Raw genomic sequence first — 56,974 nt, forward strand, 5'->3', positions numbered from 1 at the left:
ATAACTCTTTTAAAAATAGTTAAAAAATAATATTAATATATATTTAAATATAAATAATAATATTAATATATTTTATACTTTTTATTATAACTCTTTTTTTTATATTATAAAAATATTAATTAATTTATTTTAAAATATCTTCTTTATAATATTTATATTTAATTAATAAATAATATTAAAAGAGAGTAATATAAAGTATTTTATTTTATATTTTATAATTATTAAGGCTTATTGAAACTATTTAGAGAGGTTTATAATAGTATTATAAGTTTTAAAATCTATAGATACTTTTTAATACTATTAAACTATATTATTAAACCCTTTATTAAAGTAGAAAAATATCTTATAACTAAAGAAGCCCTTTAGAATAATATAGATTAATAAAGCCTATAAGGAGATATATAAACTAAATATAAAGTTAACTTAATATATATAGAATTACTAAAAAGCTATATTAAAACCTCTATTATTTAAATAGGTTTTTATATATAAATTTAATAAGAATAGCTTCTTAAAATACTATAAGGTATATATATATATTTAAAGAGATCTCTAAATAGTTAATAACTTATAAAATATATATATAACTATACTAATAGTTTAGTCTTTTTATATATTTTTATTTATTATAGCTTAATCTAACTTAAAGATAAGTTAATTTAATATAATAAATACTTTTTTAAATATAGAGATAAATTTAAATAGAGAACCTATATATTACTATTTTTTAAATAGTTTTAAATAATTTAAGAAGTATATTAAGCTTATTAAAGCTCTATATAAATTGAAGGATATTTTATTTCTTTAATATAAAAGAATTCTTAGGCCTTTAGCTACTATATTGCGTTTAAAAACTATATATTTAACTAACTCTAGGGTTAGCCTATTAAGAGGTATATTAAATAATATTTTAGAGAAAGGATTTAAATATAGTAATAAAAAAGAATTATAAAATAATAAGGAATAAGCCTTTAGTTTAAAATAATAGCTAACTTTATAAGGCTATTTAATAATATAATAGAGATATTATTCTAATTAAAAAGCCTCAAGGGTATTATAAAGAGGGATTTAAAATTAAAAGGTTTAATATCTTTATAATAAATTTAAGCTATTATTATTATCTATTAATAATAAGGCTTATTGCTCCCCCCCCCCCCTTTTTTTATAGCTTTTATAAAAAATATATATATCTAAATACTTTAGTTAAGCTAAATAAGTTAATATTAATTTAATTATAAATTGTATCTATTTATTTTATTAGGAGATAATATAAGCTAAAGTACTATTATTATAATAAATATACTATAAAACCTTATATTAAGAAACTACTATAAAGCTTATTTAAAGGTAGGCACTAGTTTATCTTTATATTTTAATAGCTTATTAAAATAATAAGTTAATTAAGCTTTTATTAAAAATAACTTAAGCCTATAGACTTAATAAAGATATTATTAATTAAGCTTAAATAAAGATATTATTCAAGTTAAATTTATAATATTTATTTATTAAAATATATATTAATTTAGCTCTTTAAAAGAAAAACTATAAAAAATATTTTAACTTTATTATATAATAAAATAAATAAAAATTAATATAGGTTTTTATTAAATAGTTAGTATTATATTAAACCTTAAATACCTTAAAATAAAAAGATAATAAAAGTTTAATTTATATTTATTTCTTTTAATTTAGCTTTATTATAAAAATAAGTTTTTAAAATAGAAAATAAATATTAAAAAACTATAAAATATAACTATAAAAAGTAAAGAATTATAATACTTTTTATATTAAATAATTAAAAGAAGTCTATAGTAATAATATCTAGATACTTATTATAGTTCTTATTTTATAAAAATATAGTACTATTCTTATTTAGATATTTAGAGGAGTTTCTTTTTAAAGAGTCTTTATAGGTATTTATATAAGGTAGGAATATTACCTAGCTCTAAGGGAGCTTTATATAGTAGTTTATTAATATAAGTTTCTTAGTTCTTTAATATAATTCTAATACTTCAGCTTATACTATCTCTTAATATAATAAATAGATATAAATAATAGTTAAATTAATATTAATTAATAAGCTTAGCTTAACTAAGCTTTATTATTAATATTAAATAAGAACTTTATAGAGATATTTAATAAGTAGTAATAATAGCTTAAGTCTATTATAATAGTATTAAACCTTTTAGTTATAAGTCCCTCTTTATAATACCTTTATAGTCTTTTAGCTAGAAGGGTAGCTAATAGGGTATCTTTATTATATTATTAAGTAGGTATAAAAAGCTAGCTATTATTTTAAACTAAAAGCTTATTCTTTATCTTCTTTATTTATTATTATATTTAAATTCTTTCTCTAAAATAAATATTATTTAACTTAATATACTATATAATAAGCTTAAGAATAATAATATTAAAATATTAATATATATTTATAATATTTAGGATATTAATAGCTATAATTATAATAACTTAAACTTTAATATAAAAGTTATTATAATTTATCTTATTTATAAAACTATATTATTAGCTTTAAACCTTAATAAAGAGGGTATTATTATATTTACTCTTAATAAGCTTAAAAATAAAGATCTTAATATTATTAAGATATTTATTCTAAATATTAATAGTAATCTATTAATCTCTAAGTATTTTATAAGTTTCCTCTAAATAGCTAAGGATTTTAAGCTTAAAGTTAAGAATTTATAAGTTTTATAGATTTAAATTATAATATACTAATAGTATTATTAATAGTAAATAATAAAACTATAATAATAGTTTTAAATACTAAAAGTAAACTAAAAGTTTTTTAAAATATTTAATAATAATATATTAACTTAAAGGCTATATAATTAAAAGAGTTAATTAATTAATAAATAATAAAAAGAAGTAATATTAAAAAAGAGTTCTAAAGTATTAGAGATATCTTAATAAAAAAGTTATTATTATTATAATAAGGGAAGTTAAGATATAAAGTAATAAAATAGTAGCTAAAATAGAAACCTTAAGCTTATATATAGTTATATAACTAAATAGCTATTAATTAGTTAAGTTAGCTAGGTTAAACCTAGAGTTAGTTAAATATATAGTTTCTAAATATAATATAGTAGCTAAAGGCTTTATTTATATATATATATATATATATATATATTAATTAGAGACCTAAGCTTTTTTTAGTCTATTTAGCTTAATATATATTAATTAACTTATAATAATTATAAGCTTAGCTTTAATTAAATAAACTATTTAAACATTTTCTTTTAAGTTTACTAAATATATTATAGAGATCTACTTTATATACTATTTTCTTAAAAACTTATTTAACTTATTAATAAATATTTTATTTCTATAATAGAATTCTTAATTAAAGTACTTATTATTAAATATATCTTTAAAATAAGAGAGAATTAATTTACTTAATAAGTAAAATATTTATATTATATTTAGGGTAAAAGTATTTTTTGATTTATTAACTCTAATTTTAAGCTAATTTGTAAACTTATTAATAATAATAAGTAAGATTTAATTATTAATAATTTTATATTATAAAAATATATAAAATATATAGCTAACTATTAAGTTAAAGTTATTTAATATAAATATTTTAAAAGTAGCTATAAAATATATTCTAGCTAATTAACCTTAAGGTAATCTTTTAATAATTTTAATAAGATTAATTAAGCTTATCCTTATTACTAAAAATAATATATATAGTAATTAAGATAATATATATAGATATAATCTAAATGAAAGATTATATTATTTAATATATTCTTAAACCTCTTAAAGCTAAGTTAATACTTATAATAACTATATTAAATACCTTTGTAGTTATTAAATAGAATATTATTTTATAAAAAGTCTCTATTAATATTAATATAACCTATTAATTATTTAATTAAAATAAGATATATATAAGATATTACCTTTAAGGTATTTTATAAATATAAAGAATAAATATAGTTATAAACTTCTTTAAGTTAATTAATAGCTATTTTAATTTAATTTAAGCTAAAAAGACTATTAATAATATTAATTAAGTTAAAATACTTAATAGCTTATATTAATTCTATTTTAAGTTTTAAATATATTTAAAATAAAATATCTATTATAATAATATCTTAAAAAAGTCTCTAAAGCTTATTAAGTACTTTTTAATTTTTATTATATAATTTAATTTAGCTTTAAATATATACTTTAATTTAATCTAAATAAATATCTTTTTAAAAGGTATTACTTATAAATAATAACTAATTATTATTATATTTATAAAATATTTATAAATAAATCTAATAAGCCTATTTATATAACTAAAGAAAAAGACTTTAAGATTTATTAATAAATATTTAGTATTAATAAATAATTTATATTTATAATATAACTTAAATATAAATATAAATAATAAATAATAAAAAAGCTATAACTATAGCTTTGAAGATACTATTAACTTTAGAGAATTAAACTATATTTTCTAAAAGATTATTACTTTTTTATTACTTAATTCTACTCTTAAAGACCTTAAAAAGAGCTTATTAAATATTTTTAATATATTAAGAGATATATTTTATTTATTTTTCTAAAGTATAATAATAAATATATAATGCTATATATTTAATATATAATATTACTCTTTTTAAGTTTAATTTATTTATTTATTTATTTAAGAACTTAATATTTATTTTATTTATTATAAATAAAAAAACTTTTAATTTTTAGAAAGAATATTTTATAATACAAGATTTTTCAATAGAATAAAGAGGACGTTTATTTAAAAGCCTAATATTAAAAGAGGTAATATTTATATAATTAAGGTTTTTATACTTAAGCTAAAGCTAGATATAGCCTTAATTATATAAGTTAACTTAATAAGTAAATACTTAATATAAATAACTTATAAAATAGTATAATACTCTATACTATATATACTTAATAAAAAGCCTTAACTATATAACTTAAAATATTTATTATATTATTAAGCTTCTATTTAGCCTCTATATATCTAACTTATTTATAACTTAACGTCTTAGAGTATAATATAAGTATATAGCGTTTCTATTTATAATAGAGATATATTTAGCTATAATCTAAATAATAATAGCTTTAACTTATTACGACCTTTAGGGCTTAATTTTATATCTATATAAATACTTATAAAAACTCTTTTTATTTAATAAAAAGGAAATCCTCTAAATATCTTTTATAAACTATCTTATTAAATAGTACAAATATATTTTAATTTTTTAATTAAAAATATAAAGAATATTATATTATTATAAAATAACTTTAATAAATATCTAGATATTATAAACTTCTTTAAAGACTTCTCTATAGCCTTTTAATCTCTATATTGGAATTAATAATAGTAGAGTAAATTTAATATTTAATTTATTATTTTTAGTAATTTAAGCTAATAAATAATATATACTTTATAATATAATATTAAAATATTATTCCCTTTCTATATTAATTATACCTTATATAAAGATAAAGATATCTTTCTCTCTATTAATATTATAGTTTTAGCTATTTTATAAAAAGAAATATATCCTCTATCTAGTAAATAGGGGACCCTATATCCTTTAGGTAGAGAAGTATAAATATACTACTTTTAGTTTAAAACTTATTTATACTATAGGGATCTTCTATTTAATAACTAATAACTTTATTCTAAATATATATAACTATAGAATAATTTAATAACTTTTATAACTAATTAATACCTTTAATAACCTCTCTTTAGTTTATAACCTTTATTTTACCTCTAATATAATATTTTTCTTTATATACTTAATATAATCAATATATATAATTAAGTTACTTTTAATATATATTAATATAATTATATTTAATATATAGATAGAGAGTATTACCTAGCTTTAAGAGAGCTTTATAGTAGTTTTTTAATATAAGTTTCTTAATTCTTTAATATAATTTTAGTACTTTAGTTTATATTATCTCTTAATATAATAAATAGATATAAATAATAATTAAATTAATATTAACTAATAAGCTTAGCTTAATTAAGGTCTTTAGGTATATATAAGTTTATAAGAGCTATAGGAAATAGGGAAGTAATAAGCCTTATTATTAATAAGTAGTAATAATAGCTTATATCTATTATAATAATATTAAACCTTTTAGTTATAAGTCCCTTAATACCCTTATAGTTTTTTAGCTAAAAGAGTAGCTAATAGAGTATCTTTATTATATTATTAAGTAGATATAAAAAGTTATTATAACTTATTTTATTTATAAAATTATATTATTAGCTTTAAACCTTAATAAAGAGAATATTATTTCATTTACTCTTCATAGGCTTAAAGATAAAGATCTTAATATTATTAAAGTATTTATTTTAAATATTAATAATAATTTATTAATTTATAAGTATTTTATAAGTTTCCTCTAAATAGCTAAAGATCTTAAGCTTAAAGTTAAAAATCTATAAGTTCTATAGATCTAAATTACTTTAATATATTAATAGTATTACTAATAATAAATAATAAAACTACTATAATAGTCTTAAGTACTAGAGGTAAGCTAAAAGTCTTTTAAAAAGTTTAATCTATAGTAAATAATAGAAGTTTTAGAGATATTTTCTAAAGTATTAGAGATATCTTAATAAAAAAGTTTATTATTATTATTATAATAGAGGAAGTTAAGGTATAAAGTAATAAAATAATAGTTAAAATAAAAAGCTAAGGCTTATATATAGTTATATAACTAAATAGCTATTAATTAGTTAAGTTAGTTAAGCTAAACCTAAAGTTAGTTAAATATATAGTTTCTAAATATAATATAGTAGCTAAAAGCTAAGTTTTATATTTAAAAAGTTAATTATTTTAAATTAATTATTTCTTTTAATATTATTTAAATAAATAAAAAGAAAATTAAAGTAATTTAGAAATAGTTAATATTTTAAAATATTAAAAATATCTAATTATTCTTTAGACTTATTAACTTTTACTAAAGGTTTATTAAGAACTATATAGAACTAATAGGAACCTTATGGGACTTATTAAGAAAAATAAATCTTTTAAATAGATTATTAAGTATTAAAAAGACCTTAATTAAATTAAATTAATTATAGTAGAGAATATTATTATATATATATTAAACCTTAAGAAACCTTTTAAAGTTTAAATAAATATATTTAACTTTATAATAAGTATATAGCTCTTATAGTAAGATAAAAAAGAATAACTTTAATCTATTACTTTTTTATTTAAAAAAACTCTATAGACTAAAGCTTAATTACTAGATCTATAATAAAGAGCTTATAGTAAGTATTAAAGTATTTAAAGAAGAGAGATTATATTTCTTTAAAATTAAATACCTTATTAAAATATCTATAAACTATAAAAACTTAATATACTTTATTACATTTAAAGTTTTAAATAAATAATAAGTATAATAATCAGAATTTCTATTTAAGTTTAACTTTAAAATTATTTATTATAAAAGATTATAAAATAAAAAAGCTAATACTTTTAGTTAATAAATAGACTATAATATCTTAATACCTAAAGAATAAGAAAGACTACTTATTTAAGTTAAAATATTAAAATAAAACTAAAAAAATAATAAGAAATTTAAAATATTTAGGTTTAAATTATTAAAAGCTATATCTTAATTTATTATACTAAAAGTATTTATAAACTATACCTTTAAGATAAGAGAAACTATTAGTCTCTCTTTAATAACTTTATAACTTTTATAAAAAATTATTCTCTTTTATTTTTATAAATAATTTAATTATATTATAAATTTATTTAATTTAGCTTATATAATATATAAAATAGTAGCCTTTATATATAAAACTTTCTATTTTATTACTTTAATATCCTTTAAATAAGAGGCCTTATTTAAAAAGTAATTAATTAAAATAATTAATAAATAAAAAGATACTCTAAAAGAAAACTAAATATTTATAAATATAAATTATATTTATTATTATATTATAAGATTACTCTATATAAATATACTCTCTATAAACCTTATTATTAAAAAGTAGCTTATAATATTTTCTTAAAGATTAATAATAAAAATAAAATATCTTTATAATAAATTTATATATAGTAATTTAAAGATAAACTACTACTTAGCTCTAAATAAGCTTTATAGCGGTTTCTTAATATAAGGTTCTATAATATATTTATTATAATAGTAGTACTTTAGCTTATACTATCTCCTAATAAAATAAATAGATATAACTTATAATTAAATTAATATTAATATATTTAGCTTAGCTAAGGTTTTTAGATATATATATTATTTATAAAAGCTATAAGAAAGATAGAGGGGGGGGGAGTAAGTAGTAAGCTTAATTACTAATAAGTAATAATAATAGCTTAAACCTATTATAAAGGTATTAAACTTTCTAGTTATAAATCCCTTAATACCTTTAAAGTCCTTTAGCTAAAATAGTATCTTTATTATAAATCCCTTAATACCCTTAAGGTCCTTTAGCTAGAATAATATCTCTATTATATTATTAAGTAGGCCTATAAAGCTAGCTATTATCTTAAACTAGAGGCCTATTTTTTATCTTTTTATAATCCTTTATTATAATATTTAAATCCTTTTTTTAAGATATTATTTAATATACCTCTTAATAAGTATAATAAGATAAAGGCTTTAACTACTAAGAATAGTATTTAGAACCTAAGCCCTAGATATAAGGACTTAGAGACCTTAACTAAAAAGAAAACTCTTATAAAATTTACTTTTAACTATAAAAAGCTTTTAAGGTTAGTTTTATATCTTTTAGAGTAGTTAAATAATCTAAAAGTTAAAAAAGTTAAAATAAAGCTATTTATATAAATTAATAGTAATTTATTTATTTATAAATATCTTATAGGCTTCCTCTAAATAGCTATAGATCTAAAGCTTAAAGTAGTTAAAAATCTATAAGTTAGGCCTATTTAGATTAATATTATAAATATAGCTAATAGTAAGTAATAGAACTATAATAGCTTTATTAAATAATAATAGTAATAGTAATAAGTAAAGAGTTTTCTATAAATAAACTTAAAAAGCTTAATATTAATAGTATAATAATATAATAATATAATAAAGTATTAGCTTAATAGCTTTAGGGCTAATTATTTAGTAAATAGCTAGGAGGAGTAGCTTAAAGAAAGAGTATTAAAGTATTAGATATATAGTAAAAAATTTATTATTATTATTATTATTATAATAGGGGAAGTTAAGGTATAAAGTAATAAACTAATAGTTACAGTAGAAGCTTAAGCTTATATATAGGGTCTATAAGTTATATAGCTAAATAGCTATTAGTTAGTTAGTAGGCTAGGCTAAACCTATAGTAAGTTAAATATATAGTTTAAATTATAATATAGTACCTAAAGGTATATATAGTAATTTAAAAAGTATAATTTCTATAGTAAAGAATAAATAAAGAATTAAGTTTAAAAATATAACTTAATATAATATTAATATTATAAAATAGAAATATTACCTAGCTTTAAGGGAGCTTTATATAGTAGTTTATTAATATAAGTTTTTTAGTTCTTTAATATAATTTTAGTACTTCAGCTTATACTATCTCTTAATATAATAAATAGATATAAATAATAATTAAATTAGTATTAATTAATAAGATTTAGCCTAGCTAAGGTCTTTAAGTATATATAAGTTTATAGAAGCTATAAGAAAAAGAGGGGGTAATAAGCCTTATTATTAATAGGTAGTAATAATAGCTTAAATCTATTATAATAGTACTAAATATTCTAATTATAAGTCTCTCTTTATAATACCCTTATAGTCCTTTAGCTAAAAGAGTAGCTAATAGGGTATCTCTATTATATTATTAAATAGAGATAAAAAGCTAACTATTTTAAGCTAAAACCTTGTTCTTTATTTTCTTTATTTATTATTATATTTAAATTCTTTCTTTAAAATAAGTATTGTTTAACTTAATATATTATATAATAAGCTTAATAATAATAATATTATAAACTTAATATATATTTATAATAACTATCTAAAGTATTAATAGCTATAAATATAATAATTTAAACTTTAATATAAAAGTTATTATAGTTTATTTTATTTATAGGTAGGGAGTATTACCTAGCTCTAAGGGAGCTTTATAGCAGTTTACTAATATAAGTTTCTTAGTTCTTTAATACAATTCTAGCACTTTAGCCTATACTATCTATTTATTTTATTTATAAAACTATATTATTAGCTTTAAACCTTAATAAAGAGAATATTATTATATTTACTCTTAATAAGCTTAAAGATAAAGATATTAATATTATTAAAGTATTTATTTTAAATATTAATAATAATTTATTAACTTATAAGTATTTTATAAGTTTCCTTTAGGCTTTTAGCTACTATATTATATTTAGAAACTATATATTTAACTAACTCTAAGTTTAGCCTAACTAACTTAACTAATTAATAGCTATCTAGTTATATAACTATATATAAGCCTAAAGTTTCTATTTTAATTATTATTTTATTACTTTATACCTTAACTTCCCTTATTATAATAATAATAATAGACCTTTTTATTATATCTCTAATACTTTAGAAGATATCTCTAAAACTTTTACTATTTACTAACTAATTAACCCTTTTAACTATATAGCTATTAAGCTATTATATTATTATTAATTAAACTTTTTAAAAGACTATTAGCTTACCCTTAGTACTTAAGACTATTATAGTTCTATTACTTACTATTAGTAATATTATTAATATATTAAAGTAATTTAGATTTATAAAACTTATAGATTCTTAACTTTAAGCTATTTAGCTAACTTTAAAAAGCCTATAAAGAGCTTATAAATAGTAAAATTAATATTTATTATTATATCTTTTTTTTTAGATTATTATTATTATTATTATTATTATTATCTTTAATATAGCTATAGAGATCTTAAGTATATATAATTTAGCTCTTTATAATAAAGTTAAGATTAATAGCTTACTTTAAATATATTAAAGTAAAATAAATAATAATAAGCTAATTAATATAGTTTAGCTCTTTAAATTTAAAGCCTTTAATCTTATAGATATTTATTTTAAGCTTTATATTATTAAGCTTATATTACTATAGCTTTTAAATATTATATTAAAGTATTATAAAGATATTAAAAGATAGAAAAGATATATTAAAAAAAGAATTTAAATATATTAAAAAAAAGAAGATAAGGAGTAAACTTTTAGCTTAAAATAATAGCTAGCTTTTTATATCTACTTAATAATATAATAGAGATACTTTATTAGCTACCCTTTTAGCTAAAAGACTATAAGGGTATTATAAAGAGAGACTTATAACTAAAAGGTTTAATACTATTATAATAAATTTAAGCTATTATTCCTATCTATTAAATACCTCTATAAGGTTTTTATTTAATATTAATAATAAGGCTTATTATTCCCCCTTTTTTTATAGCTCTTATAAATTTATATATACCTAAAGACTTTAGTTAGACTAAACTTATTAATTAATATTAATTTAATTATTATTTATATTTATTTATTATATTAAGAGATAGTATAGGCTAAAATATTAAAATTATATTAAAGAACTAAAAAACTTATATTAATAAACTACTATAAAGCTCCCTTAGAGCTAAGTAATACTCCTTATCTATAAGTTTCCTTTAAATAGCTAAAGATTTTAAGCTTAAAGTTAAGAATCTATAAGTTCTATAGATTTAAATTATTTATATTAATAGTATTACTAATAGTAAGTAATAAAACTATTATAATAGTCTTAAAGATTAAGGGTAAGCTAAAAGTCTTTTAAAAAGTTTAATAATAATATATTAGCTTAATAGCTATATAGTTAAAAGGGTTAATTAGTTAGTAAATAATAGAAAGAAGTAGTACTAAAGAAGAGTTTTAAAGTATTAAAGATATAGTAAAAAAGTTTTTATTATTATAATAGGAGAAGTTAAAGTATAAAGTAATAAAATAATAGTTAAAATAGGAACTTTAGGCTTATATATAGTTATATAACTAAATAGCTATTAATTAATTAAATTAGTTAAGCTAAACCTAAAGTTAGTTAAATATATAGTTTCTAAATATAATATAGTAGCTAAAGGCTAATATTAATATTATATAAAATTAAAAAGTATAATTAAAAATTCTTTAATTTAGAAATTATAATATATTTATATTAAACTTAAGAATAAAACCTTTAGAGAGGAGACTTAATATTATAACCTATAAGGTATAACTAATAGAGACTACTTTATAGAGAATTAAATAGTTAAGATATAACCTTTATATATAAAATTATAAAACTAAATAGAAACTTTTAAAATAAAAGAACTATAAAATAAATTATATAATAATAAAATATTTTTTTTAATAAAATATAAAAGTAATTAGTAATTAATAGATATATTAACTAAATATATCTATTTATATATAAAGGTAATTATTTAATAGGTAATTAATAAACTACTTCTTAATAAAATAAAAAAGCTACTTATAATTTAAAATATATATATAGAATAAACTTAACTTTACTAAGTTTAAACTTCTATAGCTCTTTAGTAATTATCTTTATAATTATCTTTATAAATACTTTTAGCTACTTTAAGTAATAACTACTCTATAACCTTATTAAGAACTTAACTAATTATTAAGCTCTTTAAGATCTATAATTTACTTAACTATAAACTTATAACTATTATTAGTTTATTATTACTTAACGTATTATAATATAAACCCTATTATTAGTTAGATAGCTATAATACTTATACTATCTCTTAATAAAATAAATAGATATAATTTATAATTAAATTAGTATTAATATATTTAGCTTAAGTAAGGTATTTAGGTATATATATTATTTATAAAAGCTATAGGAAAGTAGAGAGAAGAGGGTAGTAAGCCTTATTACTAATAGGTAATATTTAGTTTTTATATTAATTTATATAGTAAAAGCTTAATTTAGTTTCTAATTAAGTATATAAATATTTTAATTATATATCTATAAGTTAAAGTTAAGTTTAAAAGAAATATAGTTTTTTTAAAAGTAATTTAATTTTTAAAAGTAATTTAATTTTTAAAGGTAATTTAATTTTTAAAAGTAATTTAATTTTTAAAAGTAATTTAATTTTTAAAAGCAATTTAATTTTTAAAAGTAATTTAATTTTTAAAAGCAATTTAATTTTTAAAAGTAATTTAATTTTTAAAAGCAATTTAATTTTTAAAAGTAATTTAATTACTATTTAAAAATTAAATTACTTTTAAGCCTATTAGGCACTTACTGCTCAATTCAATGTATCTTAGTGTCGGACATTTCGGCTACTACGCCCGGCGGATGTATGTGGGGAGGACTCTGACATGCAATTCTCTGTGATTGCTGGAGAAACTTGAGCCGAGCTGTCGAGCGCCGGCTCACATCTCGCGAGCGCTTTCATCACGAGCTTCTAAACCTTCATATGGGCATGATGAAGCCGTTTTGGGTACCGGGTGCTTTGCAACTCTATAGATTGTTACAGTATTCACGTCATTCAGTTTCATCCCGCTGACTTGCTACTTCTGTCGTGCATCATAATGGCGTCTATCGAGCATGGAACCGTCTTCCTCAACCCCGTGATCTCGGGCTTCAGTCCTGATCCGACCATCTGCGTCGTGCCTGCGACTGAGTCCAATCCGACGACATTCTTCTTATCAACCTCGACATTCGAATACTTCCCCGGTTGCGCGATTTACACGTCCACAGATCTTGTTAATTGGAAGCTGATTGGTCACGCTCTCACCCGGCGGAGTCAAATCGAGCTGCGCACTGTTGAGCCTGGCGCCGGGAGCTGGGCAAGTACGCTGCGTTACCGGCCCATCGAGAAGCGTTGGTACCTCGCGAATGGCATATTCCAGCGTTACCGGCCCCCGAGCGATGTGAGGCTATTGCCCTCGTAATACCTGTCTCTCGGCTTTTGCTCATGCGATAGTCCCAGGAACGTATCTTCCCTCGCGGTTTCTATGTGTGGACAGACAACATCTGGGATGATAATGCCTGGTCAGATCCGGTCTACTTTGACAACCCTGGCTTTGACCAAGACGTAAGTGCAAATGTGAGGCGTTACACCTCATCGCTGAATTCAAGACTAGTTGTTTTGGGACGACGACGGCAAGGTCTATCTATCTACAACTGTGCGGATGGGGAAGCGGACACCCGGGCTGAAATTGAAGGACTTCGCGATCCACATCTCAGAGATCGATATCGAGACAGGGAGTACTTTGACACCTCCTCAGGTCATCCGAGAATCGCCTCATGGGATTGCCGAGGGTTCTCACATCATTCGGAAGGGCAAATACTACTACCTGTTCACTGCCGAAGGTGGCACAGAAGCAGGCCACCAGGAATGGGTTCTCAGGAATGAAATCGGTCCTTACGGCCCATGGGAGACTCAAGGAAAGGCATTATGGTACAACGGTCCCGATGAAGAGGTGCAGCGAACTGGCCACTGCGACGTCTTTGAGGATGGCCGTGGCATGTGGTGGGCCGTGATGTTGGGCGTTCGTCCGGTCAAGTCTGAGGGCAAATACATCGAACCTCCAATGGGGCGCGAGACCTTTCTAGTCCGAGTCGACTGGGTTGATGACTGGCCCGTCTTCAATCAGGGCCACAATATCACTCTTGAAACGGTCGGAAGGGAACCGGTGCAAAAAGCATCCATCGCGGACGCAGACGGGGTCAAATGGAATGCGGATCTGTCACAGCGCTCCCTCGATATCGGTTGGTATCACAAGAGTAGGCAATGCCCCCCAGGAGTCATAGTGTCTCGCAGCTAACGACAACAGACACCCCAATCAAGCCCTGCCATAGCCTCACCGAGCGTCCGGGATATTTAAGGCTGTATGGAAACTGCTTCGATCTCAGCAGCCCAGAATCTCCGGCGATGTTGCTCAGAAAGCAGTCATCATATCATGAAAGCTTCAGGGCCAAGATGCTGTTCAGACCTGGCAGAGCAGGTTATGAGTCCGGAGTTACCGTGTGGTGGAGCCAATATTCCTATGCTACGATAGGAATTACTGCGGTGCAGCGAGACGATGGTTCGGTCGTTCCAACTGTCGTATTGAGAGAACCCACGGGCAAGATCAATGACTTAAAGGTACGTGTTTCCCGCACCGCTCCTCCAGACCCTCAAGACATTGCTAATAACGCCAGGTCTCGCATCCACTTTTGGGATCACAATCGTCGCATGGGGCAGCTCTACACTTGGATCAACCCGTGCAGGTAACCGTCATCGCACATCCTACCAAATACGAGATGAGTCTCACCAACGGGGATGTTCAAGTCGGGACGGCATTCGCGTCAGATGCCTTGACTGTCTTTCCTCCCGTTGGGGGTGCTTTCTGCGGAGTTATGTTTGGCATTTACTCATTTGGTCGAGGCGAACCGGTGCTTGACCCCTCCGACTTCACAGATTTGGCAATTGTGCAGACGAGGAAGTAATTGCCAGGGATGTGAAGTAGTCTGAATTTGAATTCGAACCTAGCCCCCATACGCGGAAGCGCATACAACTGATTTGAGTATCTAGCCACTAAATGTGACACAATGGTTGGCAATTGTCTCATGGTCGACGAACCTGCAGTCACAGCTGAGATAAGAAGTCCAAGCTCGCACTTCCGCATCACAAGCGTCAGCTCTGACTAGAACTATGACTACGTAGCTGCCGGGAGATCCCCCTTTAGAGTCCGACGGACACCAACTTCGAACTCTAACGCTGCAGATCTTATTACCATCTTTGGTGCCTGAAGAGTGAAATAGCCCTGACATCAGCTGGAGCAGCGAGTCAAAACTGAGCTGTTGTTCCTCGGACGAAAGTTCGGACAGTGGCCCAGTCAGTAAAGCATATGCGTGCGGACTTCACAAGCATGGCATAGCAGAGGCCAGGCCTCTCTATATACCTGACAGCCCGGCACCCCTCAACGACTTGCTCTACCGGGCTGGTGTCTTTCTCACCTGCCCCTTACCGACTCACCACGTCATGGCGTCTTTTATCAAGTCGGAGCACTTCGAGACCTACTCGGGCGTGTCTCCCACCCTACTCCGGGACGAATTCCGAGGCAAGACCGTCTTGCTGACCGGAGGTGGCTCGGGAATCGGAACAACCATGACTCGTTCCTTTGCCGAGGCCAACGTTGCCAAAATCATCCTCACGGGTCGGACAGAATCCACCTTAGTGGAAACTTCCACAGGCCTTCGCACCGATTTTCCAGAGTTGGAGGTCTCATACTATGTCGCAAGCGTATCTTCCCCAGACCAAGTTGCCGCCATCTTCGCCGCCATCGAGATCTCCCCCGACGTTCTAGTCAATAATGCTGGCTACTTGCCAGAGCCGGGTGGCTTCGTCGAGGCTGATCTGGAAGACTGGTGGCAGGCATTCGAGACCAACGTTTTTGGAACAGCGATCATGACGCAAATGTACCTCCGACATCGAAGGGCGCGCCGCGTGGAAGCTCCCGGTGTGATCATCAATGTCAACACCAGGGCGGCCTACGAGACGCATATGACTGGGCTAAGCGGTTATGGAGCGAGCAAGGCAGCGGTGTTGAGACTGGCAGAAATCATCACTGATGATGTACCAGCATTGGAAGCGCGGATAATCTCGCTCCATCCAGGCGCAGTGAGATCAGCCATGCTCACAAAGTCGAGACTGCAGCGGCCGCTTACGGACGTGAAGCTCACAGCAGATTTCGTAGTATGGGCAGCCTCGGAGAAGGCAGCCTTCCTCAATGGGCGATTTGTGTGGGTGAATTGGAATGTCGATGAATTGGCATCATGGAAAGACATGATTATCGAGAGAGATCTGTTGAGAACTAGTATGAAAGAGTCATAGACGACATGCGCACTGAATAGCTACTTCTACCGGCGCAGCGGAAAGGAAGTGTTATTTATCTTACTTTTACCTTACGTGCACTGTTGTCTTCGAAGTTCAGACCTGAGATCCGGGAGGACCTCAGTTCGCCCCACTGGGGCATCTTAAGGGTCTCGTAGACTATGTGCATTGCCGACATCCTACAGAGCAAGATCAAGCCACAAGACAATGGGTACGAGGAGCGTCCAAGGGGTGACCTGGTTGCCTGGGATACTCAATAGGAGAAAGACTGACAAAAGCGAGGTATGCAGATCAGCAGTAACTTTGCGACAATGTGCCTGCAGAGCTACAAGTGATAGCAAGGGTGAACAAAGAAAGGTAGTTGGCAAACAAACGCAGGAAATCTCATGTGTAGCTGGATATTGTTGTCCGAAGTTGCAGAGCACCGACGGTCTCACAGGTCATCGAGCAAGCTCGAAGCGATGGGGGTCACAGGTCATCGAGCAAGCTCGAAGCGATGGGGGTCACAGGTCATCGAGCAAGCTCGAAGCGATGGGGGACAGATCGAAAACTACATCTCGTAGTTCAGCCACAGAACCAATCGACAGCCACGGCATCTCTGTCAATCCAACGAAACAGGGTAAGGATTGACGCGGGCCAACAAGAGGTACGAACGCATGCGTGGAACATGCGGCTCGCGAGAGGCTTCTCATCCCTAATGTTTATCCACAGAATTGAGCAGCATTCCAGTCTCCCTGCCTTCAAACAGTGTGGGGTAGGGGGAGAGCAAGCACGACGCTATTGTAGGTTGAAAGACGCGAGAACGCGTCTCCCGCCGACGCCGCAAGATGGCTAGCAGTTGTTCTCGGATGTTGAACTCGTGGTAGAGGGCTGCTCAAGGATGTGCAGTGACTTCTTGTAACACATCAAGGCGGTCTCGATATGTTGTCGGCAGTTATGGTGGTGAATGTCACGGAAGCTGCAGGAGTTGCGCTTAGGAATAGATATTGGATGTTGCGTCGCATTGGTGGGCTCGGCTCGAGATCGAGATTCGGATGTCGTTCACAGTGGGACGCGGTCTTTCCCAGCCAGGTCTCGGTCGATGAGGACATAGCACTCGGCGCACTTCGTAACAGACAACTAAATCATTTGAGACGTGGTTAGCAGCTGTACCAAACAGAGCAACGACCTCGAAGACGCGAGGGGGGAAGTTGAACACGCTGGGTACCGCCCAGAGACGCGCTCTGTGACCAGGCCGAGGACAAGACGATTGGTACCAGTCAGGCGAAGTTACAGCGTCGTCCGCGATGTGGAAGCCAATGATTCGAGCGCTGGCCTAGTAGGCGTGAACGTGGAAGGGCGACAGCGAGAAGCTCCGCGTCTGGCGGTAAGGTACCGCGTCTGGCGGTAAGGTAATTAACCTGGAAAACTGACGAAGCGGGGAAGCTGTGATTACTAATCTTCCCGGTAAGCCCCGGTAAGCCCCGGTAAGTTTCGGTAAGTCTCGGTAAGTCTCGGTAAGCCTCGGTGAGAAACGCCACCCTCCGTTCTCGTGGTTGAACAGCTTGCTCACATCCTACTTATTTCTCTTTCTCTCCAAGAGGGAGAAAAGAGCGAGTAGCTACGTATAGCACTTGTTTCCAAAGGCAGAGCTCGCAATGATAGCCCAGGGAGTCTTCCGTGTCCCGAATCCAAGATCACAGTGCCTACTGCCTCTGTCAAGCGACTCGGGATATTGAGGGCGTAAAGAGAGCACGAGAACAGAGGAATGAAGGCATCGGACTGCAGGTGTATTAGCCACTTCGAGTCAGGTTCAGCCTCAAGAAATTGCGACTGCGTAGTTGGTAAGCTTGACAAACACAAGCTTGACAAACGGGAGGAATGATCGTATGTTCTTTGTATTCCATCCAGCCCATTGCCCTTTAATTTCATGTCTGGATATCGGAGACTCCTAACGAGCCATGCTTGAGGCGTTCGGAGACTCCCATACTGCTTTAGCTGCTGGGAAGACAAACCACGTACATTACGTACCCTGTCTCATGTGTTCCACCCGCCGTCCAGCCCGATTACGAGGTAAGCAACCCCCGTTTGCCGATTCTATGAAGATGCTACGGTGTAAACCTCTCCTGTTGAATTAATCATGTCGCGGTTTAGCTCGAACCAACCCGCCAACCCACCAACCCGAGGCCATGAAGCTGGTCTACTGCCCGGCCCTGATCCAGCACTGAGCGCCATCCTGCTCCTCGCACTCCGTAAACGAGTTGACTTAATCCTCAAACTGCGTGTCAGTCTTTTCCCGCCAACCCAAAGCCGGGAAAGAAAACTCAAGCTTGACTGGAGCTTCCTTATCTGACTCAACTTTCACAGAGCCGAAGCTGGGACTCGACACAGCTCCGAGTCTGTTCTCAATCGGAATCTGCCCGAAGGTTCTTGCTCCCAACTGTGAGACGGATCCAAATACGCTCTGGGGGCGGTCTTTGGGGGGACCTTTGAGGCGCAAGTCGAGTTGCTCTTTCATTCGCTCAGCCAGGAAGATCCGCAGGTCGCAGTCAGCGTTTGTCACAACTTCTTTTGCCGATTTTTCCAGGTCGATCCAACCCGCACCTCTGAGGTCGGCGAGGAATGCGTTGAGTGCAAGCTCGCGAACACATTGGGCATCAAACTTGGCAATCTTGTCCAGCATTGATGTTGTCTTTCGCATATCAATGATCTTGCTTTCGCCGATACGATCGAGGCTCTTCTGCACAGGCAAACGCGTCTGAAGGATGGGGCTGCTGTTCGATGCCGAGTCTCGGTTCCTGTCGCTTGAGCTTGTGCTTGTATACTTCCCAAAGTCTGCAGATGTGTCATTGCTTGGAGATTGTGCCCATAGGCTGAGGCGTTTCTTCTTTTCATCGGCCGTAATGCCAGCATTTCTCGGCGGTTTCGGCGGTGTTGGCGACGGGAATTCGCAAGCGGACTTGGACTGGGTGACGAGAAACGATTGTGGATCGATGGGATTCTCGTTTTCTCGAGACCGCAAGATCATTCCTGGAGGGATCGGCACAGGGCTGATATCCAGCAGCTTGTCCTCAGCGTAGCAGTCCGTGCCCTTGGAGCAGTTGTCGAGATACAGAAGCTCTGCTAGGCACTGTCGCATATCGCGACTTTGGTACCAAGCTCTCGGGGGCTGAAGCTGGTATCTCAGCAATGCCGTGTGCATAGTGAATGCGTTGAACGACCTCTTGCCATCGCACATATCGCGAGCTTGGACCACGATCCTGTTACTGCTGATAGGTCTTTTCGACTCCATTCCAAATATGATTTGCTCTGCAAGCAGACTCAAAGCCTGCAGCTTCTCTTCCTCGTCCATCACAAGATCCAATGTGTCAGCGTTGAAGAGGCGGACTGCGAAAACCATCCACTCTCTCTGTTGATCGATGTGGAATGGCTGTAAGGCTGATTGATACTTTGCTGCCATCTTTGCTTGAATCATTGTTGGCCTTGGTGGTTTGTAGCAGTGATTTGACCGGAGGACACGACAAAAGAAGGGCCAGACAAGTTGTGAAGTTCTTTCGCCGAAGATAAGTGAGGGAGCTATAGCCGAGAGATACCCGTAGTGTCGGTGAGATGCTCGAAAATGGGGGGTTTAGTTCAACTTTGGCTGAGGCGGTCGTTGTAGTAACTCAGTGGCTTGTTTTCTGAGGCAAGTTCCGTCGCTCACCAGTACACGGAATAGATTTTCTAGAAGGTAGGAGGGAGGTGAGACGAACAGATAAAAGACCGAGATCAACGGTGATGAACGGTGAAAAGTCAGAGAAATAGACGGAAAGAGATTGTGTTAAATGTAGTACCTTAGGAGGCTGGAGTTGGTATTGCTAGAGTAGAAGTTCTATTGGGGAAGGAATGGCCAGTCGAGGCCGAGGAAGGAGGTCGCTCCGAGATGCAAACATGTGGCAGTTGCGTTTTCCTTCGAAAGTGTTTTTTTTTTTCCTAAAAAGATTGGGAGAAATCTTAGGTTGCAAAAATCCTTCTTATTAAACTCGTCCGAGACTGAGAATAAATTACATATTGCACCTGCCTAAAACCCAATCCGTCTTTTGCCAGCTCCCATGGATTCTTTCCCAATTTGAAACTACTATTCACTTTTACCGGAAGAATCCAGGAAGCAGACACTGAGTACTCGCGAGCAGTTGCTACATGCAGATATTAATGATAACTCCCCGGAGTGCTTCTTTACCAACCAGCTATACTTCAGCCTGACCAACCCAAGAGCACGCCAAGAGAGAAGACAACAAAGTTCTCCCCAACGTCTATTGAAATGTACGCCAGCAATGTGTCAAATCACCGTCATGATTCTCGGCCTTGTACTGCATTATGTACGCGGCTATAGAAGCAGCACAGAGCGCAGCTCGGTATGCTTATAATAACCAACATCATTTGACCTTCCATCCATTGCGTCTGTTCCACAATTAGACCTAGCTTATACTGGATTGAGAGAGTCAGATCAAGTGTTATTATAGAACATGACTAGTTGCCTCGGTTAATCTCTACGCTCTCTTGCTAGCACGTTGATTTAATGATGATAGGGCACTTAAATATTGTAGCCAACTTAGCCCCTAGTTCCTGCCGTCACATTGACATACCACCAATAAAATTTCTATACTTGCAATTCAGGATCGAATCCCCACCCAAGCACTCCGTTGAGGATGAATTACTCAGAAACAATCTTTACTATAGCGGGCGGTATAAAATTAAGTAGCCGCAGCGCAAAAAAAATAATCCCAAGTGGAATCTAACCACTGAATCTCCCCGAGGTGGGCTCGAACCACCAACCTCCAGATTAACAGTCTGACGCGCTAGCCAATTGTGCCATCGGGGATAAGCTCTGAATAGCTGATGGGAACTTGCGGTGGGCCGAGGTTGCTGGGTGACATCAACGTAATGGAGACCAATGGTGAGCGAGTCGCAAACGAACCACAATGCGGGTCCTGTCTTCGTTACAGTTTTGAAACTCATTCCTTCTCATTCTCTTCCTTATAGAATAGCTGTCTCTCCCCAGAAACAAATACCTCTTGACACGACGCTCTTTCTGGCTTCATCGCTGCATATGCCTGATGAAACTTACAGCCGTCCTCTCAACGGTCATGCCTTTGTCACTTCCCTCTGTTTCTCAGGTATTACTCGCCACAACTTTGGGAAGACGTTGCGTTATCTTTCTAGGTATGTATCTGCTGAGTGAAGTCGTCAATGATTGCGGCCTCAATGCAGCCACAAAAACTATGAGCATGACACTACATACAATGCAGAAAATGAGAAGGCACATTACACCAACTGACTAAATTTTCTCATTGAACTATCCTCAGAGAACCTGCAATTTGATGAAGCATTGCTTTGGCTTCCGCGTTAAAGTCTCGACATCCTCATAACTCGACAAGCTTGAAGGACAGGGCAAGAACTCGAAAGTCCACACCATCAAGGTTGTCAGCAACTTTAACTCCATGTACGCCAGCTTGCGGCCGAAGCATCCTCTGAGACCGAGACCGAACGGAATGGTAGGGCCGGCAGCCGCATTGAACACGTCTTCCCCCTTTTCGTTCTTGACCAGCCATCTCTCTGGCCAGAACTTGTCCATGTTCTCATTCTCCCAGGCTCGAAGGCAGCGCTGGTCCGCCGCCGCCTGACATGACGGACTGCGCAGCTTCTCGTTAATATTGAACCCTGGTTCTGTGAAGCTTGGCCCCTTATTGGCTATGAAAACAGTGGTGCCTTTGGGAATGCGATGTCCCAATATGAAGGTGTCTTCTTGGCATTGGCGATCTTGGACTATTGCTGTGTGCGCAAGTCGAAGCATCTCCTCGACAACGGCTTCTAAGTACGGAATGCTTGAACGAGTAATCTCATCGTGAGAAGGGGGCCGAGCCTCGGAAATGGCTGATGTATGCACGCTACGAAGGCTCTCGCGCAGTCTACTTTGGCAGGCTGTATTATCTGTGAGAAATTTGACACCCCAGCAGAGAGTAGTACTTGTTGTGTCGTGTCCAGCGACAATGAAACCGAGTGTCTGATGAATTGGTCAGCAATGTCTTCGATACGATGAGAATAGACTCTACCTCGTCTTTCATCGTCTCACACCAGAATACTGGTTGCCTTTCATCCTTCTTCGCAAAGGTAGCCTCCCTTTGCACCATTAGGTCAATAGCCGACTTGACGTATGCATCGTTACCATCAAGGCCCTGATTCTCGTATCGTTCAACGGCTTTAAGGACCTGGTCCCTCAAAAAGTCGTTTCTAACGCTCCTCATTCTTTTCACACTCGGCTTCAGGCCAACCAACCACCAAGCAAGGTTGGGGAAACCGCTAGCGGCCACACCACCGACGTTCTCGACTGACTCCAATGTCGCTTCGAAGGGTGGATAAATAGGTGCCGTTGGAAAGTCTGCGAAACCTTCTTTGGCGGCGGTCTTGCCAAGTCGACGGAGCTCCTTATCGCTCATTTCTGTGAGCTTCTCAATTTGAGGGATGAGCGCCCTATCTTGAACTGCGTTTCCGAAGCCAAAGTCGAAAACCGCATCCAGGGCGGCGTAGAAGATGTCCTTCTCCGCGCTGAAGGGCTTTTCGGGAGCAATCTCAACCTTGATCTTCCAAAGATCCAAGATACGAGCGGCGCTTTTGTAGATGTTTGGGGCTGCGACGTCGTGAAGAAACTTGGGTGTCATTAGATCTTGCAGCAAGCGTCGATGAGCCTTCCATTCTGTTCCCGTCTTGAGGTTGATGTGGAACGTGGGCGCTTCGCCACCCAGTACGGCGATGCTGAAGTCGGAGCGGTCGAACTCCTTGCGTCTCATGAGAATATCTTGGCCTTCACGGAAGTCCGTTATCAAGACGGAGGGCTTCTGAAACGGCTCAATGAAGAATTGGAAGACGGGGCTTCCGTGCTTCCGTGCTTGGTCGATCATCCATCCAAAGATGTTGTTTTGAGATTCCTTTTGGAGGCGGGGGACATCGCCGAAGAGGGACTTGGTCGCTTCTTCATTATAAGGAACTCCGGGAATCGGTTTGGGAAGAAGGTATTGATAAAGTGCGTAAAGAAAGATTGACAAAGCTGTGACAGCTGAAACCAAGGTGCTCAGATGACCCTGAGAATCCATCACTACGAAGTTTTTCATACCAATGACAATAGCAGCGCTGACTGGATGATGTCAAAATTGAATATGGACACTAGGAATGAAAATCCATCGTCTTTTAAGGGTTTTAATGGTTTGTGGCATTGAAGGCCATTTCACAGATCCGTGTCCGCGGAGGCCGGAAGACCCAGCCGTTGTCTGTGCTGTACCCACGGCGCCGCGGAGCCCGATTCTTCGTACGTACGTAGTTGACGAACAGCAGGCTGTGGGTTTTCTCCGTCTTTTCCGTTGCAGAGTCCGTCGGGAGGTCGGTAGGATATCTCCGTGAGCTTGTGGATGCAGTGATCATCTGCAACATGATTTTGCGCCAAAGCTACCAAAACGGGCAATCATCCTCCCAGTGTAGTCGGACATGGACTCTATGCAAGGTCCGACGGATCAATCAATTCACCATGGATATCTTGGCAAAAAATCGTGAAGTCTGTTCCCGGATGGTTTGCCGCGTTTTTCGAAATTCCATTGTGCTATTTACCCCGAGAGTAAAGAGACGAGGCCAGGGCGGTAAAATGGCCTGTTGAGGGAAAGCTTCTTAGACAGAGAGGAACGGCGTCGGGATCAAGTCGAATTTGGCATCTATTCCAGTAAGTGAGGGCCCGTTGGATATAAAATACATGAATCCCCAACAGTTCAGAGCTCAACTTTGCTTAAAAACAACTCTTTTCCTATACTCTGCAACAATACCTTCGTCCCTTCTCCAGTAACAAAGTCATGACTTCGTTTTCATCCAACAACTTTGCCAATAAGGTGATCGCTGTGACTGGCGCTGCAAGCGGCATCGGTCGTGCTGTCACGGTTTACTTGGCCTCCCGCGGCGCGTCGCTGGCGATTTCTGATATTCAGGCTGATGCTTTGTTACGGCTCACCGAAGAGCTGTCGGCATTAAACCCTGACGTAGTCATAAAAGCTACCGTCGTCGACGTCTCCAAGTCCGATCAAGTCCGAGACTGGATTCAGGGCACCGCCCAGGAATTTGGACGTATCGATGGAGCAGCCAACATTGCTGGGATAGGAGGCTCTAGTCAAACCCGCCTTGAAGAAGAAACTGATGCGGAGTGGCAGGGTGTTCTCGATATCAACCTGTCGGGAACAATGTATTGCATGCGGGAGGAGCTTCGACACATTGTTGATGGAGGATCGATTGTCAACACCTCCAGTGTTCTTGGGCTTCGAAGCTCCCCTTCTCCCGGGGGCTCCGCCTATGTCGCTAGTAAGCATGCCGTCCTTGGGCTGACGAGAAACGCGGCACGGGAGTATGGAGCCAGAAATATCCGTGTCAACTGCATCAATCCGTTCGTGTTTCATTTCCCACAGCTTTAAGCATGTATTCAATGTTAACCACGGAGAAACAGGGGAGCGATTGACACGCCGATGATGCAACCTGCAGAGGGGGAGCAAAGTGCTATTCATGAGGTTATACCACCTATTGCTCGCATGGGTCAGCCAGAGGAAGTAGCAGCGGTGGTTGGGTTTCTACTTGGAAAAGATTCCAGTTACATATCAGGGGCGGCCATTGTTGTGGACGGTGGACTTTGTTGCTAGAAGATTGCGCGAAACGGTGGCGGCTGCGTGTTTCCATCTCGGTAGTGAAGAAAACCAGGCTTATATAGAACGAACCAGACTTTGTTGAGGAAGTTTGAATGTTCTTGTGATTGGGAGTTTTGTATTTGGTTAATTCCATTCCACAAGTGTTTTGGTAGACTGTCGAGCCGCCTTGTCAAAGCCTTTCCCGTCAAGAACCTAAGGAGAATTCGACGAAAAATAGAAGCTACTCGGCAGTGATATCTTTGGATTACTGTGTAGTAACACTTCGTTCTATTGAACTTGCATTACCTTTGTGTGAGCAGCTGCGTAATATATTGACACGGAAAAGTTCCGAGAAGGTAGAGTCAAGGCAAGGTACTCACAACAGGTCAGTAACTCAACTGGTCAAACTCAATAAGCAGCGGCCTTATCTCATAACCAATGCTCCTGTCGCCAGGTCATACGTATCTTCTTTTCTCCCCTCTTGATGCGCCAATGATTCGTCGACTCCAAGACCTGCTCGCACCCCTCGAGAAGGAAACCCCATTTTCTTAAGAATGCCCCAGTTGCCTCCCATCCGTTTACATCCCACGGATTCCTCCCCCACATAAGTAGTGATGGGCTGTGGCTCTCTCCAGAACCGTCGCTCCGTTCGGCACTCTTCATCTCCACCAGGTCGTACCATAACTCATCCTCGTCAAAACGCTGAGTGATGACACAACCGCGGATGACATTATCTCGCAATTGAGGAATGGGAAGGAGATCAATCCAGGGGTGATGCTCATTCTCTAGCTGAAGCTTCGTTGGTTGAAGATTATTGGGGCAAGATACCAGCCCTTGAAAAGAAGGACCCAGAAGTGGGCCAGCTTGACATATTGGCGATATCGCATCGCAAAAAAGCCAAAGGTGAGATAGACCCAGAGCATGCGAGTTCCCAGCCAAAGCGTTAAGGACATTAACATGTATGACGGTCGGGAGATGCTCAAGGCTTGGCGATCGACGGAGAGAACGAAGGTAGGTCTCGTTGGCAAATCGACGAATCGTCTGGGCTAGCCCAGCGGTGATAAAGCTGTCCAAGTCACCATCTTTCTCATCGGATGCGGCCTGACTTCTAATGGAGACAATATCCGCAGCTTGGTCAACCAAGGGCCACTCAGACATTAAGAGAAATTTCTTCCTCCTTCCTGATCTTGTTAACTCAACAACCCCTGTCAATCTTTCGAACATTGAACTTACGAGCAGCTCTTTGATTTAGCCTGTTTTGCAGTTTCCTTCTTTCTAACGTGCTCGTGACGCCAGTCCAGTCTTCTCCCGGTGAGCGAATCTCCTCTCTCTCCCGCATAGGAGCCAGGATAATTGCCTGGCTGAGCTCATTTGACGTTGGTTCCATTCTTGCAGTGGTGACCGTCCCGACCAATGCGTATCAAGACGGAAGCTTGGTTCCAGATATTTATTCATGCGACTGGCTGACAGGCAGACGTTGTCCCTGCCAAACAGACCGTTGACCCATGTAAATCAAGTGTGCAAGATCCCTGTCAGTGTCAGCGAGTTGCATTTGGGGCTGCAGCGGATCAAACCGAACGAATCATGCGTAGAGCGACTTGTTGGAGAAACAGGGATGCTGGTGTCAAAAGCCTAGATCAGACCGGTTGCGTCGTCGACATGTTTGTCTGAAGCCACCATTCATAAACTCCGACTATTAGTTTTGGGCCATCACACGGTGAAATTGTCTATTTTCTCTCTAAGCCAGTGTCTTTGCGACGCGCGCAGTCTACACGTGCTTCTCATTGACCAGAACGTATCTGTATCGTGCTTTACCGTCCTCCATGTCTACCACTGCTTGGTTTGCGTCTGCCATGGATCTCGTCTGGACCCATGGCTTGACGTTTTTTTCCACCGCAAAGTCGAGCATCTCCTGAATTTCGTTGACAGACCCGATGTTGCTGCCACCAACCTTGATATTGTTGATAATCAGGGTGAATGCACTGATATCTGGCAATTTGCCGCCATCGGGTGCCCTGACTGCAGTTAATCACCCACCCAATCGAAGAAACTGTTATGTTTCAGTGACGTTACTTACCCAACTTGAATAAAGGATCCTCCCCACTTTAGAAGGCTCAGATATTGCTGCAGCGGCATGTCTGAATTCGAAACCGTGCAGATGATGAGATCCAGGCTTCGCCGATACTTTCTTGCCCATTTCTCATCGTCAACAGTGGCAATGTACTCATCCGCCCCAAGGGCAAGCGCGTCGCCTTCCTTGGCCCGACGTCTCGAAATGCCCACCACGCGATCCGCACCGAGCGCCTTGGCGAAGAGCACTCCAAAATGGCCCAGCCCGCCGAGCCCGATGATGCCAACGGACTTCCCAGGCCCACACTCGTTATTTTTCAGCGGAGCATATACTGTGATTCCGCCACAAAGCATTGGGGCTGCGGACTCGGAAGACAATCCGTCTGGGATTTTGATGACGAAGCGGCCGTTCGTCCGATTATAATCCCCGTAACCGCCCATGGATTTCCCTTCACCTTGGGGGTAAAATGAGCCGTAAGTGTCAACGCGCTCGCGAACACAGGCGTTTTCTGCACCACGAGAGCAATCCGGGCAGTCGGGTTGCAGGCAACTCCTGGCTTGGGCACCGACGCCAACGCGATCACCGATGCGGATATGCTGGACGTTTGAGCCGACACGAACAGCTTTGCCAACAATCTCGTGACCGACGCAGCACGCTGGAGGGGGTTTTAGAGTGAGATCCCGAGAGGAAAACATGGAGACGCACGGTAGTCGGTCTTGCCCCAACCGGAGCGAAGAGTGTGCAAATCTGATCCACAGATGCCACAGTGAGAAATTTGAATGTCAACATCGTTCTCAGTCCAAATCTTGGGTTCGAACGCTCCCCATTCCATCTTGCCGTTTGCAGCCTCCGGGCTGTGGCCAAGCCAGCCCTCGAACTTGTAATCGGTCGTCATGTTGAGTTGACAAGAGCTCAAAATCCTGGAGTTGGGGGTTGCGATATTCTACCAAGGCTGAAAGCCTTGGAGGATGCGTTAGTTTATGTAGTAACTTGTAGCCGGGGGCTCAACCGATCGTCGAGCCGTTTTAGTTTCCGTGCGGGGTTCCAGTTTCGAGGCATCAATGAGTGTTGGAAACTCCCAACTGCGACTGGCTGACATAGACAGGGGGCTGTGGAGAAGACACCAGACTGTGCCGAGGTTCATTGTAGCAAGTTCATCATGCAATTCATAGTCGGTGAAATATTGGCGAAATATCGATATTCAACGGGATCGGCATGGAGTCCCCATCCAAGCGCATTCGAAAGTTGTTGGAGCGTATTTTTGTGCATTGTGGGTGCAGAGCACACCAGGAAGCAATTCCCAAGAGCCTGGCACCCCGTCGCTGTGGAGTACAACCGGACTGCACTAGGTAACTAGGTACCTAGTAACCTGGAAATGGACCGAAGGAGTACAACGTGACCCCACTATTCTCCAATCATCTCCACTATATATCAACCACAAAATTCGCTATTGGCTCAAAAAAACTAAGAGCTCTTGTTGATTGGACCTTACTCCGCACTCAAAGTACTGCAGTTCACCCAATGTCGCTAGGCCATGGAAGCAAGTTGAAGGACGACTCCACGCAGAGAAATCAACTGGTATCCCTCACTTCTGATACTTACAAAACCTTCTTTCTCCAGAAGAAGCTGTTTGAAGTGAGATTCTGTCTATTGATGGGAAATAGTCTTCGCGACTGTGTCGTATGTATGATCGTCTCATCCGTCTATGTATGGCTACACTTGACAACTTCACAATGCCAGGAATTTGATTCACAACTCCAGATGCTCATGATATGAGTCGTGATCTAGGAGTGATAAACACAACTGTACCTAGAAGTGGTAACCTTCTGGTCGACCCCTCAGAATCAGCAGGGTGGACCCTCGGCCACACCTCGTCGCCTGAAACCTTCCCGTCGGGAAGAAAGCTAGGACATCAGGCTACTTTCCCGAATGGCTCGGCAAAACCAGACTAACGTGATGATAACGCGTGCGTACGCGAGCAGGCCGACTATCCTGACGGCTGTGTTAAAACCAGCCGTTCATGAATCATGGTATTTGTTATCTTTTACGCTTTCCCAGGATGGTCACCCCTTCAGAGTTCACTTCGCGTAGGAATTCATGCCTTAGCCCAAACTCTGCCCCTACTCCCAGCATCAATCACCTATTTTTCTTTTGTTTCGGGATGGATTTACCGCCTCTAAAAGATGGCGCACATCCTGCCAGGTGAGTCTCGGGTGTCTTGTCTTGTGCCTTGGGCCGACTGCCTGATCACCGATTTCGCTCCCGACGACATTCCTCATGGTGACCGGACCGTTCCGTCAATCAACTGCCTTCATCGGTCACTGGACACGACCAAGGCATGTCTTCCATGACCCAGGAGGAAACTGCAGCCTTTAGGGCTGAGAGTCGCGCCGACGAGGTTTATACGGTCCATGTCCTCTTCTTTACCATGTCGATTGTATCGGTCCTAGCCAGGCTTGCTGCGGCAAGGGTTTCAGGGAGGAGATTCACGTGGGATGACGGTTTGGCAATTGCAAGCCTAGTAGGTCTTCTCTGGCTTGTGACAAGTTCAAGATGGTGGCCATTTGCGCCATAGTCGGCGCTATGTTGTTCAGTACGATTCCTAACTATCGCGATAAAGGTTTTCATCATCGGAGTGTTCACCGGCACGATGCTTTGGCTGCGCTTCGGCCTTGGCAGACATGAGGTTGTCGTTCAGGAAGAGGATGCGAACAATATTGTCAACTTCTATAAGACAATATTTGCGAACGAGATCCTTTACCCTTTCGGCCTTGCATGTGCAAGGCTCTCTCTCGTCGTACTCTACCACCGGATTTTCGGACTATTCAACGCCCGCTACTACTTACACGGATTGATGGCCTTCATTGTAGCGTGGGCAATTTACGCCGTAAGTTCACTCTTTGCTTCCGGAGTCATGGCCCGCTTCCGAGACACGCTTCGGTACGCTACAGTTCCATGCAATTCCAATCTAATAAGTTGCTAGACTCTGCCTCTTATCTTGGCCTGCAACCCAGTCTCAAACTTTTGGACGACGCACAAAAATTGCATTGACATATCCAAGTTATACATCAGTATAGCCGTTGGCAGTATCGTTACCGACTTTGTGCTCATCCTTTTACCAATGCCGTACGCTGCGCAGCTACGAATGTCATGGTATAAGAAGATGCTTCTTCTGATTTCGTTCGTCTTCGGCGGTTTGTGAGTTGAACCAAAGCGTTTCCAGAAAAGCGTGGGATCGATCTTAGGCTAACGGAAGTAAATGCGTAGCAACTGTTTCATAACAATCATACGGCTGGTAAAAGTAACAACATTTGACTACAAGGACCCTACCTGGGGAACTGTCGATCTCATGATTTGGACTGGCCTGGAGGCGTACTGGTATGCAACATGCTGCGACGTGCATACACGATCTCAAAGGATTCGTACTGACAAGTTCGAACAGTGCTGTCATATGTTGCTGCCTGCCAACACTACGACCCTTGTTTCACTATCGACGTTCCGGAGAACGATTTGAGAACAATTTTGGCAGAAAAGATAAAAGGTCAGAGCCTAGCACGGAGGGTACTCTTACCATTCAGATCGGTGAGGCGCATGAAATGAATGGCCAGCCGACTAGACCACCACGAGCAGCACATCGTACGCTGGAAGAACAATTCAAGGATTTTGACTTCGGAACGACCACACTCAATGATCTACGAAGATACGGCAGAGCCTCAGATTTGGACGATTAGTGATACCATAGAGAAACGGGTTGGCAAATGATACCACACCGAGGAAGACCGGATTGCGGTTATGACTTAATATAATTGATGAAACTAACGTTTGTCGGGGAGGTAAATAGATTGCCGCTGCAGTCCAATAAGTATACTCCAGTCGTCAAACATTGACCATCCATACATCCGCTCTCTTCAACGGATCCAGTACTGTCCTCGCTGTAACACAAAAGAGTATATGTGTGATGTCTAATTACAGGCTGTGATGATACAGTATCTCGGCCATGAGCATTCTTGGGATACATGTGCTGCGATAGATCTATTTCTCGCCGTTTAGCACAAGGCGTAAGCAAAAATATTGTTTCAGTAGTCGGAAAAGCTCAAGAATATCGACAAACGTAAGTGACAAGCCCAATAGACATACTGAATACAGGCCAATTCACGTCAAACCAGCGCGGTACAATCAATTCACGAATAAGAATGCCCCCAGTGTAATCTTGCATTGCGTGTGTGAATGAGTTGTTGACTGCAATTAGGATGCCTTTTCACAACCACTGATGTTTCCTGTCTGGGAAGCATCATGCAGCCCCAACGAACATACTCGAACCGCTGTGCCGCATTTTAGGCAGAGACGCGCCAGCAAATCAGGAAAACCCAGCGATTAATTTGTGCGCCTTCCTGATGTGCATAAGTCCCGAATGTAAACAGAGAATGGAATTCATCTTGGTGGAGTAGTATCATATAATTGAAATGGGCATCGAACCTAAGGAAACAACATGGAATGTATTGCACAGAATTACCGAGCCGCATCATGTCACGTTGATAGTATTACGCTTTATTTTTCCTCTCCTCCATATTTGTCTAGACTTTTCCCTCGCAATAGGCAGGAACATAGCACAAATACGAGATACGAGACATAATGACCTTACCAGGGGCGGATGCTGCATGATTTCGTTGACCATGCTGATTGGGTGAGTAACCAGCCGAAACACTCCAACACAGGCTCGCACCGGCCTAGCTCTCGTGAACTTCCCCAACACAACCAAAACCCCTGAGCTGCTGCCTGACGCCTTCCCGTCATTGAAAAAGCGAGTGACTCCTGTTTGGTTGAGTGCAATTCTTCATCCATCTTCATTCATCTTCATTCATCTTTATTCATCTTCAATTCTCTTCACCATTTTTCAGAAAAAGTCTGTCATCCTCCAATCATGTTCCCAATTCTCAGGCTCCCTGTGTGTATCATTGAGGATATAGTCAAGTTTCTATGTCCCCATTGTCATCCTGCGCCCTTAGATGAAGGTATTTCTCGCACATACTGCAATGGTGCTTGTCCAGTCTCTACCAGGGAACCCGACCGACGCATCGCACTAGCCAACCTCTGCAGGGCCAGCAAATTGCTGAACTCCATTGCCAGTCCGGTCCTGTATCACGACTTCCACAACAACAAGAACGTCATGGGCTTCGCCAGAACACTCTTCAGGTTCCGACCAGACCTTGCTCAGCACGTTAGGTCCATCCATCTCGGAGAAGGCTACGAGCCCCATATCGAGTCGGCCGACGACATTGCACTATTCAAGGAAGCTGAAGGACAACTTGAACGTTTCCAAAATTCGGAGAGCGAGGAGGCAGGGGACGAAAATGACGAGGACCAAAGAACGCCTACCTACTTAAGCCTAGTTGTTGGCAAGTGCACCAACCTCGAAGCCCTGTGCATCTCAGTCACCTGGTTCGAAGAGACCAATCCTGTGCCTTTCTCTCCTCCTTATTCGCTGCCGAGGTTGACAACTCTGTCTCTCACACATTGGGACACTGAAAATGGCTTCGGACTTGGCGATGCCAAAGATATCTTCATCGCCGCTCCAAACATTACGTCATTGTATGCTTGTGCCTTGGTCGAAGTCGAGCCCGACTTATGGCTCCCAAACGTGACAGAGGTCGATCTCGTCAACAGCGTTCTACAGGCCGATTGTTTCGCACTGCTCTTGGAACAACTGCCTAACCTTGAGAAACTGTGTTATTCAGTTGGCGACGCTTGCGTTTCATACGACACCCCGGCCTTCCCGCGGGAAATACAAGAGGCAATCCTGAGCTACACCCCGAAGTTGAAGTTTCTTCAGCTTTACATGACCGACACAACCCAATTCGAAGATCTCGGGGATGACGACATGTTGGCATCATTAAAGGATTTGGGGAGTTTGGAGGTACTCCGGCTGGACGCGGCATGTATCATCGCCCAGCGCAGCGCGCCGCCTCGGACTTACGTCACTCAGCCCAACGGTCGGGTAGTGGAACAGATGCCGGACAGTGTGGAAGCCTTGTCGGCAGAGCTTTTTGTCCAAATGCTGCCTGCCTCAATTCAAGAGCTTGAGATCGGATCTTCAATAACGGACGTCAAGCTGTTTCTACCAGCGTTCTTGCGGCTGAGTCAGGTGTGCCGGACGGAGTTCCCGCAGCTAAGATACGTCAAGCTTTTGTGTCTGGATAGGAGCGTTGGAAGAGAGCTGGAGGAGCCGTTCGAAGCTAATGGGGTCAAATTCGAAACCAAGAGTACCTACTGACCGAGATACCATCAGAAAGCAAATCGGCCATAAATTTTGAGGAACGAAATCGCTTCAACGGGATGACGAAATGGCCATGTCATCTGAGGTTTACGGAGTCATGCGTGCAACAAATATATTTTCTTATCCTTTACATCGACTGTGATTAAAAGTTCTTGGTTGGCGCATTCCCCTCTGCAGTACCGGTGCCGTACTTTTTGACTTTATTCTTGCTCGCATCCTTGTCCGCGATGAAGACCTCAACTTCCTTGCTGTTCATATACTTGGCAACATTGTCAGCTTGCCATTTTTTGAACGAAAAACCGACACCTCTGGATAATCATGATGGTTAGTAAGAACTAATTGGGGTTAAGATGACTTACTCATGACTATAATCCTTGTCATTCGCCTGATCCTTGTGGTACTTGACTTGAATGAAGTCGCTATCCACAGTCCCCGGATCCAAACTGAGGCTCACCAGCGCGTTGATTCTCGCAGTTTTGGGAAACAGCTTGAAAGTCCAGCTCTGTTCGTTCTTGAACTGGATCAAGTCGCGGTCGTTCTTGATGATTTCATACCCCTCATTCTTGCTCGCATTGAAGAGCTTGGGCAAAGCAAACCACTGACCGGCCATCTTGTAGCGATCATTGGCGTACACGAACTGGTCGTCGTAAACACAATCGGGCGTGTACCGCTTCACCCTCTCCACGGTCGGCTTCATGGAATACAAGGCAATGATGTCATCGATCAATGCCTGCCGGGCCGGTGAAAGCGGGAGTGACTTGGATGGATCCGGGTGCCAGTCCTCCGATGTTGACGTCTGGCGAACCTCGAACTCTTCGCCGGGAGTAGCGGAGGTCTTCTCTGGGAAATTGACGTGAGAAGGCTGCGATGCCATGATGAGTATACTTTGACAGGCTGATAGTGTGGTTCTTGGTCGGGTGGCAGCTTTTTCGTTCACATAGCACAATCTCAATGAAGGTCAGGACCCTGTAATAAAAGCCGGTCCATGATTCTACAGCCAGCACTATATATCTACAACGGACTGTCCGCACGAACTCCCGAAGAAGCCGCAAGATGCAATCATGATTCATGACGCCCTAGACTTTTTGATGAAGGGAGATATGCAGTAAACGCATTCCTTGTGGCGGGACCATGTGGAAAGTGCTTCAAGATTGGCCATTTGCACGCTGTGGCGTTTTCTCACTTATGTAGGTCTGACGTCAACTGAAATCAGATGGTCTAAGCTAAAAGTTGAGACAGTCGCTTGCCGCAACGGGACTTCAACCTATTTCGATGGTCTCACGCGTTGACGTCTTTGCACAATTTAAACAACTTGCATAATCTCTCTCAAAGAATGGTAATATTTCACACTCATGGATCAAATATCAGAGAGTTGATTAATCCCGCGTCGCAACTAAACAATATGGACGTTGCTGTGCAGGGCGAGTATGTCTACGAACGACTAAAGCCTAGAATGGGATAAACAAATCTGAGCGCAGGTGAAAGCTGTTGGTTGATGCTGCCCCGCAACCCTTTCTGTAAGTCTCTCGACCACTCAACCGCACACCGCATTTCAATATCTACTTAGAACGGGGAAAGAAAATAAGAGTCATGTCACATCCGGGGGTTGCTCCGAGTGGACTCCTTCCCCACCGTTTTCGGTCCTATTCGGTTCGGCCGAAATACGTCATTTCCGGGATATTCTCACAGGAACCAATCGAGCCGGATCTTCTCCTCAATAATCACTCTCCGAATGCTACATTGCGCCGGACGACGACCTCAATCCGACCTCTGGGGTAGTGTTTAATTACCCCGCAAACGCGGAGCTAAGTGCCTTTCTCACGGCAAACCTGCCGACTCCGCAGTCCAGCCGAGCCGAGGAGAGGGACTCGCAACAACTAGTTTAACGGTATTAAAGAGGGAAGAGGGGACTCTGAGATGGAGGACGTCTTTCAGTTCCTGTGGAGCAACGCTTCGTTCATCATGCAGTTCCGAACTTCTCACGCCCTGGCCGCGCTTTCGGCGCTGGGAAACCTCGTTATTCAGGATAGCTACGCGTTCCCAAGCAGCGCAATCGTAGAGACGGAGAACGGCGCCGTGAGCGGTTTCGCAGATACGTCAGCGCCTTCGGTCACGCAATTCCTAGGCATTCCGTACGGAGAACCGCCTGTTGGTTCTCAGCGATGGCTTCCTGCGCAGCCCAAGAAGGCATTTGGTAGCTTGAAGGCAACTGCCCGGCGTCCGTCTTGCCCTCAGACCGATCCTCCGACTCTTGGAGGTGCTTGGGCCCCCGAGTTTCTCATCAAGCCGAACACCACTAGTGAAGACTGCCTTTACCTCAATGTCTGGGCTCCTTCAAACTCTCAGCAAGAGAGCAGTGGGCTTCTTCCGGTGGTTGTTTGGATCCATGGCGGAGGTTTCGGTGCGGTGTGTTGCGTTTGTCACTCTCGACAGCGAAGCATGTCACTGACCCAAGATCTAGGGTAGTAACGACATAGCGTACCAAACTCCTACGCAATGGGTCGAGAGAAGCCAGAGGCATATTGTTGTCGGCATCAAGTAAGTCAAACCGAGCTGCGCGAACTTTCAGTAAACCTGACTCTGCAAAGTTATCGCCTCGGTCTCTTCGGCTTCCCCAACGCAGCAGGACTTGACCCAAAAGAACAAAACCTTGGGCTTTTAGACCAGCGCCTAGCGGTTGAGTGGGTTAGAGACAATATTGCTCGATTTGGGGGTGATCCGAAGCGGGTCGTTCTCTGGGGTCAGAGTGCTGGTGCCGCATCTGTTTCATACTACCAGTACGCATATTCTGAAGACCCCGTCGCTATCGGCTTCATCAAGAATTCGGGCTCTCCGTTCATTCCGATTGGGACTGCCGATACAACCCACTCTAGCTTCTCTTCACTTGCGGCCGCGTTTGGATGCCAGGGTGCAGACGAGCTTGACTGTTTGCGAAATGTTCCCTTCCGCGATCTTCAGAAGTACCTCGACCGAGCTGGAAATCTGACTTTCAACGTTGTTGTTGATGAGAGAACCAAGTTCTCAGACTACGCAGAACGAACACTCGATGGCAAGGTCGCTAAGGGGGTGAGGTTTACCTAGTCCCGTTCTATGAAGACGCTTCTAACTTTGAGCAAATAGCCTGCAATCGTCGGCTCAACTCGTGACGAGTGGAACTTCAACTCCAACTCGCCACCTCCTCCAAGCGATGGAAGCGACGTTCATGCCGACAACCTTTTCGGATGTCCTGCTCACTACGAGACTGGTCTGCGAAACATTGCCGGTCTGAAGTCCTATCGCTACATGTACTCAAGCAACTTCAGCAACATCATGCCCGGCGGCCAGGGAGCGTTTCACTCCGCAGAGCTGCCACTCATATTTGGAACTCATGACATCGCTCGCGAGAACTCAACTCAGTTTGAGTACGATGTTAGTCATGAAATGCAGGACTTGTGGCTTGCCTTCGTTCAAGACCCTGTGGATGGACTAACCGACAGCGGCTGGGACGCGACGCCACTGGGAGGGCTCAACACGACCCAAACTGGCATTGACATTGGTTATCTTGAGACTGTTGTTCAGCCTTTCTCGTGGTCATCTTGGCAAACTGCATGCAGCAATGGTACTGCCGTGTAAAGGAGGTCCAATTCAGAATCCAGAATATACATCACTTTCCCATTGACAGCGACTATCTGCAGTACTTGAAGGGTGGAGTTGCAGCCAATCAACAGAAGCCCAATATCTGTGGTTGAGATAAAGTGAATCAAGTTGGAGATTACTGGGCGGACTTGTGATTGCATTAGATGGGGTACCTGCGTCAATGGCAGTTCGTGACCAAGATATTCAAATGATGAGCACGTCCGAAATCCAACGGGAATCAGTTCGTTTGCCATTTTCATGATGCTGCATTGTGTATGAGCCTGTGGTGGGATACGTTGCCCAATCGGGCTCGAGATTCATACACATGATTTGCATCATTCCTTAGCAGGCTGGCCGTTCTTGATGCGTTGCGTTTTTGCTCTGGGATCTCAAGCGGGACGTCTTATTAAGCAGAGCATGTTTGGCAATGCCGACTAACATCGTCTTGGTTTGCCGCCGAGATGGCTTCATTGCTGTTTCACGAGGTGCATCGGCCCTGGGAAAACTGGTCTGGTTGGACCTAGGAGTCCTAATCAGCAATGGAGATGGCACTCGAAGGAGCTGAAGAAGGATATTGAAGGTGGATGAGAAAGGGAGGCTAGATGCAACAAGCATTTGTTGACGAGGCGAGGCGTTGCTTTAGAAATAATAAGGAAAGACCCCAAAAGGAAGGCCAGTATGTCATTGGAATGTAGAAGATGTTGTAAAATAAACCCCAAAAGTAAGAATTAGCATCATGTTTTCCCAGAAGAGCCTTGGCTTGGTCTCGCTTGACGCAACGCCATTACCTCAACGAAATGACGTGATACTATAGTTCACCGAGGTCTTACCGACGCACACCAGTCTCACCGAGAAGGTGTGAAAAGCTCTGTAGAATTTATCTTCGATGGGCCAAAAGTGAGCTTCTAGAATCACCCGCGAACGCAGAATTTTCTCTTTGCACCCAGCGCACCTTAGAAAGCAGCAAATCAGGCTCAACGGGCTGTGGTTTCCGGTCCATTCTCAGACACAGTTGATATCCACCCAACGACACCTTTGCAGCCGGGAGAAGGTTTGAAGTGTCTGCGGTACGAGATTTTCAAAAAGTGTAAAGTAATAAAATGGTGCGCCATTGTCTTTATCGATGCCTTATCGCTGGTATGAGAACTCGGCTGCTTCAGCTACATGTCTTTCGACCCAAAAGATACAACTCCAAGTTCGACAAGAGCGTAGCGGTATGACTGACTGATCACTGAAAGTGAAGAAGCCACATATGAAATGAGGTAACAAAACATTCGATTCAGGAAACAACGGATAGAAACGGAAATTCAAATGAATTGGTAAACTGACATCGCTGCAGACAAAGACACGCATCCGAGAATCACAAGCCAGCTTCAAAACCAGATGAACATGAACAACAAGAAGATACCCGAAACGATCCCAAATTCAAAAGACATCACAAACAACACCACTGAAGCCACACAGCCCCTGAGCCCAGAGGACAAGGCCAGAAAGTGGATTCTTTTTTACGACATCCTCGTGCAACATGTGCCGAAGCACTTACATGTAATGTGCTGCCGAATCATGCTCGATCTTGCTCCCGAGTTTGGCATGGAACCAGAAGTAAATAAGAGTGAAAGCATCACGGAGAGTGAAATGGAGGCGGTGGAGGTAGAAAAGCCAGAAAATCCGGATGACTAGACTACATGTACCTTGAGGAGATCAAGCATGTCATCCCGACTTTTGGCCACCTGAACTTGGGCTGGAATAAACAAGTCCGTAAAGTCTGTTACTCATCCAAATGATCAAGTCCGAATATATACAAGAATTTGAAATCGAAATGACCAGCTGCTGAATTCGCAAAACCATTTGATCATCAGCCCATAACAAAGCCTATCATCGGCATCCCGGTCGTCACTCAACCCTCGTCTATGAGTTGCTCACTCCGTCAACTGAAATCGACCTGGTATCCCCTAAGATCCAAAAAGAGCGGAATCTGATCACACCCCGAAACTCCGAAGCAAGTGCAAAAGCAAAGAAGTAGCTCCTGTACCCGGCCCCCTTTAACCACCGGCCCTTTCGCCCAAGCTTAACGGCCACCCCTCTGCTTGGCAGGCTTGTAGACACGAGGAGCAGGGGTCTTGCCACTGTTGGGACAGGCATCTCCGTGTCGCTGGATGACGATCATGTTGCCCCCCGCGTCAGGAACTTCGTAGCTTGGACAGTTGCACCGGGTACCGGACATCTTCTCTGTGACGGCAGTGGAAGACTTTGCTGAATCACTGGGGCTGTCTGAATTTGTCAGTCAGCTTTCAAAAGACTTTGAGGTAAGCCACTGGACATCTTACATTGAGGTGCGGCGACAAGAACGCTCTTGGATTCGGCTAGAACTTGACAAATCTCGGTATTGTGGAAGAGCAGATTATACCAAACTTGAGCAGAAAGCTGGAGAAGGCTGGAGCCGCCTGCGCAAAGACTAGAATCGATAGGTGGAATCCTTAATGATCCTGTAGGAGCTGATATCGGATCTGTCTAAGACGAGGAGAACCGAATACAACCAAGGAAACGACTCCTTTAAAGAACAAAACCCGTAGACCATCTGAGGCACAGAAACAAAAGAGGCCTGACAACATCTTCATGCCTCGTCCTTTGCCAACAATCCGTAAGGCTACGGCAAGGGCCGCAATCCAATCCAACGGCAAGGCAATTCAAGGGAGTGCCCCTTCGTGCGGCGAAGCAGATGAGCAAACCCCCCAAAGGTCGCGACCACGATAGGCACTCTTGTTGGACAAACCGGAAGTCATTCGCCGCCTTGTTCAAGGAGGTACGGGGGGCCAGCCGGGCCGCGAGGGAGTAGAAAAAAAGGTCTTTTTTTGTTGGGGGCGCGGACAGTTGGAGCCTCCATTGTACACATTCCAAGAAAACAAAAGAGGAAGAAGAAATTGCACTCATTATTCCAAATGGGAGTTACCAGCAGGCCGGTAACACAAATGACTTCATTTCAGGACCACCCAGATGGTACCAACAGCGTGACAGGGTAGGAACCAACAGCACAGCACGTTGTTGTTGGTGGCGCGGGCGTGGGAAGACTTGGCGTATGGCTGGAAAAGGGAACGAGCTGAGCACTGAGAGTCAGGGGTCCTAGGTTGAATGGACTTTGAATGGACGAATCAAGTACTCGAACCAGACTGTTGGTTCTCGTAACAATGGCTGTAAGGGGTGGTCGTTGACGACGGTCGCATTGTTGGTTGGTCACTTGAACTACTCGAGTCTCCCAATGACGCCAATCATCTCGAAGAGAATCCGTCATAACCGGCGCAGCAACTGCTGGAACCGGTTCCAAGCCCTTTCAAGCAATGCCTTCTTACACCTCCAACAACGACGAACATACATAAGAGAAAGAGAAGAAGAAACAGTTTCCTTGTTGTTGATGTCGTTGTCGTGGCCGAGGCCCGTTCATCTCACTCTGACCTTCAGCCCGCAACAAAGTCAACATCGCCCCATTGTAAATAGAACAAAAATGGACTCAACTGACCAACACCATTGCTCCGCAGACCCCAGCAACTGGCAAAAGTGCCCATGAGAGAAGCAAACATGCAATTTTCCAAGCCAAGGGCTTGCCAATTTGGAACAAACTCGTTTCACAGCGGAGAACCAGCACCCAGAACATGGTTTTTTGGAAACAATTGGGATCTCTCAGTCAGACCCGAGACCAGCCTCCCGGCTAACCCATGTCTCTGGTTTTCCTATCACAAAGCAGCGTTGGAGCCAGGGTTGCAGGGCACAAACTCCACAGCCCGACCCTCAAGTTCCCACACACTCGGCTCACCTGCGGCGGGCGGTGATCTCATACAATCGAATCACAACAACCAACACAAAGGAGAACAAGGTATTATTGCTGGTTCGATTTCGCTCTCATATCCTTTCGTCCTGGTCTATATGAGGGTTGATCAGACAGTGACAGTCATTTATCCAACTGCGACCGACAGCATATGCATGCCGCGCTGGCAAACAAGGTGCTCGCTCGGCCCGACACGCTCCAACGGAACAGTTGGAACCAATCACAAGTGAGGGAAAAGGGGGGAGGCTAAGACAATAAACGAGATGAAGGCTTCTGTTTTCGCTCGACCTCGTTCTGATTTGTAAAATCCCCCCTCCTTCTGAGCGTTTTAATCGACCTTCTTCTCTGGGGTGTCCGTCGCGTCTCCGTTCCCGCCGATATGCCCTAGAAAAGTAGAAAACGCTGCGCCGCGGGGCGTTCGGGCGACGCGGGTCGCGACTTCAGACTGCTTTCCACCAATGAATTCCCGCGCCATGCGCCGCTTAAGTATTATCCAGCGGCACAACCAACAGCCGCTCGTTCGCTTGTTGGTGTGACAATGGTTTTGCGTTGCATGAAAGATAACCGTCGAATGCTCTCATCCAGCTGTCGATGCCGCTGCCTTTAACCGGGCGCCAGTGATGGTGACGTCGCTTTCTGGCACTTGCTGGAAATGTGTTGCGACTTGGCTGCTCTCCCTGTGGATATGGCGTGAGGTGCACGAGAATCCAAATCTATTCCCATGGATTATCTATCGTGATGTTCAACTTCATGACATAATAGCTGAGGGCTCTGAAGTCCTGCAACATCTTCACAAAAGTTTGAAAATGGCACCGGTTGACTCAAGGTTGCCCGCCAGGCCCAGCACGTGAAGTATGCCTTGAATCCGATTCCTTATTGTTCATTCCCGGCCGCGCTACGGCGCTTGTTGCTTGCAGTGCCGCCCCATCAAACAGCAGCTGTGGTCCATGTGAAGATCGGCAGTCTGACCCGAATTCCCTTCCCTCAATGCAGGGAAATCCTCCCGTTCATGTTTGCCCAACACCGCCTTACACTGTGGCTGAGCGGATGGAAATAGATGGGGCTGACCATTGCATGTAAGACCTTGGTAGCAGACAGTCGATTGGGTTTCTGGAGATCGTGGGGGCCGAGATAGATGGTGAAGATGTCGGTAGAAGTCGCCGTTGGCGTGCACGTCGCGCCGGCGCCGGGCGACTCAAGCACTGCCCGGTTCCGCCTAATGGGCAGTGGTAGGGCGGAATTCTGCGGACCCCGCGAGATCAAGAGCCGGCCGGGTATCCGGATTGCGCCATGCCAAACTCTCCTGGTCCTGCCCCAGTAACACCATCTCGATCGTTAAAGAATAAAAGATTGCTCGTGCATGCCGTTGCCTTCTTCTTTCACCTACCCGACAAGGCCAGACGCTGCACGGTACAATCCACAACCGTAGGATGATGAGCACAGGGGATCTGCTGTGTTCATGAACGTTTTCCTCCACCACGGTGTATGGTGGCTACTACCGCTGGACGCAACACATGAGGCGTGATCCCCCGCCTGCCTGCCGGAGCCAGGGATTCGTCAGAGATGGTGCTGACCCGGCCCCGGCCCCGGCCCCAAACCGAACGGTGTCTTGACCTTGCGTGTGATTTCTGCTCGCATGCTTGCCTCTGGGACTGTTGACGGCCAGAGGATTCGAACTGTTGGCGGCTCGGAAGTGAAGCCTCAGAGGTTGAGTTGTGATAAAGAAGCTCCATCCTTCATCCTGTCCCTGATTCGGTGCCAGATTCCCTCACGTTGGATGGGAGGGTTGTCGGACTGAACTTCGGACGCCGGCCTCGTTTCTTTTGCCTTGGCCGGGGGGGAAGCTGCAAGGCCGCGCTCGGGGGTTCGTTGGGCGAAGGTTCTCTATTGCTGCACATCGGTCAGCCAAGTCGCAGGCGATGAAGGCCACGGTAACTCACTCCCTGTCCTTGAATCTCCTTCGCTTGATCATCTGCAGCGCTTCTTTGCGCATCCTGCTGTGGAAATGCTCGTTGAAATCCAGCGTGATCAAGTCCCACATGCAGTGACGCTTGGTATGTCGGTAGTGGTCGAGAAGGAAGTAGAGGTACTCTTCCTGCTCCTGACGGCTGGCATTGGCGTTTACGCCGTTGGTCGCGGTGGTACTTGAGCTTGCAGATGGCGCCGGGACGGACCGCTCCGGCGTCTGTATCATCTGAACGTGGGCATGACTCGGTGGCGGGTTGAAGTAGCCTAAGCAGTGAATGCCCATGCGCGCACAGTTCTGACCTGTCCGAGCGCGTCAGTCTTGAGCCCAAGGATGTGCAACGACCGTCAACAGGTCATGCCGAGACGGGCGGAACTTACAGGTCGGACGGCCCTCGTCACACGGCATTTTGCGGACCTGGCAGGTCTTGCAGCCGGGATCCGATTGCTGGACGCGTGGGGGCTGCAGTTGGGGACGGGCGGTCATGACGACATGAGACGGGTTCGGACGCGTCACGAGCATCGGGTCGGGGGTGCCGGATGCGGACAGAATGGGATTCAGCTTTAACGACGTCGACGAAGATGACGGATCCGGTAACGAATGCGGCATCGGCAGCCTGGAAACGGACACATCGTGCATCATGGGCGGCGTGGGCGGCTGAGTTGGACGGGAGGCGGTCCGGCGTGCGGCATCTGCAGCTGCAACCACGTCGTCATCGCACAGCACATTCTGCAGTGCCATGACGGGGCACTGGCCGGGCTTGGGGGCGGGAGGACGGCATGATGTTCTTTCGGAAGCAGTGTGACTTGTGTTGCTGAAATTGCTGGTGGTGGTGGTGGTGAGGTTTGGATGCGACGGCGTCGGTGAGGGTGATGGTGGGAACCTGATGGCGTCGGGAAGGCGAGTGTTGGCGGCGGGCGGCGGCGGAGGTGGCGGCGGGGCCGGGGCCAGGCGGCGGTGAGTAGAAAGACGCGGTTCGATGCTGGCGTTGATGATGGCGTTGTTGGCGTTGACATTGGTACTGTCGGTGCTGTTTGGGTTGGTTCTTGTCGCGGACGACGACGACGACGACGATGATGAGGAGGATGACGATGATGATGATGATGAGTAAGACAAATAAGGTTCGGATCCGTCGGAGGCGGCGTCGTTGAGGGCCGAAGTAGCAGAAGCAGAAGCAGGAGCAGATGCAGATGCAGATGCAGATGCAGGAACTGATGCCGTGACAGCGACAGCAGCAGCCGGCCGGCTATCCGCTGCTACGGAGACTGCGACGGCGTTGGAGGCGGCGACGGGAGCAACGGGCATCCGCATCATGTCTCACTTTGTTGCGCTACGGAACGACGGGACGCTCCGAGGGAGAGGTCTGAGAGACGAGCCCGAGACGAGACACACGCAGCTCACGTCAATTCACGGCCAACACGCGCGCAGCGCAGCGCAGCGCAGCGCAGCGCAGCGTAGGTAGAGGCGGTAGACCTCAGTCCACGCCTGACGCAACAGCAGCAGCTGGAGACAGCACGTACGTAGCGGCGACGCGAGTAAGGTAAGGGGGACCACGGGTAGAGCGGAGTAGAAGGACGGGAGGGGGGGGGCGGACGAGGAAGGGAAGGGAAGGGACGACGAGATGAAGGGAGGGAGGGATACAGTAAGGTAGGACGGACGGACGGGACTTGAGATTTGGTAAGGGAAGGGAAAGGAAGGGATACGATGGGATGGGATGATGGGATGGTATCGACAAGATCCGATGGAATGACACGTGGAGAGCGACGTCGATGCTGGGAATGTTGAAGTATTCCCGTGCGGTACGGATAGGAACCTGGTGCCTGAGTTGGAGATGGGTACTCCAACGTCGAAAAGAAGGGTAGGTAAATTAAAGTAAGGTACCTCGACCCCTGGACGTTGTTGGCGTTGGTGTTGGTGCTGGTGTTGGCGCTGGTGTTGGTTTCGGTGTTGGTATTGGCGTTGGCCGTTGGCCGTTGGTGTTGGGGCTGTTTGGGAGTACAATATCGATCGTGAACCAGGCGCGGGCGGCAGAAATGCAAAAAAGAATCAACTGCAAACAGAACCAACAGAACCAACAGCAAAAAAAAAAAAAAGGAACAAACAGGGATGAGGGGGGAGGAGGAGAAGAAGGGAGGGAGGAACAAACGCGGCGAGGTACGGAAGAGGGAAAGAAAAAAAAAAAGGGGGACGAGCAAAAGCGAAAGTAACAAAGGTAAAGAGAGACAGCGGGAACGACAGAACAGGCGCAGGCGCAGACGCGGACGCGGGCGCGACCGCGGGCGGGGGATGAGACTGAGAGAGCACATCGAACCTTGGAAATGGACCTGCCCTGCCTGGACCTGAGGCCATGACATGACACCTGCCCCATTCATAGTCGACCCAAATGCCACGATACGTATCTGTCAGTCTCGTCCCCTTCTTTCCCGTCGTTTTCATTCGTCGGATAAAAAAAGAGACGAGTGCACGTGTCATAAAGAGATCCGACCACGATCATCTGGTGGATACGTAAGCGAGCTGTCACTCCGCTCTGCTTCAGTACGCCCTTCCATTGGCTGTTTTCTAATTGACCCGCCGTTCAAAAGCGCCGGTGCCTGATTGGCTTCAGCGCGGTACACTGGCTCCACGTCGTCACACTCAGTGTCCACGCCTGCACGTGGACGCGTTGGTGTTGGTTCTGGCCAACCAACACCCGCCAGCCAATCAATCATGGCACAGACGTTGCCCCTTCCAGCGGGTCTCATTCTCATTCACCGCCATCTCACTTGCTCCACATCACTCACTCCACGTCTCATGGAATAGAAGTCGCTCACTCTCATCACTCACTGATCTCATTTGACGTCCTTATGAGATGACCATCAAGGTGTCGCCCAACCTGAGGAATCCTTCTTAATGGCTCATAGCAGCACAGAAAGGCTCATGTACGGTATTTCACTGGTGCTTGCTGGGCTACCTTAGGTACCTACCTATTGAACCAGCTTTCATTGCCTGCGCCTAGTTCGTTCATCTTCTGCAACATCTCACTCATTCGTTGCAAATTGTGAGTTGTATTCCTACTCATCTTTTTCCGGCCGAAAGCTGCTCAGTCATGAGCCGTCTTCCTTCACTCACTCAGCGACACATCGCGTTGCCGATTCATACATGAGAATGTAGGCATCGCTAACTCTGAGAGTGCCAGAACTTCTACGAGAATGAGCGATTAGCCTGGCGCCCAGAAGGCGAATTAGCTTTGCGGGTAACGCCTTCGCAACACATGGCATGTGCTAGGTACACCATCGACATGTCCCAACTGCTCCTCTGTACTCACCCATGCTGTGTTCGACAAGAACCACTTGCCAATCAGCGGACTTACATGACTGATAGTTGATCTGCCCTGTTGTTGAGATTCCATCTCGGCACAGTCCGCGACCCCATTAGGATTTGTTACAGTTGTATCCCCACAGCTTGGCTGACCTTGTCTTGGGGCTGCTCCGTGTGGGGCCGGGCATCTCCCGTCTAGACGCCGGTACACTTTTGAGGGACTACTCCGTGTGATCATCCGTCGATGTTCAGGAAATAACTCGTCGTCACCGTCTGCTATCCATGCGCGGGCACTAACGACGAGTTTCGAGGACAACTTCCGTCATGTCAGTATCTAGCCGAGAACATCTGTCGGTCTACATCGACGTTTTGCCAGCTTGACGTCAGATATTCTCCCTTCAACTCCATGGTCGTTGGCAGCAGCGACACCAGACATCATTCACTTTGGGTATTGAACATCTGTCTTCAGCTATGTCGGCCGTATACATGTGACGCCACGCTACTCCACCCACCTGTGGGATACACCGACAGGCAAGTCTCTTTCTGAGCACTGTTGAAATGACACCTTCTGCTTCAGGGAGCTTGTCTGTACGTCCATTGGATCTTATTGCCATGCTATGCGTTCATCTTCATCAACACGCCGCGTGTGTGTGTTCGATCATCGGATTCTTTGGAGCTTCTGATCATCTGATACAAGTGCTAACTCACGCCCAGCTTGAGACTTGGGTACTGGATACAGCTTCTCGTGACTACTTACCTGTACCCATCGCCATCTCTCTCCACCGAGTCTCTGAGCCTCACTTCATAAAGGGAATGAAAGCCGTATTGCCCGCCACAGGCGAACCATCTTCAGCACCCCAAGCTACCACGGTTCTCAATTACAACATCTATCTACATTACCTGCATATTCCCCGATATCATCGATTGTCTGAAAGAGTTCGCCATGAAATTTTCTCTCGCCATTGCCCTCAGCGCCATCGCCACGCTGGCCGCTGCCCAAAACTGCTGGGAGATTGAGTTCGGTTGGACCCCGGGCTGTGGTCGCGGCCACTGCCAGGTCGTGGGCACCTCGTGTACTTGTGAGGGTTGCGACTTCGAGCGCTTCACTACGAATAATATGGCCAGCTGCTCCTGAGCACATATTCGTGGGACACTACATGAGGTACAACCTAGCGTAAGCCAAACCCGGTTTCAACGTCCACATGAGCTAACCTTTCGAGTCCAGTAGGGAACCTTCCGTGCCACTGTGAAGTCAAGCTCTCTCCATGTTTTCTGAAATGTCCAAAAAGAGATGTATTCCCATCCCGTAAGATCACTTGCAGATACGTACTTTCCACAGTCTCCTTAGCTGGCAACATTTGCCGAGTTCGATGCTTCTCCCTTCACCACTGTTGTTGCAGATTATTCCGGAGTTCAACGACATCTGTGTACACACGTGGAAACTGCACGATTTGACAAAAGTAAAAGTGGTAAATCCACAAGAGACATCAAGTTTCTGTCTAGTCTAACATTCGCAAACCACGGCCATCATTGCATCTCTCTCAAATCACTCTCACTTACCAAGAGCCCCGACGTAACGCCCCATAGCAGTTGCGTAAGCGTTGCACATGAGTGCGTGAGGAGCGCCAGTGCAAAAATCCGAGAAGTAGTGCGCTCCATTCCACCTCGTAATCTCGTTCACAAAGAGCGTGCCGCCCACCTCATTGACTGAGATGTCGAGTCGGCAGCCTACCTCCAGGGACTCAAATCGCCCGAACCAGCCAAACTCAGGGTCTCGGAGGGCTTCAAACACGCCGAGGGCGAAATTATGGACTGCATCTTTTGTCGTTCCCAGGCTCGCATAAGTACCTTCCATGGCCTCAGTTGCGACGATGTCGTCCTTCTCCTCGCTGATGGTGTGGCAGACACGTAGTACCTCCCCCAGCAGACCTCGAGCCCCCCTTGGATCTGGCCGGGTGGCGATGAAAACGCGCAGTTCCTCGCTTGCTAGCGGTTTGACATACTCCTGATGGAACCAAACCTCCTCGCGATCCTCGTCGATATCTGCAACCATCGTCTGCTTGTTCTTCACGCAAACTTTCTGGCGCCTGGACTGACCACAAGTGAGTTTCGAAGAGTGCGTCCCGTCGGTTATCGTGTGAACTGAAGCGCAACTCCATGCTCTCTTGACGATGTCTTTGGTGCCAACCAGCGTACACTCGCCGACGCCAAAACAAGTGACAGGACGCCACGTGTTTTGAGCCTCAGCAATCGTGTCCAGGGCGTGAATGTCCTGTACTTTGTATTCCGATGCAGTCCTTTCCTCTCTGCTCGGATAGACTATCGTGCGTCCGGAATTGATCACTCGCAAATATTCTTCGATTTTGTCGTACTGCTCGGTTATCGATGATTTGTATGGAAATCCGGTGTCCATGAGGATTATCACAAGCAGGTCTCTGGTTGGGTCCAACTCGAACTCTCTGTGCAAATCCCGATACTCGAGATGCTTTCTGACCTGATCCCAACCTCGGATGGCGCCGTGCTCTTCTTTCTCGTCGGATGCTGTCGCAATAAGGCTCGTCAAAAGAGACTGGTGAGTATCTTGGGTTGGGTTGCTGGTCTTGAGGAATCCCGGGAAAGACCTCTGCAACTCCTTCCACCTGGCGGCTTTCGGAATCCATGGATTGTGTTTGGCGGAGGCTAGCTGAAGGGAGATGCTGACATTGCAAAAACTGCGATCCGGTTTGTATCTATGAACAACCTCGCCCGAATCATCCGTGTCTTCATTCAAGCACCAAAGCGTGAATTGGCGAGGCTGGTCTGGGATTGTATGGGCCACCTCCTCACGAGGTCGGCTGCGCGCAGCTCTCGAGCGAGTTCGGCGTGGCTCCATGGAGGCATCATGGGCACCATCAGCCACGTGGTGAAAACCCTCCTGTTGATCCTGAGAAATCCGAGACACGACGTCTGGGCGAGGGGGCCTGCTGTTTTCCGGTGGAGGGAACACCGAATAAGTTCCGATGCAGTGGTTTGGCTTCGTTTTCTGGTGTAGATGTTTCGTGAACACCCCTTTGCAGTCGTGACAGTAACAATGTCGAACTGCCAAATGACGACGAACTTTGTTCGGGGCCCGATCGAGAGATTGGCCACATATGCAACGTTTCGATCCTTCTGTAGAAGACATAGCTTACACGAGGATTTGAAGCTCTTCTTCTGCGTTGGTGATTCAGGCTGGGTGAATATGTCGTTATTTGAGCGTTTGTATTCAAGATTTACGTCCAGTTCGAAAGACAGACCGCTGACGGGGAACATTGTCATTATGTAGTGTTCTGAATACCTATTCTGCGTTACTACTCAGGATATACCCTAAGAGCGGCAATTGCATCCCTTTCATTGACAGCATCCCTGAGCTGAAAGCAAAAAGCCAGTCTGCACAATTCATCGAAAAGGACTGTTTATCAATGATGGATTATATTTGTGTCAAATATGACAAAGTCGATCCATCGCATTCTGACCAAGACGTTCATTGAGCAGCCAACAATGAAGCAATAGAACAAGGTAAACCTTTGTCGCGAGAATAGTCCTTGTTTACCTCATAAACCAGGAGGAAGACAACGGACTCTCAAACCCCAGTTGATCAAAATAGCAAAAATTGGGCACTCCGCGCTTCAAACGACTCAATTGCAGATCGCTGTCTTCCGAAGTTGTTGTGCATATCTATGCGATGGTATGGAGAGTTTTATGTAGCTCTGATACGGCACGCACTTGGGAAAAGCGCAAAGCAGTTTGGGGTTGCCCAGAAATCATGGAGAGAATTGAGTATAATCCCGTTGGATAGTTTGGGCTACTCAAGAGTTCTATTAACCTTCTTGAAATTGGAACATATCAAGAAACACAAATGCTTCTAAAAATTTAGATTATAGTGGCAACAGCAGTGTGGTTGATGTTTGCAGATTTTTATTGCAATGGTCGTGTGAGATATCTAAACCTATGCTACTATGCGGTTCAGGTGCGGCTGGATCACTCGCCGCTCTAAGTTATAAGAGTCTAGGTGAGCAGAGTGAGTGGGGTAAGTTAGGCAGTCTCTATTAATAATATCTAGCATTTAGCTAGAAGAAAGGGGTATTAATCTTATATATAGTAGAATAATATAATAAGCTTATATATCTATTCTAAAAGCCTATATAGGGGATAAATAGCCCCTTTATATAGATAATATATAGTAGTTACTTATATATAATATATTTATACCCTTATAGTTATTAATCTTATATTTAGCTCTATATTATATATCTAAATAGTTATAATATATACCTATATTAATTATACTCTATATATATTATTATACTTTATTACTAAGTAATAATATATTTAGTTATAGTATAATATATATTAAAGTGTAAAAGGTATATTAGTTATAGTTAATTTATTTAATTATATATAGTTTAGGTTAGATATAAGAGAAATTTCTAAGTCTTAATTATTTAAAATATAAAATAGGGAAAAATAATAAATAAAGAGAATAGTTTATATAGTAGGGCTCTCTTAACTATTAGAATTAACCTTTTAAGTAGCTTTAATTTAATATAAAAAAGAAGTTATACTATATAGTACTATATTAGTATTAGTTCTAACCTATTAGCTACTAAATTTTATAGTCTTTATTTATATTTATTCTAAAACTAATTTACTAAAAGATTATCTATATAGTATAATAGAGGTAATATATTAGAATTATATAGTTTAATATCTATTATTTAGTTTTAAGCTATTATAAATAGATTAAAGTAACTAACTATATTATAAATAAAAGCTTTAGTTATAATAACTCTATTATTATTACTTCCTATTCTATATTATATAGGTATATAACTATAGTAACTAATTATAATAGATATAATATAAGCCTTTCCTTTTAAGCTATATAAAACTAATACTATTATATATTAATATATTAACTTTAACTAATTTTTATTTATATTATAATTCTATAATAATATAACTTATATTATTATTAAGACCTTTAGACTTACTAACTATATATATATATTAATTTTAAGTTTATTTACTTTAATCTAAGCCCCTTAAATTGCTTTATTATTAATAATATTAGAATTTAGACTTATTTTAATCTTTTTTATATTTTCTAGCTTTATTAATATTAACCCTTATTTATAGTATTTTAATCTTTTATTAAGTAATAATTAATAAATATATTTACTTATTAATACTCTTTTATTATTAGTTTCTAAAAAGTAAATATTATATATCTAAATTATAATCTAACTTAACTATTAAAGAAATAAAATAAATATTTATATTTATTATACTTTTTATATATTAGCTAAGAGACTATTAATATATCTACTTTTTACTATTTACTTATTTTACTATTAGAAAGCTTTAAATAAGCTTAATTAGCTAGTTTAATATAGGTTAATATATTCTTAAATAGTAGAGAGCTTAAAAAGAGTCTAGCTATACTAATAGACTATAGAGTAATTTATTTCTAGCTATTAATAATATACTTATTTCTTAAGCCTACTTTATATATATGTTATTATATATAGTAAAACTTTTCTTATTTATAACTATATTAATATTCTATTTAATTAATTAGTATTTATACTTCTTCTTATATATTACTTTAAGAGAGCTAAAAATAGACTAATCTAAAAGCTAGAAAGTATAAAGTATATATTAATAAGAATAATAAGTATAATATAGTTTATAAGTAAGCTAGATAGATTAATAAGATATTATTAGTATACCTTAAGAATCTTTTACTAAACTTTAATATATATTACCCTAACACCCTATTAAGGTATTTAGCCTATTTATCTATCTAGCTTACTTATTAACTACTTTATTTTATTTTTTAAATATAAATATATAAAGTAAGTAGTTTTATAGCTATTATAGTTATTAAAAATTAATAATTTAACCGCTAAGAGTTTCTCTACTTATATTAAAAGAATAAAGATCTTAATTAATAATTTATATAGTATAATATTTAGAGAGTAATAATACTATTAAAGACTTTTACTTTTATAAATATAAAGTAGAGATAGTATTATATTAGTTAAAGATATATATTTTATAAGAATAGGTATATAAGTAGCTAGAGGGGCTTAAAAGGCTTCTATATAATATAATATAATAGGTTAATATATATTATAATAGAATTTAATAAATTTAAGTATAGAGAAGTATAGATTTTAATAGAATATTATATAGTAGATAATATAGGAATATATAGAAGTATTATTATATTCTATAAGTTTTAAATCTAACCTAAGAGGAGGAGAAGTAAGGAGAAGAAGAATTCTAAAACGCTTTATTATATATAGGTAATATAACTATATATAGACTAATATTATATAATATATCTTAGTATTATAGAGCTTCTTTTATAGAATATTATTATATAAGAATTAAATAGAGATATTATTATTATTACTATTTCTTCTTTTTATTATTATATATTTAACTAGAAATACTTAGATATATAATTAAATTTAGTTTTTATAAATAAAATAAGTTTTAATAATTTAAAATAAAAGTATTAATTTTCTACTTTTTAAAAATATTAATTTATTTATATTATATTAATTATAAGCTTTAATAGATTAAACTATAAAGATAATAAGAATTTTAAATTATCACTTTATAATATAAATTAAAACTTTATAAATATATTAAAAACTAACTGCTTTATTTATTTAGACTTTTATAAATAGCTTCTTTTTAATAAAATCCTAAATCTAATTCTTTTTAAGAAACTTAAAGTCTCTTTAGATCTAGATAATATATTTTATAAATTTCTTTAGTTATTAATATATTAATATAAAGTTTAAAGTAGCTTAAATTTAAATATATTTAGCTAAATAGTCTTTTTAAGTTAAAAAAAGCTTCTATTAATTATTAAATATATTATCTCTTAATTAAGCTCCTTAACTTTAATATTAAATTATTAATCTTTATATATTTTATTTAAAAGTTATATTCCTAAGACTTTATTTTTAGCTATAGCTTAAAGAAGTTAATTAATATTAGCTTATAAGAAAGTAAAAAGTATATAACTAAAAAGCTAAAGATATTATAAAAGTACTAATAGAGATATTTATAATTATTATTAGAGAGCTATTAGAGAGTAAAAACAATAGTAATATATTTTAAGAGGGCTTAAAAGTAGGTAATAAATATTAATATATTATAAAAATTAAATATTAAGATAAATAGTTTAAGATAATAAGCTTATATAATTAATATTGAAGATAGGTCTATCTAGCTATTATAATATATTATAGGGGCATTTTAATAAAACTAACTATCTATTTAAGGTATATTAATAGTATCTTAAAAGAAACTAAAAGGTTATTAGCTATTAACTAGTTATAAAGAGCTATATACTCCTCTATCTTTACTTATTAAGCTAAATGCTTATTATACTCCTTTAAGAGCTTATCCTATAGCTTTATAATCTTATTCTAAAGCTACTAGTAATTCTTAGCTATAGCCTCTATCTACTTTAGGTTATTTTTAATAACTACTTAAAGAGAGTTAGAGATAGTAATAAAACCCTTATATAGATCTTAGATATATACTATAAGTAAATTATAATAGGTTTAGTTCTACTAAAGTATTAGCTATTAGGGAGCTAGAGTAAAAGGTAACTAGGGAGTATTAACTTTATATAAGAACTACTAGAGGAATATAGAAGTAGATATTTTACTTAGGGAGATATAAAAGTAGGGTAAGTATTACTAATAGTACTTTATATTATAATAGTTATAGTGGGAAATTTATAATATATAGTAAAGATTAATAATTAGATTATAATAGGGAAAAAAAGTAACTATTTAGTAATTAAGATAATAGTAGGTATTAGTAGATTTCTATTTTAGTAGTAAAATATTTTTATATTAACTAATATAGTTTACTAGTTAGCTACTTATATTAGTTAGCTACTTATTTTTTCCTACTTCTATAAGCTTATTTAATATTTCTTAACTATAATACTTCTAATTAACTATTTATTATTACTATTAGATTTATTTAATAATTTAATATACTTAGAATAGGTTTGCGCGTTATAGCTAGTCTTACTATATATACTATATTGCCTCTAAGCTAGTTAGGCTCTCTTTAATAGACCCCTATTCTTATTATCTTAAGCTACTAGATATTTCCCCTTTTATTTCTTATTTAGTAAAACTTAAGATTCCTCTATACTAAGTGCTTCTCTAAGTTATACTTAAGACCTTTTAGCCCTCTAGCGCTTAATAAGTGCTATATTTATATCCTTAAGTATATAAAGCTAATCTATTAAAAGAGTAAGTAAGTACGCTATTACTTATATACCTTTTAATAATTACTTAACTACTTTAATTATTAGAGTTAGAGAGCTTCCTGTTACGACCCGTTGGGCTTAGCTACCAACACAACCCCGCTGGGCTCTCAGCAGCTAACGTGGATATATATAACCTAGTAACACAAAGACGGTCAGGGATCCTTAGAAGGGAAGAACTATAGTATAAGTTACATAACGATAAGATAAGGATTATTTTGGATTAAAATGATCTAGTTAGACTTAGGGGCTAAATAATTATTCTCAATTAGAATGATCTAGCTTAACCTAAGGTATAAGGGCATATATTAGGGAAAGGACTTATATATAGGATGGACTTGAGCTCGGCTTAAGAATAGACTTCTATAGCTCTTTAGCAATTAACTTATGATTCTTACTTAAGACTTTTAGCTATACCTAAGTAATAATTACTCTATAACTCTTATTAAGGACTTAACTAATTACTAAGACCTTTAAAGACCTATAATTACTTAGATAGCCCTATAGAACGACTTAATACTATTTATAGTTCTTAATCCCTAACTTACTACTAATATAAACCCACTATTAGTTAGCTAGCTATAATACTTTAATTACTCCTATTTAGTAAGTTACCTTTTAAAAACTACTAATAGTATTATAATATCTTTATAACTCTCTAGAAAGACCCCTAGCACTAGATCCCCCTCTAGCGCTAGGAAGGCCCCTATTAAGAAGAACCTTACTTAAGAACTTAGGGATTAGAGAATAAAAGATAATAGTAATAGTAATAATAATAATATGCTTAAGGAATAGCTTAAATGAGCTAACTATAATATCTAATAGATATAGGAAATATTTAATGCTAACGCCCGTACTACTAAAGAACTTTAGGCTGCTATATACCTATCTAACTAGCGTACCTAGGAACTTAAATAGTAGAATTATACTCTTTAAGCTACTATTAATATTATTACTACCCCTATTATAGAAGGATGAGAGAAGCTTTAACTTAACTCTCCTAATCCTTTTAATAGATCCCTAGGATAGCTTAAGGGATTCCTTATTTAAGTTAAGAACTACTAGAATTTCTATTATAGTAACTTTAAGAATAGAACTAAGAAGGTTATCTATACGTCTACCTTCCTTAAGGGATAAGCCCTCTAGTGGTTTAAACCCTTCCTTAAAGAGTACCTTAATAAGGAAATACTTAACTACTATTCTACTAAAGTTAGAGATATTTTTAGTAGCTTCTAGGGCTTTAAGTCTACCCTAAAGTCTCTATTCTAAGACCCTAATGAGAAATAATAAGCTAAATGAGACTTACTTTGCCTTAAATAGACCAAGTTAGCTAAGGACTACGCTATAGAGTTCTAATAGATCTACACCTAGCTAGACTTAACTAATAAAGGTAAGATCTTTATATTCTATAATAACCTTAAGGATAAAGTTAAGGATAAAATTATTAAGGTTAATAGACCTAAGGACTTCCTCTAGTATACTAAGCTTACTATTAAGATTAATAACTAACTATATAAGCGATATAAAGAGAAAGGTAAATAATAATAACCTACTAACTCTAGCTATAAGTACCAGTAGCAGCCTAGATACTATAACAACAATTAACATAATAAACGTAATAGCACCGCCTATAGACACTATAGCGGACCTATAGATCTCAGTATAGCCTAGCGTAATAATAATAATAAGGGTAATAGCTAGAAGAAGAACATTAAGTACTATAACTATAATAAGAATGGACACCTTATAAAAAAATATAGAGCACCTAAAAAAGAACGCTTCTAGCTAGTACCTAAGAAAAGATAAGTTAGTACTACTATTAAGGTAATCCCTTATAAATAACTTAGTTAGACTACCTACTTTAATAATAACTATAGAGTTTACTTAGACTCTAAGGAATATATAGGATAGTACCCTAAGAACCCTAGTAGAATGGGATATAATACTATTAGAGTGAAGAATATTAGTAGACCCCTAAATTAATAAACTATTACTATAGGATATAGAAGTAATAGTAAACTTAAGCGTAAGGCTTAAGAATAACTTAATAGCCTCCTAGAATATAGGGCCCTTAAAGAAAACGGATAGTTTAAGA

The 56,974-nt window shown here is 39.7% G+C and overlaps 11 protein-coding genes across 11 annotated transcripts; 5 read left to right on the forward strand and 6 right to left on the reverse strand.

Annotated features, from left to right (window-relative positions):
* Positions 1 to 13,548: 13,548 nt before the first annotated feature.
* Positions 13,549 to 15,451, forward strand: CkaCkLH20_13252 (glycosyl hydrolase; the record flags this gene model as incomplete). The annotated part of the gene is made up of 5 exons (XM_038895962.1): positions 13,549 to 13,890; positions 13,950 to 14,054; positions 14,104 to 14,746; positions 14,797 to 15,107; positions 15,164 to 15,451. The coding sequence occupies 5 exons, from the start codon at positions 13,549 to 13,551 to the stop codon at positions 15,449 to 15,451; spliced, it is 1,689 nt and encodes a 562-aa protein (XP_038738725.1).
* Positions 15,452 to 15,986: 535 nt separating this feature from the next.
* On the forward strand, positions 15,987 to 16,838 carry CkaCkLH20_13253 (uncharacterized protein; the record flags this gene model as incomplete). The annotated part of the gene is made up of 1 exon (XM_038895963.1): positions 15,987 to 16,838. The coding sequence occupies one exon, from the start codon at positions 15,987 to 15,989 to the stop codon at positions 16,836 to 16,838; it is 852 nt and encodes a 283-aa protein (XP_038738726.1).
* A 2,245-nt stretch (positions 16,839 to 19,083) lies between these two features.
* On the reverse strand, positions 19,084 to 20,292 carry CkaCkLH20_13254 (uncharacterized protein; the record flags this gene model as incomplete). The annotated part of the gene is made up of 1 exon (XM_038895964.1): positions 19,084 to 20,292. One exon carries the CDS (start codon positions 20,290 to 20,292, stop codon positions 19,084 to 19,086), a length of 1,209 nt encoding a protein of 402 aa, XP_038738727.1.
* A 1,866-nt stretch (positions 20,293 to 22,158) lies between these two features.
* On the reverse strand, positions 22,159 to 24,272 carry CkaCkLH20_13255 (cytochrome p450 monooxygenase; the record flags this gene model as incomplete). Its single annotated transcript, XM_038895965.1, has 3 exons — positions 22,159 to 22,860; positions 22,910 to 23,988; positions 24,164 to 24,272. 3 exons carry the CDS (start codon positions 24,270 to 24,272, stop codon positions 22,159 to 22,161), a joined length of 1,890 nt encoding a protein of 629 aa, XP_038738728.1.
* Positions 24,273 to 24,691: 419 nt separating this feature from the next.
* CkaCkLH20_13256 (3-oxoacyl-(acyl-carrier-protein) reductase) lies at positions 24,692 to 25,300 on the forward strand (the record flags this gene model as incomplete). Its single annotated transcript, XM_038895966.1, has 1 exon — positions 24,692 to 25,300. The coding sequence occupies one exon, from the start codon at positions 24,692 to 24,694 to the stop codon at positions 25,298 to 25,300; it is 609 nt and encodes a 202-aa protein (XP_038738729.1).
* Positions 25,301 to 27,275: 1,975 nt separating this feature from the next.
* CkaCkLH20_13257 (nadp-dependent alcohol dehydrogenase) lies at positions 27,276 to 28,473 on the reverse strand (the record flags this gene model as incomplete). Its single annotated transcript, XM_038895967.1, has 3 exons — positions 27,276 to 27,522; positions 27,585 to 28,233; positions 28,284 to 28,473. 3 exons carry the CDS (start codon positions 28,471 to 28,473, stop codon positions 27,276 to 27,278), a joined length of 1,086 nt encoding a protein of 361 aa, XP_038738730.1.
* A 4,272-nt stretch (positions 28,474 to 32,745) lies between these two features.
* On the forward strand, positions 32,746 to 33,849 carry CkaCkLH20_13258 (uncharacterized protein; the record flags this gene model as incomplete). Its single annotated transcript, XM_038895968.1, has 1 exon — positions 32,746 to 33,849. One exon carries the CDS (start codon positions 32,746 to 32,748, stop codon positions 33,847 to 33,849), a length of 1,104 nt encoding a protein of 367 aa, XP_038738731.1.
* Positions 33,850 to 33,994: 145 nt separating this feature from the next.
* Positions 33,995 to 34,726, reverse strand: CkaCkLH20_13259 (uncharacterized protein; the record flags this gene model as incomplete). Its single annotated transcript, XM_038895969.1, has 2 exons — positions 33,995 to 34,160; positions 34,212 to 34,726. 2 exons carry the CDS (start codon positions 34,724 to 34,726, stop codon positions 33,995 to 33,997), a joined length of 681 nt encoding a protein of 226 aa, XP_038738732.1.
* A 1,088-nt stretch (positions 34,727 to 35,814) lies between these two features.
* CkaCkLH20_13260 (carboxylesterase) lies at positions 35,815 to 39,147 on the forward strand (the record flags this gene model as incomplete). Its single annotated transcript, XM_038895970.1, has 5 exons — positions 35,815 to 36,258; positions 36,314 to 36,390; positions 36,441 to 36,918; positions 36,973 to 37,387; positions 38,807 to 39,147. The coding sequence occupies 5 exons, from the start codon at positions 35,815 to 35,817 to the stop codon at positions 39,145 to 39,147; spliced, it is 1,755 nt and encodes a 584-aa protein (XP_038738733.1).
* A 388-nt stretch (positions 39,148 to 39,535) lies between these two features.
* On the reverse strand, positions 39,536 to 44,567 carry CkaCkLH20_13261 (uncharacterized protein; the record flags this gene model as incomplete). The annotated part of the gene is made up of 5 exons (XM_038895971.1): positions 39,536 to 39,738; positions 39,795 to 39,911; positions 43,060 to 43,169; positions 43,228 to 43,555; positions 43,634 to 44,567. 5 exons carry the CDS (start codon positions 44,565 to 44,567, stop codon positions 39,536 to 39,538), a joined length of 1,692 nt encoding a protein of 563 aa, XP_038738734.1.
* Positions 44,568 to 48,102: 3,535 nt separating this feature from the next.
* On the reverse strand, positions 48,103 to 49,422 carry CkaCkLH20_13262 (uncharacterized protein; the record flags this gene model as incomplete). The annotated part of the gene is made up of 1 exon (XM_038895972.1): positions 48,103 to 49,422. One exon carries the CDS (start codon positions 49,420 to 49,422, stop codon positions 48,103 to 48,105), a length of 1,320 nt encoding a protein of 439 aa, XP_038738735.1.
* Between the last annotated feature and the right edge of the window lie 7,552 nt (positions 49,423 to 56,974).

This window comes from Colletotrichum karsti, assembly GCF_011947395.1.
Source record: "Colletotrichum karsti strain CkLH20 chromosome Unknown Scaffold80, whole genome shotgun sequence".
NCBI lineage: Eukaryota > Fungi > Ascomycota > Sordariomycetes > Glomerellales > Glomerellaceae > Colletotrichum > Colletotrichum karsti.